The 72,089-nt window shown below is 47.4% G+C and overlaps 1 protein-coding gene, 1 long non-coding RNA gene and 1 pseudogene across 2 annotated transcripts; 2 read left to right on the top strand and 1 right to left on the bottom strand.

Annotated features, from left to right (window-relative positions):
* Window positions 1–37,058: 37,058 nt before the first annotated feature.
* LOC109740199 (uncharacterized) lies at window positions 37,059–43,105 on the top strand. Its single transcript, XM_020299237.4, has 6 exons — window positions 37,059–37,644; window positions 40,179–40,835; window positions 41,207–41,689; window positions 42,001–42,173; window positions 42,553–42,733; window positions 42,818–43,105. The coding sequence occupies exons 1-6, from the start codon at window positions 37,186–37,188 to the stop codon at window positions 42,905–42,907; spliced, it is 2,043 nt and encodes a 680-aa protein (XP_020154826.1). The 5' UTR covers window positions 37,059–37,185; the 3' UTR covers window positions 42,908–43,105.
* A 312-nt stretch (window positions 43,106–43,417) lies between these two features.
* LOC109740206 (uncharacterized) lies at window positions 43,418–45,048 on the top strand (annotated as a pseudogene).
* Window positions 45,049–64,684: 19,636 nt separating this feature from the next.
* On the bottom strand, window positions 64,685–67,531 carry LOC109740223 (uncharacterized). Its single transcript, XR_002227260.4, has 3 exons — window positions 66,715–67,531; window positions 65,236–66,534; window positions 64,685–64,911 (listed from the first exon to the last, which is right to left on the bottom strand). It is a non-coding gene; the product is annotated as an uncharacterized lncRNA (long non-coding RNA).
* Between the last annotated feature and the right edge of the window lie 4,558 nt (window positions 67,532–72,089).

The raw sequence follows: 72,089 nt of genomic DNA, 5'->3' as shown, positions 1-72,089 counted from the left end.
TAACACTACTATCAGCGTCTGTCTTCCTCTTGAAGATCCATTTATTTTCTATGGCTTGCCGATAATCGGGCAAGTCAACCAAAGTCCACACTTTGTTCTCATACATGGATCCCATCTCAGATTTCATGGCCTCAAGCCATTTCGCGGAATCTGGGCTCATCATCGCTTCCTCATATTTCGTAGGTTCGTCATGGTCAAATAACATGACCTACAGAACAGGATTACCGTACCACTCTGGTGCGGATCTGACTCTGGTTGACCTACGAGGTTTGGTAGTAACTTGATCTGAAGTTACATGATCATCACCATTAGCTTCCTCACTAATTGGTGTAGGAGTCATAGGAACAGATTTCTGTGATGAACTACTTTCCAATAAGGAAGCAGATACAGTTACCTCATCAAGTTCTACTTTCCTCCCACTCACTTCTTTCGAGAGAAACTCCTTCTCTAGAAAGGATCCATTCTTAGCAATGAATGTCTTGCCTTCGTATCTGTGATAGAAGGTGTAACCAACTGTCTCCTTTGGGTATCCTATGAAGACACATTTCTCCTATTTGGGTTTGAGCTTATCATGATGAAACTTTTTCACATAAGCATCGCAACCCCTAACTTTAAGAAAAGACAACTTTGATTTCTTGCCAAACCACAGTTCATATGGTGTCGTCTCAACGGATTTAGATGGTGCCCTATTTAATGTGAATGCAACTGTCTCTAATGCATAACCCCAAAACGATAGTGGTAAATCGGTAAGAGACATCATAGATTGCACCATATCTAATAAAGTACGGTTACGATGTTCGGACACACCATTACGCTGTGGTGTTCCAGGTGGCGTGAGTTGCGAAACTATTCCGCATTGTTTCAAATGAAGACCAAACTCGTAACTCAAATATTCTCCTCCACGATCAGATCGTAGAAACTTTATTTCTTGCTACGATGATTTTCCACTTCACTCTGAAATTATATGAACTTTTCAAATGTTTTAGACTTATGTTTCATCAAGTAGATATACCCATATCTGCTCAAATCATCTATGAAGGTTAGAAAATAACGATACCTGCCGCGAGCCTCAACACTCATCGGATCGCATACATCAGTATGTATTATTTCCAATAAGTCAGTTGCTCGCTCCATTGTTCCGGAGAACGGAGTCTTAGTCATCTTGCCCATAAGGCATGGTTCGTAAGCATCAAGTGATTCATAATCAAGTGATTCCAAAATCCCATCAGCATGGAGTTTCTTCATGCGCTTTACACCAACATGACCTAAACGGCAGTGCCACAAATAAGTTGCACTATCATTATTAACTTTGCATCTTTTGGCTTCAATATTATGAATATGTGTATCACTACGATCGAGATCCAACAAACCATTTTATTGGGTGTATGACCATGGAAGGTTTTATTCATGTAAACAGAACAACAATTATTCTCTAACTTAAATGAATAACCGTATTGCAACAAACATGATCAAATCATATTCATGCTCAACGCAAACACCAAATAACACTTATTTAGGTTCAACACTAATCCCGAAAGTATAGGGAGTGTGCGATGATGATCATATCAATCTTGAAACTACTTCCAACACACATCGTCACCTCGCCCTTAACTAGTTTCTGTTCATTCTGCAACTCCCGTTTCGAGTTACTACTCTTAGCAACTGAACCAGTATCAAATGCCGAGGGGTTGCTATAAACACTAGTAAAGTACACATCAATAACATGTATATCCAATATACCTTTGTTCACTTTGCCATCCTTCTTATCCGCCAAGTATCTAGGGAAAATCCACTTCCAGTGACCATTTCCTTTGCAGTAGAAGCACCCAGTTTTAGGCTTGGGTCTAGCTTTGGGCTTCTTCACGGAAGCAGCAACTTGCTTGCTGTTCTTTTTGAAGTTCCCCTTCTTCCCTTTGCCCTTTTTCTTGAAACTAGTGGTCTTGTCAACCATCAACACTTGATGCTTTTATTTATTTCTACCTTCGTCGATTTCAGCATCACGAAGAGCTTGGGAATCGTTTTCGTTATCCCTTGCATATTATAGTTCATCACGAAGTTCTAGTAACTTGGTGATAGTGACTAGAGAACTCTGTCAATCACTATCTTATCTAGAAGATTAACTCCCACTTGGTTCAAGTGATTGTAGTACTCAGACATTCTGAGCACATGCTCACTAGCTGAGCTATTCTCCTCCATCTTGTAGTCAAAGTACTTGTCAAAGGTCTCATACCTTTCGACATGGGCATGTGTCTGAAATACAAATTTCAACTCTTGGAACATCTCATATGCTCCGTGGCGTTCAAAACGTCTTTGAAGCCCCGATTCTAAGCCGTAAAGAATGGTGCATTAAACTATCAAGTAGTCATCATATCGAGCTTGCCAAACGTTCATAACGTCTGCATCTGCTCCTGCAACCGGTCTGTCACCTAGCGGTGCATCAACGACATAATTCTTCTGTGCAGCAATGAGGATAATCCTCAGATCATGGATCCAATCCGCATCATTGCCACTAACATCTTTCAACTTAGTTTTCTCTAGGAACATATCAAAAATAAAACAGGGGAGCTAAACGCGAGCTATTGATCTACAACATAGATATGTTAATACTACCAGGACTAAGTTCATGATAAATTAAAGTTCAATTAATCATATTACTTAAGAACTCCCACTTAGATAGGCATCTCTCTAATCATCTAAGTGATCACGTGATCCATATCAACTAAACCATGTCCGATCATCACGTGAGATGGAGTAGTTTTCAATGGTGAACATCACTATGTTGATCATATCTACTATATGATTCACGCTCGACCTTTCGGTCTCCAGTGTTCCGAGGCCATATCTGCATATGCTAGGCTCGTCAAGTTTAACCCGAGTATTCTGGATGTGCAAAACTGGCTTGTACCCGTTGTATGTGAACATAGAGCTTATCACACCCGATCATCACGTGGTGTCTCAGTACGAAGAACTGTCGCAACGGTGCATACTCACGGAGAACACTTGTACCTTGAAATTTAGTGAGATATCATCTTGTAATGCTAGCGTCGAACTAAACAAAATAAGATGCATAAAGGATAAACATCACATGCAATCAATATAAGTGATATGATATGGCCATCATCATCTTGTGCCTTCGATCTCCATCTCCAAAGCACCGTCATGATCACCATCGTCACCGGCTTGACACCTTGATCTCCATTGAAGCATCGTTGTCGTCTCGCCAACTATTGCTTGTACGACTATCGCTACCGCTTAGTGATAAAGTAAAGCAATTACATGGCGATTGCATTTCATACAATAAAGCGCCAACCATATGGCACCTGCCAGTTGCCGATAGCTCTGTTACAAAACATGATCATCTCATACAATAAAATTTAGCATCATGTATTGACCATATCACATCACAACATGCCCTGCAAAAACAAGTTAGACGTTCTCTACTTTGTTGTTGCAAGTTTTACGTGGCTGCTACGGGCTGAGCAAGAACCGTTCTTACCTACGCATCAAAACCACAACGATATTTCGTCAAGTATGTGCTGTTTTAACCTTCAACAAGGACCGGGCGTAGCCACACTCGATTCAACTAAAGTTGGAGAAACTGACACCCGCCAGCCACCTGTGTGCGAAGCACGTCGGTAGAACCAGTCTCGCGTAAGCGTACACGTAATGTCGGTCTGGACCACTTCATCCAACAATACCGTCGAATCAAAGTATGACATGGTGGTAAGTAGTATGACTAGTATCGCCCACAACTCACTTGTGTTCCACTCGTGCATATAACATCTACGCATAAACCTGGCTCGGATGCCACTGTTGGGGAACATAGTAATTTCAAAAAAAATCCTACGCACACGCAAGATCATGGTGATGCATAACAACGAGAGGGGAGAGTGTTGTCCATGTACCCTCGTAGACCGAAAGCGGAAGCGTTATGACAACGCGGTTGATGTAGTCGTACGTCTTCACGATCGACCGATCCTAGTACCGAACGTACGACACCTCCGCGATCTGCACACGTTCAGATCGGTGATGTCCCACAAACACACGATCCAGTAGAGCTTCGAGGGAGAGCTTCATCAGCACGACGGCATGATGAGGGTGATGATGAAGCTACCGGCGCAGGGCTTCGCCTAAGCACTACGGCGATATGACCGAGGTGGATTATGGTGGAGGGGGGCACCGACACGGCTAAGAGATCAATGATCCACTTGTGTGTCTATGGGGTGCCCCCTCCCCGTATATAAAGGAGTGGAGGAGGGGGAGGGCCGGCCCTCTACTATGGCGCGCCCTGCGGAGTCCTACTCTCACCGGGAGTAGGATTCCCCCCTTTCCAAGTAGTAGGAGTAGGAGAGAAGGAAGGGGAAGAGAGAAGAGAAGGAAGGAGGGGGCGCCGCCCCTCACCCTAGTCCAATTCGGACTAGGCCTTGGGGGGGCGCGCGGCCTGCCCTAGGCAGCCCCTCTCTCTCCCCTAAAGCCCAATAAGGCCCGTATACTCCCCGGCGAATTCCCGTAACTCTCCGGTACTCCGAAAAATACCCGAACCACTCAGAACCTTTCTGATGTCCGAATATAGCCTTCCAATATATCGATCTTTACGTCTCAAACATTTCGAGACTCCTCGTCATGTCCCTGATCTCATCCGGGACTTCGAACAACCTTTGGTACATCAAAACACACAAACTCATAATACTGATCGTCACCGAACGTTAAGCGTGCGGACCCTACGGGTTCGAGAACTACGTGCATTACCGAGAGGGCCCAGAGATACCTCTCCGACAGTCGAAGTGACAAATCCTAATCTTGATCTATGCCAACTCAACAAGTACCATCGGAGACACCTGTAGAGCACATTTATAATCACCCAGTTACATTGTGACGTTTGGTAGCACACAAAGTGTTCCTTCCGTATTCGGCATTTGCATAATCTCATAGTCATAGGAACATGTATAAGTCATGAAGAAAGCAATAGCAATATACTAAACGATCAAATGCTAAGCTAACGGAATGGGTCAAGTCAATCACATCATTCTCTAATGATGTGATCCCGTTAATCAAATGACAACTCATGTCTATGGCTAGGAAACTTAACCATCTTTGATTCAATGAGCTAGTCAAGTAGAGGCATACTAGTGACACTCTGTTTGTCATGTATCTACACATGTACTAAGTTTTCGGTTAATACAATTCTAGCATGAATAATAAACATTTATCATGATATAAGGAAATATAAATAACAACTTTATTATTGCCTCTAGGGCATATTTCCTTCATTTTCTTGAAACTAGTGGTCTTGTTAATCATCAACACTTGATGATTTTCTTGATTTCTACCTTCACCGATTTTAGCATCGCGAAGAGCTTGGGAATTGTTTTCGTTATCCCTTGCATATTATAGTTCATCACGAAGTTCTAGTAACTTGGTGATAGTGACTAGAGAACTTTGTCAATTACTATCTTATCTGGAAGATTAAATCCCACTTGATTCAAGCAATTGTAGTACCCAGACGATCTGAGCACATGCTCACTGGTTGAGCTATTCTTCTCCATCTTGTAGGCAAAGTACTGTCAGAGGTCTCATACCTCTTGACACGGGCATGAGTCTGAAATACCAATTTCAACTCTTGGAACATCTTATATGCTCCGTGGCGTTCAAAACATTTTTGAAGTCCCGGTTCTAAGCCGTAAAGCATGGTGCACTTAACTATCAAGTAGTCATCATACCAAGCTTGTCAAAACGTTCATAACATCTGCATCTGCTACTGCAATAGTTCTGTCACCTAGTGGTGCATCAAGGACATAATTTTTCTGTGCAGCAATGAGGATAATCCTCAGATCATGGACCTAGTCCGCATCATTGCTACTATCATCTTTCAACATAGTTTTAGGAACATATAAAAAATATACGGGGAGCTACATTGCGAGCTATTGATCTATAACATAGTTATGCAAATACTACCAGGACTAAGTTCATGATAAATTAAAGTTCAATTAATCATATTACTTAAGAACTCCCACTTAGATAGACATCTCTCTAATCATCTAAGTGATCATGTGATCCATATCAACTAAACCATGTCCGATCATCACGTGAGATGGAGTAGTTTTCAATGGTGAACATCACTATGTTGATCATATCTACTATATGATTCACGCTCGACCTTTTGGTCTCCAGTGTTCCGAGGCCATATCTGCATATGCTAGTCTCGTCAAGTTTAACCTGAGTATTCTGCATGTGCAAAACTGGCTTGCACCCGTTGTATGTGAACGTAGAGCTTATCACACCCGATCATCACGTGGTGTCTCGGCACAACGAACTGTCACAACGGTGCATACTGAGGGAGAACACTTGTACCTTAAAATTTAGTGAGAGATCATCTTATAAATGCTACCGCCATACTAAGCAAAATAAGATGCATAAAGGATAAACATCACATGCAATCAATATAAGTGATATGATATGGCCATCATCATCTTGTGCATTTTATCTCCATCTCCAAAGCACCGTCATGATCACCATCGTCACTGGCTTGACACCTTGATCTCCATCGACGCATCGTTGTCGTCTCGCCAACTATTGCTTCTACGACTATCGCTACCGCTTAGTGATAAAGTAAAGCAATTACATGGCGATTGCATTTCATACAATAAAGCGACAACCATATGGCTCCTGCCAGTTGCCGATAACTCTGTTACAAAACATGATCATCTCATACAACAATTTATATAATCACGTCTTGACCATATCACATCACAAAATGCCCTGCAAAAACAAGTTAGACGTCCTCTACTTTGTTGTTGCAAGTTTTATGTGGCTGCTACGGGCTTAGCAAGAACCGTTCTTACCTACGCATCAAAACCACAACGATTTTTCGTCAAGTTTGCTGTTTTAACCTTCAACAAGGACCAGGCGTAGTCACACTTGATTCAACTAAAGTTGGAGAAATAGACACCCACTAGCCACCTGTGTGCGAAGCACGGCGGTAGAACTAGTCTCATGAACGCGGTCATGTAATGTCGGCCGGGGCCGCTTCATCCAACAATACCGCCGAATCAAAGTATGACATGCTGGTAAGCAGTATGACTATTATCGCCCACAACTCTTTGTGTTCTACTCGTGCATATAACATCTACGCATAGACCTGGCTTGGATGCCACAGTTGTGGAACGTAGTATTTCAAAAAATTTGCCTACGATCACGCAAGATCTATCTAGGAAAAGCATAGCAACGAGCGGGGAGAGTGTGTCCACGTACCCTTGTAGACCGAAAGCGGAAGCGTTTAGTAACACGGTTGATGTAGTCGAACGTCTTTGTGATCCAACCGATCCAAGTACCGAACGCACGGTACCTCTGCGATCTGCACACGTTCAGCTTGGTGACGTCCCTCGAACTCTTGATCCAGTTGAGGCCAAGGGAGAGTTTATTCAGCAGGACGGCGTGGTGACGGTGATGATGAAGTTACCGGCGCAGGGCTTCGCCTAAGCACTACGACGATATGACCGAGGTGGAAATCTGTGGGGGGGGCACCGCACACGGCTAAGATCAACTCGTGTGTCTATGGGGTGCCCCCTGGCCACGTATATAAAGGAGGGGAGGGAAGAGGTGGCCGGCCGTAGGGGCCGCGCCAGGTGTAGGAAATCCTACTAGGCCTACCCAGTCCAAGTAGGATTCCCCTCCTCTTTCCTATTCCTAGTAGGAGAAGGACGGAAGGAGGAGGAGGGGAGAAGGAAGGAGGGGGGCGCCGCCCCCTCCTAGTCCAATTCGGACCAGCCCATGGGGGGCGCGCGGCCACCCCTTGAGGCCCTTCTCTCCTTTCCCGTATGGCCCATTAAGGCCCACTACTTCCCCTGGCGAATCCCGTAACTCACTGCTACTCCGAAAAATAACCGAATCACTCGGAACCTTTTCAATGTCCGAAAATAGCCTTCCAATATATCGATCTTTACATCTCGACCATTTCGAGACTCCTCGTCATGTCCGTGATCTCATCCGGGACTCCGAACAACCTTCGGTACATCAAATCACATAACTCATAATATAAATCGTCATCGAACATTAAGCGTGCGGACCCCACGGGTTCGAGAACTATGTAGACATGACCGAGACACATCTCCGGTCAATAACCAATAGCAGAACCTGGATGCTCATATTGGCTCCTACATATTCTACGAAGATCTTTATCGGTCAAACCGCATAACAACATAAGTTGTTCCCTTTGTCATCAGTATGTTACTTGCCCGAGATTCGATCGTCTATATCATCATGCCTAGTTCAGTCTCGTTACCGACAAGTCTCTTTACTCGTTCCGTAATGCATCATCCCGCAACTAACTCATTAGTCACATTGTTTGCAAGGCTTATAGTGATGTGCATTACCGAGAGGGCCCAGAGATACCTCTCCGATAATCGGAGTGACAAATCCTAATCTCGATCTATGCCAACTCAACAAATACCATCAGAGACACCTGTAGAGCATCTTTATAATCATCCAGTTACATTGTGATGTTTGATAGCACACTAAGTGTTCATCCGGTATTTGGGAGTTGCATAATCTCATAGTCATAGGAACATGTATAAGTTATGAAGAAGGTAATAGCAATAAACTAAACGATCATAGTGCTAAGCTAACAGATGGGTCAAGTCAGTCACATTATTCTCTAATGATGTGATCCCGTTCATCAAATAACAACTCATGTCTATGGTTAGGAAACTTAACCATCTTTGATTAACGAGCTAGTCAAGTAGAGGCATACTAGTGACACTCTGTTTGTCTATGTATTCACACATGTACTAAGTTTTCGGTTAATACAATTCTAGCATGAATAATAAACATTTACCATGATATAAGGAAATATAAATAACAACTTTTTTATTGCCTCTAGGGCATATTTCCTTCACGCACATGACTAAGAGATCAACTTGTGTGTCTATGGGGTGCCCCCTCCCCCATATATAAAGGAGTGGAGGAGGGGGGAGGGCCGGCCCTCTATGGCGCGCCCTGGAGGAGTCCTACTCCCACCGGGAGTAGGATTCCCCCCTTCCCTAGTTGGAGTAGGAGAGGAAGGAAGGAGGAGAGAGGGAGGAAGGAAAGGGGGGCCGGCCCCCTTCCCAATTTGGATTGGGCTTGGGGCCGTGGGCGCCCCCTCCTCCTCTCTCCCACTAAGGCCCAATAAGGCCCATATACTCCCCGGGGGGTTCCGGTAACCCCCCGGTACTCCGGTAAATGCCTGAACTCACTCGGAACCATTCCGATGTCCAAACATAGTCATCCAATATATCGATCTTTATGTCTCGACCATTTTGAGACTCCTCGTTATGTCCGTGATCATATCCAGGACTCCGAACAACCTTCAGTACATCAAAACACATAAACTCATAATACCGATCGCCACCGAACGGTAAGCGTGCGGACCTTACGGGTTTGAGAACTATGTAGACATGACCGAGACTCGTCTCCGGTCAATAACCAATAGTGGAACCTGGATGCTCGTATTGGTTCCTACATATTGTACGAAGATCTTTATCGGTCAAACCGCATAACAACATACATTGTTCCCTTTGTCATCGGTATGTTACTTGCCCGAGAGTCAATCGTCGGTATCATCATACCTAGTTCAATCTCGTTACCGGCAAGTCACTTTACTCGTTCCGTAATGCATCATCCCGCAACTAACTCATTAGTCACAATGCTTGCAAGGCTTATAGTGATGTGCATTACTGAGAGGGCCCAGAGATACCTCTCCGATACTCGGAGTGACAAATCCTAGTCTTGATCTATGCCAACTCAACAAACACCATCGGAGACACCTGTAGAGTATCTTTATAGTCACCCATTTACGTTGTGACGTTTGATAGCACACTAAGTCTTCCTCCGGTATTCGGGAGTTGCATAATCTCATAGTCATAGGAACATGTATAAGTTATGAAGAAAGCAATAGCAACAAACTAAACGATCATAGTGCTAAGCTAACGGATGGGTCAAGTCAATCACATCATTCTCTAATGATGTGATCCCGTTCATCAAATGACAACTCTTTGTCCATGGCTAGGAAACTTAACCATCTTTGATTAACGGCTAGTCAAGTAGAGGCATACTAGTGACACTCTGTTTGTCTATGTATTCACACATGTACTAAGTTTCCGGTTGATACAATTCTAGCATGAATAATAAACATTTATCATGATATAAGGGAATATAAATAACAACTTTATTATTGCCTCTAGGGCATATTTCCTTCACGGCCGGCCTCCATGACCATCGCCGGGGGCCGCGCCGCCCGTACCTAGGGTTCGTCCGCCGGTCGTGTTGACCGGCTGCCCTAGAGAGTCTTTTTTTTGATCCTTTGATCCGGATTTTTCTCTCTCTCGCCGGTTGCTTTGATTTGTGTTTACTTTTTGGTTTTCCGATCTATGATCGGTTTGCGTCGCCCACCATCGTTCGTCATCTTCAACACACGTCTACTTCATTGTCTCCGGCTGGATCCATCGTCGCACGGACTCGCGCTGTCCTGCGTTCCAAGTTGCGTGTCCTCTGGCTACCTACGCGAGCGTTGGGCGCTGGCCGATTTTCCACGTGGCCCTGCGTCCGTGCTGTCGGTTACTGCGCTCCAGCCTTGCGAAGCTAGCGAAAGTGCTGCATCGGCTTGAGCCTTGGCCGCCCGTGCATCCCGCATGGCAACGTGTTCCTAGCCTGGCCGGTTGCCCGTATGTGCTTGTGTTGGCACTCGAGATTGCACCTAAGGGCTGCGCATGTGCACCCGCTCCTGCCAAGTCCGGCCCCTAGCGGACAATTCACCTTCACGGCAATCAGATTGATCATCTGAGTGCACGTGATTTATTTTCGTGGACATCGTAAGTACAACGCGTCTCTTCGCCGATCGAGCAACGGGCTGCCGCTGTGTCGCCCCATCGAGTCGCAGCGCCGCCGCCCTGTGGTTCTCCCTTGTGACGCCCGGATAATTAGGCTACAGTAATCCCACGTTAACGATGCCACATCACCTCGGTTATTGTTGCTAATCTCGCGTTAGTTCGAAACAGATTCAGATTCAAATTCAAAATCAAGCAAACAATAAAAGTTTTCAAATATTAAAACTAAATTGTTCAATAAATAGTAGATAAGTCAGAGGCTATGATAAAATTGTAAGCAACATTATTGAAATTTGATAAGTGACTTAAACAACCTCAAACAGTGGCTGAAAACATTATTTAATAACCTTTTTATTAATACAAAATAAATATGAAATGATATTTACCCCAAACTAGTTTTTGGTGGTAGGATATATTGTGTTGTGATTTGTGGGCCAGCTCTCATATTTTACAAAACTCATTTGGTGCCCAAACAATTAACCAAAATATAAAAGAAAAATAAATCAAAGAAAAGGAAAATACAAAATAGAAAAAAATAGAAAGCCCCCCCAGCTAGGCCAAGTGGCCCAACTGGCCTCAGCCGCCCGAATGGACCGGCGCACCCCCTGCCTACTAACACACTCCCCCTCCCACCGTAACCCTAACCTACCCCCACTCGCCCCCACTCCTCTCTTTCCTCCCCCGTTTGGATCGGGATCGGGGCAACCGTGCCCCGACCTCGCTAACACCGATGCGACGCGCCACCCCGCCGCACCTCGCCGTCGCCCGGATGCCCGTTGCCGTCGCCAGACCTCCCGCACCTCTCCCTCGCGGGATCGACCCGCCGCCGCCGGAACTACGTCGACCCCATCAAGCCGAGGCCGTGCCCCGTCGCCCTACGTCGTCGCCTCGCCTCCTCATCTCCTCCTCGTCGGCCGACCCCGAGCCACAACGACCCCCTCCCCTCCAACGCTGGTGAGGCCATCGGCCTCCATCTTAACCTCCCCCCTTCTGTTGTCAGCGACTCGGCATCCGCGCCCCCCTGCGTGCCCGACGCGCCCGCGGTGTGTTCCCCCTCGCCGTGCCCCGTGAAGGCCACGTCACTCTCCCGCGCACACCTACGCGCCATGTCATCCTAGTGCGCCGTGGCCCCTGTTTGGCTCCGTCGCGCGACCCCGCGTCGCCCCGCCGCTCAGCTAGCCGCGTTGCAGCTCCGACGCGTCGTCCTCGCCCCTCGCTTCTGCCCTCGCCACAGCCGCAGCCTGTGCGTGCTGCCCGCCGGTGCCACGACAGGTGCCCCGCGCCCCGTCATTCCCGCACGCGGCCGCAGCCCCTCGCGCGCGCCCCCGCGCCACCACCTCCAGCCTGGCTGCGCCGCCCTGCTCCGGCCCGCCTCCCCTGCTCGCAGGGCCGACGGCTCATGCCGGCCGCGCCCCCCTCACCGCGCCGCTCCGGTGCCCTGTTGTTGGCCTGGGCGGGCGCCCGCACGCCCCACGCCCGCTATGGCCCCTGTGCCTATGACATGGGGGCCCACACTCCAGAATGTTTAATAACAAAAAAAGAATTTAAATAATAATAATAAGTAAAAATATTAAATAATTACTTAATTAATTAAATTAATTAACTTAATTAATTATGTCTAATTAATCAAATAACTAAACTAATTAAACTGTTAGTTAATTAATTAATCAATCAATGACAATGGGGCCCACCCCTAATTAATCCTGATTAGGTTAATTAATATGTTTAATTAATATGTGTCACTAACCAGTGGGACCCCCTAGTCAGGTTGACCAGTCAACCCCTGTTGACTGTTGACGTCAGCATGACATCATGCTGATGTCATAAATCCAATTTCGAATTAAATTAAATAATTAATTAAATTCCAGAAATTAATAAATTCTTTTGAAAATCACATCTTTTAATCCGTAACTCGGATGGAAAAACTTTGTACACGAAAGTTGCTCAGAACGACGAGACAAATCCGAATACGTAGCCCGTTCATCCGCCACACATCCCTAGCATAGCAAACACGCAACTTTTCCCCTCCGGTTCATCTGTTCGAAAACGTCAAACACCGGGAATACTTTCCCGGATGTTTCCCCCCTTCGCCAGTAGCACCTACTACTACATTAGGTCACCTCTAGCACCTCGTAATGCCATGTTACACTTTATGATGCTTGATTGCTCTGTTATTTATTGTGTTCCCCCTCCGTTACTTCTTTCTAGTAGACCCCGAGACTGCCGGCGACCCCCAGTTCGACTACGATGTTGACGACCCTTCCTTCTTGCCAGAGCAATCAGGCAAGCCCCCCCCTTGATCACCAGATGTCGCCTATTCTTCTCTATACAGCTTGCATTAGAGTAGTGTGGCATGTTACTGCTTTCGGTTAATCCTATTCTGCTGCATAGCATGTCATTGTTGCTACAGTTGTTACCCTTACCTGCTATCCTACTGCTTAGTATAGGATGCTAGTGTTCCATCAGTGGCCCTACACTCTTGTCCGTCTGCCATGCTATACTACTGGGCCATGATCACTTCGGGAGGTGATCACGGGTATATATTGTATACTTTATATACATGACACATGTGGTGACTAAAGTCGGGTCGGCTCGTTGAGTACCCGCAAGTGATTCTGATGAGGGGGCTGAAAGGACAGGTGGCTCCATCCCGGTGGAGGTGGGCCTGGGTTCCTGACGGCCCCCGACTGTTACTTTGTGGTGGAGCGACAGGGCAGGTTGAGACCACCTAGGAGAGAGGTGGGCCTGGCCCTGGTCGGCGTTCGCGGATACTTAACACGCTTCTGAGTCTGGCCATTTGGTCTATACGCACTAACCAACTACGCGGGAACAGTTATGGGCACTCGGCGTCGTGGTATCAGCCGAAGCTCTTTTTGACGTCAGCAACTGAGTGGCGCACGCCGCATTGGACCGTAAGCTCGCGCTTGTATTAAGGGGGCTAGGTCTGCTTCCGGCCGCGTACGCAACGCACAGGTGTGCAATGGGCGATGGGCCCAGACCCCTGCGCGCATAGGATTTAGACCGGCGTGCTGACCTCTCTGTTGAGCCTAGGTGGGGCTGCGACGTTTTGATCTTCCGAGGCCGGGCATGACCCAGGAAAGTGTGTCCGGCCAAATGGGATCGAGCGTGTTGGGTTATGTGGTGCACCCCTGTAGGGAAGTTTATCTATTCGAATAGACGTGTCCCACGGTAAAAGGACGACCCGGAGTTGTACCTTGACCTTATGACAACTAGAACCGGATACTTAATAAAACACACCCTTCCAAGTGCCAGATATAACCCGGTGATCGCTCTCTAACAGGGCGACGAGGAGGGGATTGCCGGGTAGGATTATGCTATGCGATGCTACTTGGAGGACTTCAATCTACTCTCTTCTACATGCTGCAAGATGGAGGCTGCCAGAAGCGTAGTCTTCGACAGGATTAGCTATCCCCCTCTTATTCTGGCATTCTGCAGTTCAGTCCACCGATATGGCCCTTTACACATATACCCATGCATATGTAGTGTAGCTCCTTGCTTGCGAGTACTTTGGATGAGTACTCACGGTTGCTTTTCTCCCTCTTTTCCCCCTTCCTTTCTACCTGGTTGTCGCAACCAGATGCTGGACCCCAGGAGCCAGACGCCACCATCGACGACGACTCCTAAAACACTGGAGGTGCCTACTACTACGTGCAGCCCGCTGACGATGACCAGGAGTAGTTAGGAGGATCCCTGGCAGGAGGCCTGCGCCTCTTTCGATCTGTATCCCAGTTTGTGCTAGCCTTCTTAAGGCAAACTTGTTTAACTTATGTATGTACTCAGATATTGTTGCTTCCGCTGACTCGTCTATGATCGAGCACTTGTATTCGAGCCCTCGAGGCCCCTGGCTTGTATTATGATGCTTGTATGACTTATTTATGTTTTAGAGTTGTGTTGTGATATCTTCCCGTGAGTCCCTGATCTTGATCGTACACGTTTGCGTGCATGATTAGTGTACGATTGAATCGGGGGCGTCACAAGTTGGTATCAGAGCCAACTGCCTGTAGGAATCCCCCTTTCCAACTCCTTGGCCGAAGTCGAGTCTAGTCATTGAAAAACTTTTACTAACATGGCTGTGTGGCTTACGGGCCCACGTCGCCATTGTGTGGTATTAGGATCTTTTACTCCTTGTCTATACTCTGGGACTCTGATCTCCCTTCTATTCGGGTTAAATGAATTTTGCTAATTCTAACATTAGGATCTCGTTACCACTTTCACCCGGAGAGCCCCTTATTACTGATGATCGTCTACTGCACGTGGGGACCCTGAAGACACTCTCCGCTGTTAACCCGAGAACTTGTGTTCATCGCTTTTGCAATTCCCTTCCATCGATAAACTCCTATGGATAACCACATATACTCGCCATTCATACAATGTTTCCCAGTTGATCTTGTTATTACAAGATACCCCGAAATTCTCTCTGTTGTTCCGAGAATCCTTTGAGCTTACTACCTTGCTGTTCTTTGTCACCTGAATAACCCTACGGATAATTCTCGCACTTACCGAGTATCTGCTCACCCCCAGTTGATTCTAGTATTTCACAAAAGTGTTCAAAATACCATTCGATCTTCCGAAAATCCTCAGGAGCCTTTTTGCTCTTGAAATTCTTGCTTACTTGCATTATGATTAATCTTAAGTCTCGTAATCTTATTGGCATCTCTTGTCATTATCATTTTGAGTCCGTTGATTCAATTTGTTGCGAAGACTCGCAATCCTCAATCAGAGCCTAGTATTCATCCTTCCGGCTCAGACGTCATTTGAAACGTGAACTGGTTATCGACCAATCAAATTGTCGTCGATTGTACCCCTAAGTCTATTCCACTTATCCATTCTTAATCAGGCCATTGGCTTCTGATCCCTTGATTTGGAAATGATAATTCCTTTGCATTTGGGCTTTGAATTACTCAGTTGTTTTTATAGTCCGATGCCCTTTCGTTCCTTCTTCCTCTGATAGAGTACCGATACCCGCATCAGCTCCGTTATAAACCACAAGACCCCTTGTTGGGTTATTATCCGACAGTGTCTTTCTTATACAAAAACCTCGAGAAGTTCTTTCCTTGATACATAATGCCTTTGATAAATTGTATCCTCTACTTTGTCAACAATGCTCTGCTTTCGAGCTTGTGTTATTTACTCCTGAAGTTTGCAGTATATGTTCCCAAGATGCCCCTATGGGTTGAAGCCTTCTCTAATCCGTGTGAACCCGGAAGTTTTCATGAGTCATACTCTTCTGGTGCTTCGCCAGATAAAATTTCAGCACTACAACTTCTTCGTAGACGAGAAGTGAATGAAAGGTTATGCATTGCAGAAGTGGGAGTCGACCTTGAACCTTTGTGTTCATGCCCATGAACACGATGTAGATCTTATCATGGAAGCTTCTCTTAAATAATTATTAATTATTCCCTTGGTATAAGTTCATATTATATCTGGGATTTGGTCTTTGCAATCGTGGCTTCGACCATATTGTCTTTCCTTGATCCCATTTCTCGGACGAGTAAAATACTTGTCTCCTGCAAATTATTACACCTGTCCAACCTTTAGTTTGATCTACCATCGAGAATTACACTCTAGTATCTCGAGAATATCATGGAACTGCATAACTTCTTATGGGTTCTTCATGAAATGTTATTTCTCACCAATTCCAATTTTCCTGGGTTCTGGGTTGTCGTCAACGGAGAACACCGATAAGTGAACCGATTTCGCATCCCGGTTCGATAACCCTAAGTAATTTTCGTTGCTTATGAGTTTAATAATCCTTCAAGTCATTCCTAGCCTGATCGGTTATATCATTATTGTGCTAATTTTTAACTGTGCTACCCGGTCCTTCGCGGAGCACAATTTCTGATGATGAGCTAACCCTACGTCGCTCTTCCTCGTCATATCATTTCGCCTTGAACAGCAAACTTGAGTTCGAGTAAGTGTCCTATCCTTAGTTCCAATAACCTTTCGCTTCACCATTCCTTTGACTTGATGTCATTGCCGATCGATTACATCTTGAAATCTCTCGACAAATGTGTCGTGATCATCATCAACATTCTGAGCTCTTCCAAGGTATCTATTGAATTCTTCATGGGAAATACCATCCTTGACCCTTGGTAAATTGTGTTGTCATCGACTACTTCCTTGCCTTCTTTCCAGCACAAACTTGCTTGTGTTGTGGTTGTACCTTGAGTTCCTGGCTATCCAGCTTATCTTATGTCCTACCTTGAAGTAATACCATCTTTTATATCAATAATGTCGTGAAAATTTCACCACTTCTTATGCATTCTTGGTACAAGTGATACTTCCTGCCATCTCCGATCATTCCTTGGTCCCCGTGTTGTTTCTAACCGGAAAACCGACAATTGAACTATGCTGTGCGACTTCAAAATTCTAGCAACCCTATTGCTTTGAAGTTAATGGTCGATATTTCATTCTTATACCATTGGTTATCGAATCACCATTCTAACATTGATCGTGCTACCTAATCCCATATTTCGGGTGCACCTTTCAACCAATGTTTAACTGTGTATGTTTTCCTCGAGCATACCTTATTATATCATTTGATCTGACAAATGTTATCTCCTTGTTCACATAAGTGTGGAAATCCATCTTTTGAAAATCTCAATGAATTGTCACTGAGTCAATCAGCCACCTCCTCACCTCTTCTTGATTTAATGATGAACTCTTGTTTCGGAACTCACTTCCATAGTTCAATTCCCGAGAATCTTACAATGTAATTTTGACAATTTGTGTTGCACCTTTCTTCTCAGGCATCCTGAGTCTGAGCTATCCTGACACCAATCAGATCTGAATCTCGGTCAGATATGATGGTTGGAACATATTTTCAATAGTTATAACATTGGTCGTTATATGACCCGGTAAGGTGGTGTCATGCCTAGTACACCTGGCCGGAGGACCCTATTGTTATAGTTCCCCTCTTAACAAGGTTATCCATTCTTCCATGAGGAAATTGTAAGACTTATTTTATAAGTTATTTCTGATGGATCCTTTGTGTTTCCAAAGTCTGATCTTCACCTGATGACCATGTCAATGCTATCTCGAAGCATGTCTATGGTACTCTGATCATCGATAAGAACATTTTGAAGCACCATGCTAAATTTCCTTTATCAATTATTCAAACACCGTTGTTTGGGTAATGTCATGAACTTCCTCTCCCCTTACCTAAAGAGTTTTCTACATTATATCCTGTTATGGATATCATGCTCTGCTTGTCCTTGGGAAGGATATACCCTTGAAATATGTGTTTAAACACATTTTCCTTTCCATTGTTCTGTTTAATCTGATAATCATATTTTCCTTTCCATTGGTTGGTTTAACGTTGCTTGTGATCTATATGATCTAAGCAGTAATATTCTCCTGCTTATGTAAACACCCCGGTGTACAATTCTGTCAGCAAGACCCTGTTACTATTGTTGATGACTTTCTGGTAGCCACCGATGGACGAGAACTTTGCCTATTGGTCCGCCTCGTCCAACGAGCAGGAAATGGTTCTCTTCGTCCCTCGCCCTTGGTACCGACATTGTTGCCGACATAATCGACAGGCTACCCTCTGACATGCCTTGCTTGCAAGATCACGCCAGATGTCATCGCTCTTTCTACTTTTAACACATGGTGGGCCCATAACCCACAGTTCCACAGGATCGAGACCTGACTCTCCTGTACACCCTGTTGCCAAAGTTATTCCTAGAGCTTGACTTCGTATGTAGTTCACGGGCCACCTGCCTAGTGATCTATTCTGGTATCAGACGCAATACATATTCCCATTGCTCTGAACCCCTTTCACATTTCGTATCAGGCAACGAACGATTGCCTATGCGCTTGAAACTTCTACTTTGCACATTCTTACTTTGCTCTCGATAATTTCTTAAGTTTCAATTCAAGAGTTATTTTTCGCCACCTTCCCTAATGTTATCTACCGGATAAGCAACCATGCAGAGTTTCGTTCTTTCGAGTTACCCCTTATCATTTTACATAAGTATGATGGAGTTCTCAAAGAAAGGATGGCAACTTCGTCCCGACGCACAGAAGTAGAGGAATAGATGGATAAACATCATGGAGCAAACTCTTTGAGAAGAGCAACCAAGACCGAGAAGGTCCGTTAGAATTTCGTAACTAGACCTTCCCCCCCTTCTTTACCTCTTAAATCTCGGGACGAGATTTCTTGTAGTGGGGGAGAATTGTGACGCCCGGATAATTAGGCGACAGTAATCCCACGTTAACGATGCCACGTCACCTCGGTTATTGTTGCTAATCTCGCGTTAGTTCGAAACCGATTCAAATTCAAATTCAAAATCAAGCAAACAATAAAAGTTTTCAAATATTAAAACTAAAATGTTCAATAAATAGTAGATAAGTCAGAGGCTATGATAAAATTGTAAGCAACATTATTGAAATTTGATAAGTGACTTAAACAACCTCAAACAGTGGCTGAAAACATTATTTAATAACCTTTTTATTAATACAAAATAAATATGAAATAATATTTACCCCAAACTAGTTTTTGGTGGTAGGATATATTGTGCTGTGATTTGTGGGCCAGCTCTCATATTTTACAAAACTCATTTGGTGCCCAAACAATTAACCAAAATAGAAAAGAAAAATAAATCAAAGAAAAGGAAAATAGAAAATAGAAAAGAAAAAAAATAGAAAGCCCCCCAGCAAGGCCAAGTGGCCCAGCTGGCCTCAGCCGCCCGAATGGGCCGGCTGTGACGCCCCCGATTTGACCGTACACTAATCATGCACGCAAATGTGTACGACCAAGATCAGGGACTCACGGGAAGATATCACAACACAACTCTAAAACATAAATAAGTCATACAAGCATCATAATACAAGCCAGGGGCCTCGAGGGCTCGAATACAAGTGCTCGATCACAGACGAGTCAGCGGAAGCAACAATATCTGAGTACAGACATAAGTTAAACAAGTTTTGCCTTAAGAAGGCTAGCACAAAAGTAGCAACGATCGAAGAGGCAAGGCCTCCTGCCTGGGACCTCCTAACTACTCCTGGTCGTCGTCAGCGGCCTGCACGTAGTAGTAGGCACCTCCAGTGCCGTGGGAGTCGTCGTCGACGGTGGCGTCTGGCTCCTGGACTCCAACATCTGGTTGCGACAACCAGATAGAAAGGAAAGGGGGAAAAAGAGGAAGAGAAGCAACCGTGAGTACTCATCCAAAGTACTCGCAAGCAAGGAGCTACACTACATATGCATGGGTATATGTGTAAAGGGGCATATCAGTGGACTGAACTGCAGAATGCCAGAATTAAAAGGGGGATAGCTAGTCCTGTCGAAGACTACGCTTCTGGTCATCTCCATCTTGCAGCATGTAGAAGAGAGTAGATTGAAGTCCTCCAAGTAGCATCGCATAGCATAATCCTACCCGGCAATCCCCTCCTCGTCGCCCTGTTAGAGAGCGATCACCGGGTTGTATCTGGCACTTGGAAGGGTGTATTTTATTCAGTATCCAGTTCTAGTTGTCATAAGCTCAAGGTACAACTCCGGGTCGTCCTTTTACCGAGGGACACGGCTATTCGAATAGATAAACTTCCCTGCAGGGGTGCACCACATAACCCAACACGCTCGATCCCATTTGGCCGGACACACTTTCCTGGGTCATGCCCGGCCTCGTAAGATCAACACGTCGCAGCCCCACCTAGGCTCAACAGAGAGGTCAGCACGCCGGTCTAAACCTATGCGCGCAGGGGTCTGGGCCCATCGCCCTAAGCACACCTGCACGTTGCGAACGCGGCCGCGAGCAGACCTAGCAACCCACACGATCACGGCGGTTACGTCAAAGCGGTCCAACACGGCGCGCGCCACTCAGTCGCTGACGTCAAAAGAGCTTCGGCTGATACCACGACGTCGGGATACCCATAACTACTCCCACGTAGATGGTTAGTGCGTATAGACCAAATGGCCAGACTCAGATCAAATACCAAGATCTCGTTAAGCGTGTTAAGTATTCGCGAACGCCGACCAGGGCCAGGCCCACCTCTTACCTAGGCGGTCTCAACCCGCCCTGTCGCTCCGCCACAAAGATCCACTTGCGGGTACTCCTACGAGCCGACCCGACTTTAGTCATCACATGTGTCATGTATATAGTATATAAGTATATACCCGCGATCACCGCCCAGGTGATCACGGCCCGATAGTGTAGCACAGCAGACGGACAAGAATGTAGGGCCACTGATGGAAATCTAGCATCCTATACTAAGCATGTAGGATTGCAGGTAAAGGTATCAACAGTAGTAGCAAGGATAGGCTATGCATCAGAATAGGATATCGAAAAGCAGTAACATGCTACACTACTCTAATGCAAGCAGTATAGAGGAGAGTAGGCGATATCTGGTGATCAAGGGGGGGGCTTGCCTGGTTGCTCTGGCAAGTAGGAGGGGTCGTCGACTCCGTAGTCGAACTGGGCAGCAGCAGTGTCGGTCTCGTAGTCTACCGGAGAGAAGAGGGGGAAGAAACAGTAAATACAATGCAAACATAAGCATGACGATGCGTGACATGACAGTGAGCGGTGCTAGGGGTGTCCTAACGCGACAGTAGGTGGTACCGGTGAAGGGGGGGGAACATCCGGGAGGTATTCCCGATGTTTCACGTTTTCGGACAGACGGACCGGAGGGGGAAAGTTGCTAGTTCGATAGGTTAGGGAGGTGTGGTGGACGAACGGACTGCGTATTCGGATTCGTCTCGTCGTGCTGAGCAACTTTCATATAGAAAACATTTTCATCCGAGTTACGGTTTAAAAGATATGAATTTTCAAAGTTTATTTGAATTTCTGGAATTATTTAATTAACAGAAAAAGGGATATGACGTCAGCATGACGTATGAGTGACGTCAGCGGTCAACAGTCCGGGTTGACTGGTCAAACTGACAAGGGGGACCCACCTGTCATAGACAGTGGGTTAACAGAGGATTAAACTAATTAACTTTTAGTTAATTAACTAATGGGCCCACCTGTCAGTGAGAGATTATTTAAACTAATTATTTTTATTTATAAAACATTTTCTTTTTCTTTTCTTTTTTTTTTAAATTTTGCGGCGGGGCCCGCATGTCAGTGACTGGGCCTGCCCAGTCAGCAGTTGACTGGGTCAACCCAGTCAACTGGGGCCCGTGGGGGCCACTGGCGGTGAGCCAGGGGGGGCCCGGCCGGCCACGTCGGCAGGGCACCGGAGAGGGGCTCCGGCGAGCTCCAACGCGGCGGCGATGCGCGGGTGTGCTTCGGGTTTCGCCCACAGTGGGTTTGCGGGGGCGGGGCTTGGCGCGTTCGACGCGGCTCGACGTCGCGCGTCCAACGGCGGTGGTCGGAGGGGCTGGAACGGCCGGAGACGAGCGCTATGAACTCGCCGGCGGCGAGGTGCTACGGGTGCCCGACGGAAGCTACGCTAGAGCGCGCGAACGGCCGAACTAACTACCTAGGCGGGTGCGGCTCGGTGCGGTCGGGCTAGCGGGCCAACGCCCGTGACCATTTGGTCACCGGAGACACGCCGGCGGCGAGCTCCGCGGCGTGGCGTTCGGGCGCGCGCGGGGAAGCAGCTACGGAGCGCGAGCGAGCTAACGGAGAGGGGGAGGAGGTAGAGGAGCTCACCGCGCGGCCCAAGAAAGGCCCGTGGGTGGCTTAGTAGCAGCAGGTCGTCGCCGGGGAAGAAGGGGGTCGCCGGCGTCCGAAGATGAAGGCGAGCTCGGAGAGGTCGTTGTAGTGGCTCCGAGCTTCGACGGAGAGGCGGAGGGGGTGTAGTCGAGGGCGGCGACGTCGTACGACACGGCGAGGTGGCGAGTGGGGCACGGTGGCCGCGTGAACGACGGGAACGGCGGCGAGCGCGTCGGGCGTGGGGCAGAGGAGAGCGGCGCGGATCCGGGGGAGGGAAGAGGGAGGCGCGGGGGCCGAGAGGGAGAGCGGGGTGAGTGGGAGGGAGGCCCGAGGAGGCGGGGGAGCTGGCGACCTTATCCCCTCCGGCGTCGGTGCCGGCGAGGGGGTCGGGCGGCAGCGCGCCCCTGTTCCGACCCGGTCGGGGGAACAGGGAAGGGGCGAGGGAGGAGGTGGGCTGGGCCGGGGGCGCGGCTGCGGCCCAGTTTGGGCCGGGGGGCAGTGGGGGGGAAGCGGGCCTTTTTCCCCTTTTTTTTCTTTTTCTCTGCCTGGGTTCTGTTTTCTGTTTTCTCTTTATTTGCTTATTCCCTTTTTTGTTTTATTTCATTTAAAAGTATTTAGACATTTTATAAAAATGTGTTTTCTCCACCATAATTACCAGTGTATTATTTAGCACCCACTGAACATTTTTGTTTGAATTTTTGAAAACTTTTATTTTTCACTTTAATTATATTTGAAGTTTGAGCTAGGAGTTTGAAAGGAAGGTGATTCAAATGTGATCAAGCCCTGTTTAGCAACCTGATTAGCTTAATCACAGGGGGTTACTGTAGCATGATTCTCAGGGTGTTACAAATCTCCTCCACTACAAGAAATCTCGTCCCGAGATTTAGGAGGTAGAAGGAAACAGTGCGGGGTATTCTTCGCGCAGACGATCCTCTCGTTCCCAAGTGGCCTCATCTTCAGAATGGTGCGACCACTGGACTTTGAGAAACTTGATCGCCTTCTGACGTGTGCGGCGTTCAGCTTGGTCGAGAATGCGGACCGGATGCTCCTTATAGGAGAGGTCTTGCTGTAATTCGAGCACTTCATGATCCACAGCTCGGATTGGATCCTTGAAGCAACGGCGGAGCTGTGACACATGGAACACATCGTGAACCTGAGAAAGGTTCGGCGGTAGCTCCAGTTGGTATGCCACTTTTCCACGCCTTTCGAGAATAGTGAATGGGCCAATATAGCGAGGAGCTAGTTTGCCCTTGATCCCGAAGCGGTGAGCACCCTTCATAGGTGTGACTCGAAGATAAGCCTTTTCGCCAGGTTGATAGACCATGTCTTTATGATGACGGTCATACTGACTCTTCTGACGTGACTGAGCAGTCTTGAGATTCTCGCGAATAATGCGGACTTGTTCTTCGGCATCTTGGATAATATCCGGTCCGATGAGTGGACGTTCCCCAGTTTCTGACCAGTTCAGGGGGGTTCGGCACTTTCGTCCATATAACACTTCGAAGGGGGCCATCTTCAGACTAGCTTGATAGCTATTATTATAAGAGAACTCAGCATACGGGAGAGATTCCTCCCATTTCTTGCCGAAGGAAATAACGCAAGCTCGAAGCATGTCTTCGAGAACTTGATTGACGCGTTCAACTTGTCCTTGCGATTGAGGATGAAACGCAGTACTGAATGACAGATGAGTTCCCATTGCTTCTTGGAAACTTGCCCAGAATCTTGAAGTGAATAAGCTACCACGGTCTGAACTGATAACCAATGGAATACCGTGGAGTGAAACAATCCTGGACATATAGAGCGTTGCCAACTGGCTAGCAGTGATCGTTTCTTTGACTGCCAGAAAATGTGCAACTTTGGAAAGTCGGTCAATGACGACAAGAATAGCATCATTACCTTTCTGTGATTTGGGAAATCCAGTGACGAAGTCCATTTCAACATGGTCCCATTTCCATTCAGGAATAGAGATAGGTTGCAGAGTTCCAGCAGGCCTTTGATGTTCTGCTTTGATTCGACGGCAAATGTCACACTCAGCAACATAACGAGCAATGTCTTGCTTCATATTAGTCCACCAGAATCTCTGACGGATGTCTTGGTACATCTTTGTACTACCAGGATGGATACATAGAGGCGTATCATGAGCTTCTTTCATAACTTCCTGTGTCATATCCAGGTTTTTCTCTGCACATGGCACCACTAGGCGGCCCTTGAAGTATAGGGTGCCATCTTCAGAAATGGTGAAGAATGAGGGCTTTCCTTCTGCGAGGTAGCGCTTAATCTTGTAGGCTTCAGAGTCATACTTCTTTAGCCTTTTGATGCTGTCCTCGAGATCTGGTTTAGCAACTAGGGTATTGAGGGAACCCTGGGCAACAACGTGGAGGTTCATCTTGCGAAACTCCTTAGGAGGGGGAGCGAGTGCACCCGGAGGAACAATATGGAGGTTCAGCTTCCTGAATTCTTCAACAAGCGAGGGCTGAACTTTATGAACCTGGAGGTGGTTGCAGTAAGACTTGCGGCTCAAGGCATCAGCCATTACATTAGCCTTGCCTGGCGTATAGGAGATACCCAAGTCAAAGTCTGCAACAAGCTCCATCCATCTCTGCTGACGGAGGTTCAGATCTGGCTGAGTAAACAGATACTTCAGACTTTGGTGGTCAGTGAAGATCTCGCAACGATTACCGAGAAGGTAATGGCGCCACTGCTTCAGCGCATGAATGACAGCAGCAAGTTCGAGGTCGTGAACTGGGTAGTTCTCTTCGTGAGGGCGCAATTGTCGAGAGGCATAAGCAATCACTCTGCGGTCTTGCATTAGGACACAGCCTAATCCTTGACGGGAAGCGTCGCAGTAAATGACAAAGTCCTTCTTAGTATCAGGTGGAGCTAGAACTGGAGCAGAAGTCAACTTGTCTTTGAGTGCTTGGAAACTTTCCTGACAGTTGTCTGTCCATTGGAACTTGACGCCCTTATGTAACAGGTTAGTCAGAGGCCTGGCGATCTTGGAGAAGTTCTCGACAAATCGACGGCAATAGCTGGCGAGACCGAGAAAACTTCTGACTTGCTTAACGTTCTTGGGAGGAGTCCAATCAAGAATAGCCTGAACTCGCTCGGGGTTGACGGCAATACCATCCTTAGAGATGACATGCCCCAGATAGGTTACTTCCGGTAGCCAGAATTCACATTTAGAGAACTTGGCATATAGTTGATGTTCTCGTAGTTTTTCCAGCACAAGACGAAGATGTTCAGCATGTTCTTCTTCGTTCTTGGAGAATACCAGGATATCATCCAGATAAACCACGACGAACTTGTCGAGGTAATCCATGAATATATAGTTCATCAGACGAGAGAAGGTGGCTGGAGCATTGGTTAAACCGAAAGACATGACGGTGTACTCGTATGAACCATAGCGAGTCACGAAGGCGGTTTTTGGGATATCCTCTTCGCGAACACGGATCTGGTGGTAGCCCAACCTCAAGTCGAGCTTAGAGAACACTGACGAACCCGCCAGTTGATCATACAGATCATTGATCCGAGGAAGAGGGTATTTATTCTGAATGGTAGCTTGGTTTATAGGACGGTAGTCTTGAACTAACCGGTTTGTCCCATCCTTCTTCTTGACAAAGAGAGAAGGTGCTCCCCAAGGAGAGCAACTTGGGCGAATGAATCCTTTGCGAAGAGACTTGTCGATTTCCTCCTTAAGCTCAAGGAGTTCATGCGGCGGCATTTTGTAGGGTCGCTTTGCTATAGGAGTGGTGCCTGGTTTCAAGTCGATGATGAATTCGACAGCTCTAGCAGGGGGAATCCCTGGAAGTTCTTCAGGGAAGACGTCGAGGAATTCACGCACGACGGGAATGTTTTCAATGCCCTCGAGTGGTGCAGCGTTCAATGCATTCAATGCATAGAGCCTTGCCTCGGCATTTTGCACCAGATGGGCTTGGTAAGTAACTATCTCATCTGAAGGGTGTAGCAGATGGACGGTCTTAGTGGTGCAAACGATTGAAGCAGTATGCGCTTTTAACCAATTCATTCCCAGAATGAGATCAATGCTACAGGACTTCAGTACGATGGGAGAGACAAGAAATTCCAGTCCTTCAATTTCAACAGTAACATCGTGACTAACCATAGTGGTTTGACATTGGCCCGCAGGGGTGTGTACCACTAGCGGAGTGTTTATCTCTTCGTGATTAATGCCATGCAGGAATGCAAATTCTGCTGAAATGAAGGAGTGGGATGCTCCTGTATCAAATAAAACTGATGCTGGTACTGAATTTACGAGGAGTGTACCCATCACAGTAGCAGGCTGGTCTTGAGCTTCGCTGAGATCAACGTGGTTGGCATGAGCACGACCATAAGACTTAGCATTGTTGTTGCGGGGCTGGTTGTTACCACGGCCAGCTGCTGGAAGGGCCAGTTGATTCTGGTTCTGATAGCAGTTCCTGGCAAAGTGACCCGGTTGACCACACTTGAAGCACAGACCATTATCGGGAGTGGGAACAGGAGCCCCAGGTGGGGGAGCTGGTAGCTTTGACTGCCTAGATGGTGGAGGAGGCAGACGCAGTGCAGCATAAGATTTCCTGGGAGCAGGTGCATTTGGACGATACATGCTGTTCGGGATCCATATCTTACGCTTCTGTGAGGGTGAGCCCGAAGATGAGCCCGTGTCGCGGTTGCGCCTCTAAGAGCTCTGGTATTCCTGCAGACCAGTCTCGACATTGATGGCCTTATTCACCAAGGTGGCGAAATCGGCGAAGTCATGCACTAGAAGTGCGAGCTTGATGTCAGCTTGTAGTCCATCTCGGAACTTCTCCTGTCTGCGTGCATCAGTTGCAATGTCTTCTTCAGCATAGCGGGACAAGTCCAGAAACTCCCGCTGATAAGCTTCGACAGTTTTGTTGCCTTGGGTGAGGTTGCGGAACTCACGCTTCTTCCGGTCCATGACTCCCTGAGGAATGAAGCGGGCACGGAAAGCAGCTTGGAAGTCTGGCCAGGTGATGATTGTTCCAGCTGGCAGAGTACGCCTGTGGCTGTCCCACCATTGAGCTGCGGGTCCCTTCAGAAAGAAGGAAGCAAAGTTGACATAGCTGGCAGGGGCTACATCAGCAGACTCCATCTCATAGGTGATGTCACGGAGCCAGTCATCAGCATCCAGAGGCTGAGTTGAGCTGCGGTAGATGGTTGGGTTGAGGCGTATGAAATCTTGAAGAGTCACTTGAGCTGGCTGTTGGTTCAAATTGGGGCGAGGAAACTGAGCCATCATATTTTCCATGAATTGGCGGTTCAGTTCAAACTGTTGGATCATACCAGCCATGTACTCAGGTGGTGGTGGGGCATCGCCACCACGACCACGACCACCTGGTCTAACCATCCTGCTAATATATAACAGGGGTAGTTCAGCATTGAGAAAATTTGCAATGACAAGAATCATTCATGATGAAACATGCATAATTGAAAGGAGCACGATAGCTACTACATAGTAGTCGGCATAGTTTACAAAAGGGGTCATGCATAGAGTTCAGTACACAGAGTTCAGTACATAGACTAAAACATCATAGGCGGCACACAGGCTCGCGGCGACTGCAACTAATACTACAATCAAGCCTACATCAGTCCCAAGAGGTACTGTGGAGGTAATCGTAGCCCGACAGCTGGTAGTGAGGCAACGGATAGCCCTCGACGTCAGCAGACTGGGGGCCGCGGATACTCAGGTGTAGAGCCCGACGCTCAGGTGGCAGAAGAGGACCAAGTGCGGGAGAGTAGCCTCCCACCTCTGGCCAACCAACACCGTGGGGCATCACGGTCCTGGCTGGGTAGATCGCAGTACGCGGTACCTGTCCAGACCGGACAAAGGGGTGCAGTAGCGTCAGAGCACGGTAAAGGTGCTGACGGGTGGTGTACATCTCGTGGCGAAGAGCTCGGTTAGCTCGATCCAGCCCATCAGCATGCAGAACCAGGTGCTGATGGTAGAAGGGCTCTCGGGTGACAGTGGAGTAGGCAGCAGTATAGTATCCCTCTGCACCAACATCAGAGGCGATAGCAATGTGCCTGAAAGGGGAGGTGTCCAACTCCCGATACTCTCCACGAAGACGTGTCAGAGCAGCATAGGCTGCATCGTGGACAGCCATATCGATGGTCACACCAACACCATGTGCGGTGTGCAGCACAGTAGTGGAGTCGTACTCCCGAGAGTAGAGGTGGACGATGGCACGGTACTGCTCCTGGTTAAAGTCCTGGTACTCCTCGTAGACGGTGTACTCCGGGTGCCAGCGATAACCCAGATAGGTCATCATCTCAGCTAGCACCGCAGGTGATCCCGAGGCACCAATGGCCGTCGTGTGGCGCACGACCTGCCTCGTGGGTTCCATCTGAAAGCCAAGACGTTTCAAAGGAGTCAAATGACAGTGTGTGAGTTGTTCAAAATACTATTCTGAGAAACAACTATGGCTTATCCATCTTTGGGGTGAACGCGGTCACGGGATCCTAGTGTTAGAGTTAGTAAATTCGTTTAACCCGAGTAGAAGAGAGTTCAGAGTCCCAGAGTAAAGGTCGAGGAGTAAAAGATCCTAGTACCACCCAATGGCGACGTGGGCCCGTAAGACACACAGCCATGTTAGTAAAAGTTTTTATAATGTCTAGACTCGACTTCGGCCAAGGAGTGTGGAAAGGGGTTTCCTACAGGCAGTCGGCTCTGATACCAACTTGTGACGCCCCCGATTTGACCGTACACTAATCATGCACGCAAATGTGTACGACCAAGATCAGGGACTCACGGGAAGATATCACAACACAACTCTAAAACATAAATAAGTCATACAAGCATCATAATACAAGCCAGGGGCCTCGAGGGCTCGAATACAAGTGCTCGATCACAGACGAGTCAGCGGAAGCAACAATATCTGAGTACAGACATAAGTTAAACAAGTTTTGCCTTAAGAAGGCTAGCACAAAAGTAGCAACGATCGAAGAGGCAAGGCCTCCTGCCTGGGACCTCCTAACTACTCCTGGTCGTCGTCAGCGGCCTGCACGTAGTAGTAGGCACCTCCAGTGCCGTGGGAGTCGTCGTCGACGGTGGCGTCTGGCTCCTGGACTCCAACATCTGGTTGCGACAACCAGATAGAAAGGAAAGGGGGAAAAAGAGGGAGAGAAGCAACCGTGAGTACTCATCCAAAGTACTCGCAAGCAAGGAGCTACACTACATATGCACGGGTATATGTGTAAAGGGGCATATCAGTGGACTGAACTGCAGAATGCCAGAATTAAAAGGGGGATAGCTAGTCCTGTCGAAGACTATGCTTCTGGTCATCTCCATCTTGCAGCATGTAGAAGAGAGTAGATTGAAGTCCTCCAAGTAGCATCGCATAGCATAATCCTACCCGGCAATCCCCTCCTCGTCGCCCTATTAGAGAGCGATCACCGGGTTGTATCTGGCACTTGGAAGGGTGTATTTTATTCAGTATCCAGTTCTAGTTGTCATAAGCTCAAGGTACAACTCCGGGTCGTCCTTTTTCCGAGGGACACGGCTATTCGAATAGATAAACTTCCCTGCAGGGGTGCACCACATAACCCAACACGCTCGATCCCATTTGGCCGGACACACTTTCCTGGGTCATGCCCGGCCTCGTAAGATCAACACGTCGCAGCCCCACCTAGGCTCAACAGAGAGGTCAGCACGCCGGTCTAAACCTATGCGCGCAGGGGTCTGGGCCCATCGCCCTAAGCACACCTGCACGTTGCGAACGCGGCCGCGAGCAGACCTAGCAACCCACACGATCACGGTGGTTACGTCAAAGCGGTCCAACACGGCGCGCGCCACTCAGTCGCTGACGTCAAAAGAGCTTCGGCTGATACCACGACGTCGGGATACCCATAACTACTCCCACGTAGATGGTTAGTGCGTATAGACCAAATGGCCAGACTCAGATCAAATACCAAGATCTCGTTAAGCGTGTTAAGTATTCGCGAACGCCGACCAGGGCCAGGCCCACCTCTTACCTAGGCGGTCTCAACCTGCCCTGTCGCTCCGCCACAAAGATCCACTTGCGGGTACTCCTACGAGCCGACCCGACTTTAGTCATCACATGTGTCATGTATATAGTATATAAGTATATACCCGCGATCACCGCCCAGGTGATCACGGCCCGATAGTGTAGCACAGCAGACGGACAAGAATGTAGGGCCACTGATGGAAATCTAGCATCCTATACTAAGCATGTAGGATTGCAGGTAAAGGTATCAACAGTAGTAGCAAGGATAGGCTATGCATCAGAATAGGATATCGAAAAGCAGTAACATGCTACACTACTCTAATGCAAGCAGTATAGAGGAGAGTAGGCGATATCTGGTGATCAAGGGGGGGGCTTGCCTGGTTGCTCTGGCAAGTAGGAGGGGTCGTCGACTCCGTAGTCGAACTGGGCAGCAGCAGTGTCGGTCTCGTAGTCTACCGGAGAGAAGAGGGGGAAGAAACAGTAAATACAATGCAAACATAAGCATGACGATGCGTGACATGACAGTGAGCGGTGCTAGGGGTGTCCTAACGCGACAGTAGGTGGTACCGGTGAAGGGGGGGGAACATCCGGGAGGTATTCCCGATGTTTCACGTTTTCGGACAGACGGACCGGAGGGGGAAAGTTGCTAGTTCGATAGGTTAGGGAGGTGTGGTGGACGAACGGACTGCGTATTCGGATTCGTCTCGTCGTGCTGAGCAACTTTCATATAGAAAACATTTTCATCCGAGTTACGGTTTAAAAGATATGAATTTTCAAAGTTTATTTGAATTTCTGGAATTATTTAATTAACAGAAAAAGGGATATGACGTCAGCATGACGTATGAGTGACGTCAGCGGTCAACAGTCCGGGTTGACTGGTCAAACTGACAAGGGGGACCCACCTGTCATAGACAGTGGGTTAACAGAGGATTAAACTAATTAACTTTTAGTTAATTAACTAATGGGCCCACCTGTCAGTGAGAGATTATTTAAACTAATTATTTTTATTTATAAAACATTTTCTTTTTCTTTTCTTTTTTTTAAATTTTGCGGCGGGGCCCGCATGTCAGTGACTGGGCCTGCCCAGTCAGCAGTTGACTGGGTCAACCCAGTCAACTGGGGCCCGTGGGGGCCACTGGCGGTGAGCCAGGGGGGGCCCGGCCGGCCACGTCGGCAGGGCACCGGAGAGGGGCTCCGGCGAGCTCCAACGCGGCGGCGATGCGCGGGTGTGCTTCGGGTTTCGCCCACAGTGGGTTTGCGGGGGCGGGGCTTGGCTCGTTCGACGCGGCTCGACGTCACGCGTCCAACGGCGGTGGTCGGAGGGGCTGGAACGGCCGGAGACGAGCGCTATGAACTCGCCGGCGGCGAGGTGCTACGGGTGCCCGACGGAAGCTACGCTAGAGCGCGCGAACGGCCGAACTAACTACCTAGGCGGGTGCGGCTCGGTGCGGTCGGGCTAGCGGGCCAACGCCCGTGACCATTTGGTCACCGGAGACACGCCGGCGGCGAGCTCCGCGGCGTGGCGTTCGGGCGCGCGCGGGGAAGCAGCTACGGAGCGCGAGCGAGCTAACGGAGAGGGGGAGGAGGTAGAGGAGCTCACCGCGCGGCGCAAGAAAGGCCCGTGGGTGGCTTAGTAGCAGCAGGTCGTCGCCGGGGAAGAAGGGGGTCGCCGGCGTCCGAAGATGAAGGCGAGCTCGGAGAGGTCGTTGTAGTGGCTCCGAGCTTCGACGGAGAGGCGGAGGGGGTGTAGTCGAGGGCGGCGACGTCGTACGACACGGCGAGGTGGCGAGTGGGGCACGGTGGCCGCGTGAACGACGGGAACGGCGGCGAGCGCGTCGGGCGTGGGGCAGAGGAGAGCGGCGCGGATCCGGGGAGGGAAGAGGGAGGCGCGGGGGCCGAGAGGGAGAGCAGGGTGAGTGGGAGGGAGGCCCGAGGAGGCGGGGGAGCTGGCGACCTTATCCCCTCCGGCGTCGGTGCCGGCGAGGGGGTCGGGCGGCAGCGCGCCCCTGTTCCGACCCGGTCGGGGGAACAGGGAAGGGCGAGGGAGGAGGTGGGCTGGGCCGGGGGCGCGGCGGCGGCCCAGTTTGGGCCGGGGGGCAGTGGGGGGGAAGCGGGCCTTTTTCCCCTTTTTTTTCTTTTTCTCTGCCTGGGTTCTGTTTTCTGTTTTCTCTTTATTTGCTTATTCCCTTTTCTGTTTTATTTCATTTAAAAGTATTTAGACATTTTATAAAAATGTGTTTTCTCCACCATAATTACCAGTGTATTATTTAGCACCCACTGAACATTTTTGTTTGAATTTTTGAAAACTTTTATTTTTCACTTTAATTATATTTGAAGTTTGAGCTAGGAGTTTGAAAGGAAGGTGATTCAAATGTGATCAAGCCCTGTTTAGCAACATGATTAGCTTAATCACAGGGGGTTACTGTAGCATGATTCTCAGGGTGTTACACCGGCCCACCCCCTGCCTACTAACCCACTCCCCTCCCACCGTAACCCTAACCTACCCCCACTCGCCCCCACTCCTCTCCTTCCTCCCCCGTATGGATCGGGATCGGGGCAACCGTGCCCCGACCTCGCTGACGCCAATGCGACGCGCCACCCCGCCGCACCTCGGCGTCGCCGGGATGCCCGCTGCCGTCGCCAGACCTCCCGCACCTCTCCCTCGCGGGATCGACCCGCCGCCGCCGGAACTACGTCGACCCCATCAAGCCGAGGCCGTGCCCCGTCGCCCTACATCGTCGCCTCGCCTCCTCATCTCCTCCTCGTCGGCCGACCCCGAGCCATAACGACCCCCTCCCCTCCAACGCTGGTGAGGCCGTCGGCCTCCATCTTCCCCTTCCCCCTTCTGTTGCCAGCGACCCGGCATCCGCCCCCCTGCATGCTCGACGCGCCCGCGGTGTGTTCCCCCTCGCCGTGCCCCGTGAAGGCCACGCCACTCTCCCGCGCACACCTACGCGCCATGTCGTCCTCGCGCGCCGTGGCCCTTGTTTGGCTCCGTCGCGCGACCCCGCGTCGCCCCGCCGCTCAGCTAGCCGCGTTGCAGCTCCGACGCGTCGTCCTCGCCCCTCGCTTCTGCCCTCGCCACAGCCGCAGCCTGTGCGTGCTGCCCGCCGGTGCCGCGACAGGTGCCCCGCGCCCCGCCATTCCCGCACACGGTCGCAACCCCTCGTGCGCGCCCCCGCGCCACCACCTCCAGCCTGGCTGCGCCGCCCTGCTCCGGCCCGCCTCCCCTGCTCGCCGGGCCGATGGCTCATGCCGGTCGCGCCCCCCTCACCGCGTCGCTCCGGCGCCCTGTTGTTGGCCTGGGCGGGCGCCCGTTCGGGCTGGCGCCCACACGCCCCACGCCCGCTATGGCCCCTGTGCCTATGACATGGGGGCCCACACTCCAGAACGTTTAATAACAAAAAAAAGAATTTAAATAATAATAATAAGTAAAAATATTAAATAATTACTTAATTAATTAAGTAAAATAATTATGTCTAATTAATCAGATAACTAAACTAATTAAACTGTTAGTTAATTAATTAATCAGTCAATGACAATGGGGCCCACCCCTAATTAATCCTGATTAGGTTAATTAATATGTTTAATTAATATGTGTCACTGACCAGTGGGACCCCCTGGTCAGGTTAACCAGTCAACCCCTGTTGACGTCAGCATGACATCATGCTGATGTCATAAATCCAATTTCGAATTAAATTAAATAATTAATTAAATTCCAGAAATTAATAAATTCTTTTGAAAATCATATCTTTTAATCCGTAACTCGGATGAAAAAACTTTGTACATGAAAGTTGCTCAGAACGACGAGACGAATCCGAATACGTAGCCCGTTCATCCGCCACACATCCCTAGCATAGCAAACACGCAACTTTTCCCCTCCGGTTCATCTGTTCGAAAATGTCAAACACCGGGAATACTTTCCCGGATGTTTCCCCCCTTCGCCAGTAGCACCTACTACTACGTTAGGTCACCTCTAGCACCTCGTAATGCCACTTTACACTTTATGATGCTTGATTGCTCTGTTATTTATTGTGTTCCCCCTCCGTTACTTCTTTCTAGTAGACCCCGAGACTGCCGGCGACCCCCAGTTCGACTACGATGTTGACGACCCTTCCTTCTTGCCAGAGCAACCAGGCAAGCCCCCCCCTTGATCACTAGATGTCGCCTATTCTTCTCTATACAGCTTGCATTAGAGTAGTGTAGCATGTTACTGCTTTCGGTTAATCCTATTCTGCTGCATAGCATGTCATTGTTGCTACAGTTGTTACCCTTACCTGCTATCCTACTGCTTAGTATAGGATGCTAGTGTTCCATCAGTGGCCCTACACTCTTGTCCGTCTGCCATGCTATACTACTGGGCCGTGATCACTTCGGGAGGTGATCACGGGTATATATTGTATACTTTATATACATGACACATGTGGTGACTAAAGTCGGGTCGGCTCGTTGAGTACCCGCAAGTGATTCTGATGAGGGGGCTGAAAGGACAGGTGGCTCCATCCCGGTGGAGGTGGGCCTGGGTTCCTGACGGCCCCCGACTGTTACTTTGTGGTGGAGCGACAGGGCAGGTTGAGACCACCTAGGAGAGAGGTGGGCCTGGCCCTGGTCGGCGTTCGCGGATACTTAACACGCTTAACGAGATCTTGGTATTTGATCTGAGTCTCGCCATTTGGTCTATACGCACTAACCAACTACGCGGGAACAATTATGGGCACTCGGCGTCGTGGTATCAGCCGAAGCTCTTTTTGACGTCAGCAACTGAGTGGCGCACGCCGCATTGGACCGTAAGCTCGCGCTTGTATTAAGGGGGCTAGGTCTGCTTCCGGCCGCGTACGCAACATGCAGGTGTGCAATGGGCGATGGGCCCAGACCGGCGTGCTGACCTCTCTGTTGAGCCTAGGTGGGGTTGCGACGTGTTGATCTTCCGAGGCCGGGCATGACCAAGAAAGTGTGTCCGGCCAAATGGGATCGAGCGTGTTGGGTTATGTGGTGCACCCCTGCAGGGAAGTTTATCTACTCGAATAGCCGTGTCCCTCGGTAAAAGGACGACCCGGAGTTGTACCTTGACCTTATGATAACTAGAACCAGATACTTAATAAAACACACCCTTCAAGTGCTAGATATAACCCGGTGACCGCTCTCTAACAGGGCGACGAGGAGGGGATCGCCGGGTAGGATTATGCTATGCGATGCTACTTGGAGGACTTCAATCTACTCTCTTCTACATGCTGCAAGATGGAGGTTGCCAGTAGCGTAGTCTTCGACAGGATTAGCTATCCCCCTCTTATTCTGGCATTCTGCAGTTCAGTCCACCGATATGGCCCTTTACACATATACCCATGCATATGTAGTGTAGCTCCTTGCTTGCGAGTACTTTGGATGAGTACTCACGGTTGCTTTTCTCCCTCTTTTCCTCCTTCCTTTCTACCTGGTTGTCGCAACCAGATGCTGGAGCCCAGGAGCCAGATGCCACCGTCGACGACGACTCCTACAACACCGGATGTGCCTACTACTACGTGCAGCCCGCTGACGACGACCAGGAGTAGTTAGGAGGATCCCAGGCAGGAGGCCTGCGCCTCTTTCGATCTGTATCCCAGTTTGTGCTAGCCTTCTTAAGGCAAACTTGTTTAACTTATGTCTGTACTCAGATATTGTTGCTTACGCTGACTCGTCTATGATCGAGCACTTGTATTCGAGCCCTCGAGGCCCCTGGCTTGTATTATGATGCTTGTATGACTTATTTATGTTTTAGAGTTGTGTTGTGATATCTTCCCGTGAGTCCCTGATCTTGATCGTACACGTTTGCGTGCATGATTAGTGTATGATTGAATCGGGGGCGTCACATCCCTGTGGCTGCACCGATCCGCGCCATCGCTGTGTCGCCCCCTCGGGCAGTAGTGCCACGGCGGGAGAGAGTATATTTATATAGGAAAATTTCTGCATCGATGGCTGCATGTTCTATATTGATATTACAATATCACATGATTGCTTTATTTTGTCTATGTGGTGGGAAGGTGCACCGGATTAATATTATAGGGATTGTTGCTGACTGATTTGAAAAATTATTGGTTCTGTCAAAATCGTAAACCAAATCCAAAATTGATTACGTCAACTGAATGAAAGTGCTTCAAAATTAGAGAACATATAGAACTAAAAGAATTGCATGGGAGAGCTTCTTGGGAAATTATTGACCCGATCAAAATCGGCTGAACCAATCCTAAATTGAAGACCCAATTAATTGTGAGGGCTTAAAAATTAGAAAGCATGGTGTATAGTATAAAGAATTGAATGAGAGAGCTTTGAGAAATTGTTGACCCGGTTAAAATCGGGTGACCAAATTCTAATTGAAGACCTCAATTGAATGTGTGCTTTTTAAAACTAGGGAGCTTAGTTTTTTTTAAGGTGAACTAGGGAGCTTAATGTTATAGAGGATTTGCGAACAAGATTTTTTTTTGAGACAAATTTTAGAACAAGAATGACCTCAAGTGACCAGCCCGATAGCATAACCCACAAAGGGCCCGAAGTTTGACCCAACTTGCGTTGTGTCGGCCCAGCAGCCCGCTCAACGCACACCATCCCCTCTCCCACAGCGACGGCGCGACCACCCCCTCTCTCTTTTCTCTACCCTCTCCTCGTTGCCGTGGCAGCTCTTCCCTCTCCTCCCCTCCTCCACGCCGCAACCAAAACCCTAAACCCTAGCATCAGCTCCACCCCGCCGGCGCCGAGATGGCGGACACGGTGCAGTACCGCCTCGAGCGGATGTCCGATGAGCTCGACGACCTCGAGCGCCGGGGCCTCTTCACCCGCGCCGAGCTCGCCGAGGTCGTGCGCCGCCGCCGCGACTTCGAGTTCCGCCTCCGCCGTCACTCCCCGCGCAAGGCCGACTTCCTCGACTACATCGCCTACCTGCTCCGCGTCGACGCGCTCCGGGACCTGCGCAAGCGCGCCATCATACGCGCCACGCCTAACCCTACCCACTCCGACGAGGACAACGACACGAACGAGGATGGCAAAAAGAGGAAGAAGAGGAAGAAGAAGTGGGCCAAGTCCATCTCCGACTTCGCGGGAGTCCTCCGCGTCCTCGACGTCTACAGGATGGCCACCGTCAGGTTCAAGGGCGACCTCGACCTCTGGTTCCGCTACCTCGAGTTCTGCCGCCAGAAGGGCCACGGCCGGATGAAGCAGGTAGGCATCAAATACTTACCTGTCCACAATACGGCATCAAATAGTGCTTAGTTGTGTCGAAGAGGATCAAAGTTGTCAGCTTTTCTATGTAGCGCTCTTCGTGCAGCAACTAATTTGTGGGAAATTGTAATATTTAGGGCTGCAGCGTGGGCACATACAGTGAGGGGTTATGATTGGGGTTCGTAATGCTTGATTTTCATCGCCGCTGAGTTGCTCTTGTTCTTGACTTGAAAAGTTCAAGGTATCAAGTAGCGGGCTAAATAGTTTAGCGGTGGCCTTCCCCAGAAGCTATAATAGCTATAGCAGGCTAGGGGAATCTAAACTATCTAGTGGATTGTAGAAAAAACATGTCATATATGGTCTGGAAATGGGGAATTTCAGCACATTTAGATGACACGAGGAGGACAAGACGGAGTAGAAGATGACGGGGAGAAGCAGGTCCTGCTGCCGAAGATTGAAATCACCGCCTTCGCCGTCACTTCCGCTGATCTGATTCGCTGCCGCTGGTGCCAAGAACTGAGGTTGGGTTTGTCCTAGCGCTAGAGGTGAGCGAGTAAATGTGTGTGTGTGTGTGTGTGTGTGTGGGAGGGGGGTGATGCTAGATTTCGCGCCATCTCCGCGCCTATTCCTCCCCGCAACGCAACGTATGCCGTGTCCCCTTTTGTGCTCGACTCAGCCTAGCTCGCTGGAAACGGTCGATTCGAGCGTTCCTAGCGAGCCAGGTTCTGGGCTGCTTTCAGGTTTGTGAGCGTGTGAGCCAGGCCCCATGTATGGTATCAAACACGTTTTTTTTTGCACCACGCGGGCCTGTTTGAGGGATGCAGCCTACCAAAAGCCTTCCCAATATCTGGATCTAAGCTGCTAAAAACAACAAACACACTCTTACTGGGACCCACTCGTCTAATCCATCCACGATGCACCAGACTACCAGAGAGCTACATTTGTAGGGAGCTTAGTATATTTATAGAGATGTAAATTCGTAAACCGATAAATATGGTGTTCACTAAAGCAGCTGCAGTATGCAGCCGCCTCAGACTCCGCAGTCTTTTGGGTGGAGAAGAGAGGAGAATGGCTAGTCTAGGCTTTCTAATCATTGATACTGGTTTATGGATTGGGTTTTGGGCTGCTGCATGATGGAAACTGGCGTGGGCTTCTTTTCTAGCACCCTGACTGGCAAATTTGGAATAGCGGCGCTAAGCTCCTCCAACTGCTATGGTATTTAGCAGAGGTTAGAGGTGCTTCAGTGGGCGTAGCTGCAGTAGCAGTAGAAACCGCATCGCCGTAGCGGGAGCTCGTCCAAAGTGCTATATAGGTGCTACAGCCTGTTTTTTTTTGTCCATGCTTGAAACTATGTGATTTTGGGATGGGCACAAACATTTGTTTATGCTTGGAAACTTCGGAAAGTTGAGATGGCCTTCTGAGCACTCTGGATTGGTGAGCTTAGAAATTTAGTGTCAAGTAGGGTGCGCGTTGTAATTTTGGGTGAATATTTATGCCAGGTAAATTGCCTTATGCGTCCAATTGCTATACATTAGACTGGGAAATTCAACTGCTAGTTCCAGGCGTGCATGAAATTGATTAAGGTGCCGGTTGAGTTCTGAAAGTGGTCATCACCTTACTGATTTAGAATGGCATATACTGAAAGTTTGCCCTCTACAAGCTGGTAAACAGTTGTTGCTGCCCAATAATGTTTCCTGGTTAATGACGAGTACCCTGATTTGCCTCCCAAACAAGGTGGGGTTACAAGGGTGCCATCTGGGGTTCCGAATCTCAGCAGTAATGTGCATATTACCAAGAAGTTTTTGAGAAAGTTGAATTTGGGTGAAGGTTTTCCTAGAATAGGCGTAGGGACATCTTGAGCCAAAAGTTAAACCCCTGTACCACTAGCTATGGATTATGGAGGTGGACCATGGGGCAGTGGTAGTGCTGGCAGCTATCTTGGCGGTGGTTGCTGGGGCGGATACAGGGATAGATGTGGTAATAATGGGATGAATACTTCACATGATAGGTGCAGCAATTGTTCATGGATCCAGATTTGGTGAATAATCACCTATTAGGTGTTGCCGCATCAGTTTGAGGATTTCTGTATGCATTCCCCGGGAGGGATAAGACAAGAAAGCTGTAGTGGAAATGATTGTGGCGTGTTTCATTTCGGATTATCATGTAAGCTTATAAGAAGTTTTGTGGCGCTATGAGGTCACCATGTAGGGGTATGTATTTGATTAAGAAATGTGATGTGTATTTTGCGCCATTAATTGACAAAAGGCTGGGGTTTTCATGTTCTTTATATGCCAGTCGTTTGTTGAGTGTCTGCAATAAGATTTAGGTTAGAGTCTATCAAAACCATAAAGGTTAGGAGATTTTCTTGTTCTTTTGTGCCTGCTTATAGTTGCATTTTGCGTTGGTGACTGTTGATAAGATAAATGGATTTGTAAAGATTCATTTTGTGGTCCAGCGCAAGATATAAAACTGTTAAATGCGGGACTAACTTAGTATTAATGTTAGTATTCTCATGTTTGTTGTTTTATTTGCAGGTTATGGCGCAAGCCATTCGTTACCATCCCAAGGTTCCTGGGCTTTGGATGTATGCAGCAGCGTGGGAATTTGATCAGAACTTGAATGTTGCTGCAGCACGTGCACTTATGCAGAGTGGTCTCAGATCTTGTCCAGAATCTGAAGATATGTGGATTGAATATCTTCGTATGGAGCTTACCTACCTTAACAAGCTTAAGGCTCGAAAGGTAGCTCTTGGGGAGGATGTGAAGACACTGCAAAAAAGTAGTGATGATTCGGGTCAGTGGAAAGAGGAGAACAAAGGATTGTTCATGTCACTTGATGAACAAGGTGACAGTCCCAAGGAGTCTGGCTTGGAGGATGTTGCTTTGGAGGACAAGGAAGATCTATTTTGGCAGCAAGGAGTGTTAATCATTCGAACAATTTATCATGGTGCTATGGAAGCTCTTCCGTCAAGCTTAACCTTGAGGAAGAAAATTTTGGAGATATTAAATAGTGTTGAGCTGGCACATTCTGAAGAGCTGAGGTTGGAGGTCATGGATGACCTGAAGAAAGATTTCTCTCATAATGAGGACTACTGGGATTGGCTCGCTAGGCTTCAGCTTAGTGACTCCATTAATTCCAGTACTTTGAATAAAAAGGAAGCTGTATTGAATAAGCTTAACAAATCAATTCAGGTGAAAAATTATGCCATCACTTTATTACTTATTCTCCATCACAAATTATTAGAAAGTAAATCTTTTGGAATTCCTTTGGATGAAAAAGGCACATACTTGTTGATTATTGTGCCTTGGCCATCTGTTCCTGTAATGAAATGCTTGCTGGATGGTAGTTTTGCCCATGACTTGATTAGTGCTAAGTTGATGTTCATGGTAAGTGTTGGTCAAAAGATTGCTTACCCTATAGCTAGTAGCCCCTTAAACTCAGCACAAACAGCGCCGATTTTGATACACCGTCTCACAGTATTTTTTTCCCAAGATATCAGTGTCACCGATTGCTCATTGAACACAATATTTTGAACGTGCTTAATACGTGTCTTTGATTCTAGGTGTATGATGAAGCTGTCAGAAAGTTGCCTACTTCCAAAATGTACTCCCTGTATGCAAACTTCTGGTTGGGTGTTGTATTCTCAGACAGAGAGGACTCCATCTCATTATTCCATGATGCTGATTTTGATGCTTCAGAATTTACTTCAGCTATACTGAAAGTTTTTGAAAATGCTGAATCGTGTGGATGTCTCTCCGAGGATCTTGCCTGCCAATATGTCTCACTTTGTTTGAAACTAGGAAGGTCGGAGGAAGCACCTGAAAGATTGGAGGAAGCTAAGAATCTCGCAGAAAAGCTCTGCAGTGGTCCTCTTTCACAGGCTGCAAATCTGTGGAACTTGAGAGCTTCTATAGAGATAAAGTCACTTGCTACTGCTACCGGCAGTGCTTCCTTTAGTGAGGAGAATCTAAGTTCTCTGTTTGATTTATTTAATATTGTACTTCCGAAGTTATCCATAACCAAGGCCGAGGGACTCTGGCATACGGTATGTCTAGCCTTATCTCGTGCTTTCCTAATGATCATGGCTCTCTAGTTTCCAGAAATTTATTCCGTTGTCTCTGGACCTATCCTACCAAAAAATTAATTTTTGCTCCTCTGTTCTAGTGTGGATGTGTGATTATGGTTATGGGTTGAATACTTTTATATCAACTTTAGTATGGCATATGCTCTTTGTCTTCTCTTTCATTTGTCTCATTGATATGCGTTTTACTTTCTATGTCAACATCTTACATATTGTTAAACTGATTGGACTACTTGTCTGTAAATGTGATGAAATTGCTTGTAATTGCATTGCAGGCGATGAAATTGTTTTCTCATGAAAAGATATATTTCGAAAAGCTGGTGAAATGTGCAATGCTATCATTAAGTTCAGCTGGTGGGAGTGATTGTGGAGCTTCAGTCTCTTCAGCTTTTGTCGGATGGGTTTTGCAGAAAGATGGTATTAAGCAAGCTAGGAAAATGTATAAGAGGTATGAAATTAATGGTCCTTCAGTGATACCATTTGCAATGCTAATGTTGAGTTGCCATGCTCATTACATGAGTGAAGTGAGCAGAGCATTTCTAGCAATTTCTCAGTGTTTTGACATTGAGCCTAACATGCTATGAATTAACGGTTTTAGATATTGTCACAAGTGCAGAGAGGTTCCTTCAGAAATATTTCTTGTACTTAGTTCAGATGTATTATCAGTCTTCATTGTCCCCTTTCATTACAATTAACTCATGCATTGAAGGTCTAACAGAGATGAGTTTAGTCGATATTTCGTTGTTGGGAGACCCAAGATCGGTTCATGCAGTGGGTTGTATGTGACATTGAGGGGGCATGTTTCTGACACTCACGTGTCCATGCAGATTTTTGGCTTTACCGCGCCCCAGTCTTAAGTTCTTCCAGTTCTGCATAGAGCTGGAAGCTAACCTTGCAGTCGGAAACAATGATGGCCTCGTAAACGCACGCAAGCTCTATGATTCAGCAATCAGCATCTATCCACAAGAAAGGGAACTATGGAGGAAGTACTACAATATGGAGTTGACGGTATGGTTACATATTGGCAGTGACTCTCGTTTCCTCGTTTACCTGCAGGTGGGAACATTTGAGACATTTGTATTATGTAAACAGGTGGGAACATCAGAAACATCAAATGCTATCTACTGGCGTGCCCGCAAGGTGCTCAATGACTCCACCGCGCTCGACGTTCCCCGTAGTTAGCAACCTGTCCCCATGTGTACCATGTAATACCATTTTTGATTGTATTGATTTGTCTGTTGCTATAGGCATATGTAAGTCAGATTTGACATAAGTTTTGGCTCTTCTTTTTTTGTCGGTCCGAAGAATTTTATGTGCTCGTGGGATGATCTGAGTAAACTGGAATAGCTTGTGTTGTGAAGGCTTTCATTTGCGCGATAAGGGCAGTTTCTGTTAATAGCGCTAGGAATCTGTGCTGTTAGTCTCAGCTAGAACAGAGGATTAGCATCGGCTAAATTGCAGTGCTCCAAGCTGCTGGTATTAGAGAGTAGTTTTCAGCTGACGGCCAGGCTCAATGGGTAGCTCTCGATCTCGGTGAGGAAGCATATATCGAACAAACAAATTGCTTTTTCTTGTGTGCATTTTTCGTGCTCATATTTTACTCTGAAAGAGTCTGGACGCTGAAGCAGCTAGTACTGTTAGTATTCATTTTTTTCGTCAGACAGGGATGGTTCATCTTCTGTTCTGTTCGTATTCAATTCTTCTGTTCCTACGAGCTAGTACGCCACAAATACTCCGCAATTAAGCCTGCAATCTCGGCTTTGTCCAACCCATCATAACAATGGCTACTTCCACTGCAAAGCCCCACCTGCTCCTACTCCTCTCGGTCGCCGTCGCTCAACTCCTGGCCGTGCCGTCCTCCGCCGCCCGTTGCCGCCTCGTGCACCTACACTTGTACATGCACGGCGGGCCGGGGCAGACAGCGGTGCGGGTCGTCAGGGGCCAGGGCCCGCCGCACCCGTCCATGCCGGGGAGCTACTTCGGTGACACCGCGGTGATCGACGACCTCCTGACGGAGGGCCCTAGCCTGACGTCGAAGGCCGTCGGCCGGGCACAGGGCACGTACGTGCTGGCCGCCATGGACGTCCCCGTGCTGGCGGTGAGAGTGACGGTGGTATCACCGAGGGGCCGTACAACGGGAGCACCCTTGTCATCGCCGGCCGCGACGACATCTCCCAGGAGGTGAGGGAGCTCGCGGTGGTCGGCGGGACGGGGCAGCTCCGGCGGGCCACCGGGCACGTGGTGTGGAGGACGGCCGAGGACGTGTCAGCGGTGTACATGGTGCTGGAGCTGGACGTGCACGCGACGGTGCCGGACGGCGCTGCTCCTGGTCGTCGTCATGGATGGGGCTGGCCGGCCGCCGCCGAGGGCAGCAGGAACATGTCGGTCCGTTTGTCCGCTGATTCCTAGAACAAGTCTGCCATTGTCGCCACTTGTAAAACCGAACATCTCTCCCACAAAAATAAATACTGTACTGGTTTTGCTGGTTTTAGGATCAGTCGATTTGGAATTGGAAGAGAACACGATGCGGTGCGTAGCTTTCAGGCCTTGGCCGAGTTAAAAACTTGCGCACCTCGCGTAGTACGTGATTAACTCGCTACTAGTACTTTTTTGTTACGCGTCAAGAACCTGAACATACTACTCCCACCTGTGAGCAGCGAGCAGCCTAACCACAACTTGTCATTTCGGCTTCCTAGCCTAGCTGCTCTCAAATCACACGCTCAACGACACCGCCAATGGCCAGACACCGCCTGCTCCTTGCCGCCGCCGTCGTTCTAGCCCTCGCCGCCGCATCCATCGCCGACGACGCGCGCCAGATTCTCCTACGCATGTACATGCACAACGTCTTCGGCCCGCCGGGCCAGAGGGTGGTGCTCATCGTCAAGGGCGCCGGCCCCATGAACCCGTCCATGCCGCCGGAGCACTACTTCGGGGAGACGTACGCGTTCGACGACTCCCTCACCCAGAACCGGAGCTCGTCGTCCAAGCAGGCAGGCCGCGCGCAGGGCACCGCCATGCTGGCGTCCATGCGGCACCCGGTGTACCTGGTGAACATGGTGATGCTGCTCACTGGCGGGGAGTACGACGGGAGCACCATCGTCGTGGAGGGCCGGCACGACGCGTCCAAGAAGGAGAGGGAGCTGGCGGTGGTCGGCGGCACCGGGGAGTTCCGGCTGGCGTCCGGGTACGTCAACTGCACCACGGCAAGGGAGGAGAAGAAGTTCACCGTCTACGAGCTCAACGTCAACGCCACCATCCCCGGCGATGACAGCGAGCCAGAGCCTGATACGGGGAGGCGACGCCGACGAATCCCTCGTTTCTGAGCCACGCTAAAAATTCTAATGGATGCGTGTAATACTTGATGGAAATCGTTAGCTTGGATTAATTCCTCGAATTGTTTGAGAGAACCGGCGATATCATGCATGCATGTTCGGTTTATGATGAAAGGGGCAGGGCCATTTTATCGCTCAAGCCTCAAATTATAGTGAACGGAGAGGTCCTACTTTTGGGATTGGATTAAACAATTGTTGGATTTTTTTTTCTTTTGCTTTCTAGAGGGAAAGGAATCGGCCCAGCCCGAGAAAATTCTCAAACCTAACCCGACTTTGAATTAACAAAATCACTAATCGAAGAGTCGTGGTTGCAAAGATCACTATAATTCCCCTGGTTGTGAGCCACTTGTCGCAACCTGGTAGTTTTCCCTTTTTTCGTAGATCTGTTTATTCAAAACGTTTTATCTCTCAAACCGTGCGTCCAAATATGGAACCGCTTTCACTGTTGGATTCCTCGCGTCGAGATCTTCAAAACTAGATCCCATGTTGATAGGTTTTGATGAACTTTTTTCTTGACAAAAAAGCCGGACAAAAAGCCGAACCGGGAGCACGGCTTTTTTTTCCTTTTCGAAAGAGGCACGCCCGTGCCTCTCACGAAATCACAACCGTACCTCTCGCGGAAGCAAAATAGTGACTCTTGCGGAAGAAAAAAAAAGAGAAAACATGTTTTTTTTTTCGTTTCTGAGGAGGCACGGCCTTGACTCTCGTTAAAGCACAACCGTGTCTCTTGCAGAAACAAAACCGTGTCTCTTGCGGAAGCAAAATCGTGACTCTCGCGAAATAAAAAAAACAGGAAACGCGTTTTTTCCCTTTCCGAGAGGCATGACCGTGACTCTCGTGAAAGCACAACCGTGCCTCTTGCGAAAGCAAAACCGTGACTCTCGCGAAAGGAAAAAAAATAGAAAACGCGTTTTTTCCCTTTCCGGGAGGCACGGCTGTGACTCTCGCGAAAGCACAACCGTGCCTCTCGCGGAAGCAAAACCGTGACTCTCGCGAAAGAAAAAAGCGTGTTTTTTTTTCGTTTCCGAGAGGCACGACCGCGACTCTCGCGAAAGCACACCAGTGCTTCTCACGGAAGCAAAACCGTGACTCTCGCGAAAAAAAAACAGAAAATACTTTTTTTTCGTTTTCGAGAGGCACGGTCATGACTCTCGCGAAAGCAAAACCGTGCCTCTCACGGAAGCAAAACCGTGACTCTCGCGAAAGGAAAAAAAACGCAAAAAAAAATTTCAAAATTTTTTTGATTGAAAAGCCAAGGAAGACCGGTGGAAAACCAAAACATCGAAAAACCCGAAAAAAACCCGTTTAAAAAGCCGAAAACGCGTGTGAAAAAAATAAAAAAATAAAATCTGGAGGAAGCGCCCAGAGCGCGACACGTGACGAATGGCTGAGAGCGCGTCAAGTGGCGCTGATCGTTGCGAGGCTCCCGAAGGAGCGCTCGTTAACTAGTTGCTCTCTTGAACTAATATAGCCATCAACCAGTTAGGATTACAAACAACAATATCAAACAAACAACATAGAAAAAAGAGAGAGAAGAACGGGGATGCAACCCCAAACGCCTGATACAAGGAGCAGAAGGAGAGCAACCAACTACAAAACTAGCATGATGAGATGCATTCAGGGGGCGCATGCAGTACTAGACCGGACGGCGACAGATTGATTTGGAATTCGATTTGGAAATCTAATGTTCCACTCAAGATGCGTATTATGGCATGGAAGACGGCGACGGGTGCATTGGCAACTAATCTAGGCAAAGCGCATCGTCGTATTCATATACAGAGATCATGTCCTATTTGTGGAGCGGAGATTAAAAGCAGTTTTCATGCATGCACGCCCGACGTGTTTGGGAGGGCTTACGTGCAATTTGGCCCTTGCCTGATGACTCACTACTAGTGGACTTTGGTAAGGACTGGGTACTGCAGCTACTTTCAAAATGTTCGGACAAGACTAGGGACTTGGTAATTATGACGATCTGGCGTATTTGGCAACTCTGAAATGATATAACACACGGGAAGAATGAGACCCCAGTAGAGGTAACTGTGGATTATCTTGACAGTTATTATAAGTCAATGAATTTGGTAAGGAACTATAGCATGGAGGAAATCGTCAAAAGGAAGATTTGCCGTTGTATGAGGACAGTCGGCCAAAGTGTGTAAAAACTACAGAATCCCTCACGCCTTGGCCTCCTCCGCCTATGGGTTGGGTTGCGTTGTCGGTAGACGGTTCATTCTCATGCCAGGATGGTCGCGCTTCGATTGGCATGGTGCTTCGCAGGGAGAACGGGTCTACGATTTTTGCGCCATACAGGTACATTTTCCACTGTAATGATGCTCTGGAAGCGGAAATTCATGCTATTATGCAGGGTATGGCACTGGCCATTCAGTATTCGGACTGCCCAGTGATTGTTCAATCAGACTCTTCAAATGCTCTGGCCATTCTTGTTGGAAATATGCCCTAGAGGCAATAATAAATGGTTATTATTATATTTCTTTGTTCATGGTAATTGTCTATTGTTCATGCTATAATTGTATTGTCCGGAAATCGTAATACATGTGTGAATACATAGACCACAACGTGTCCCTAGTAAGCCTCTAATTGACTAGCTCGTTGATCAACAGATAGTCATGGTTTCCTGACTATGGACATTGGATGTCATTGCTAACGGGATCACATTATTAGGAGAATGATGTGATGGACAAGACCCAATCCTAAGCATAGCATAAAAGATCGTGTAGTTTCGTTTGCTAGAGCTTTTCCAATGTCAAGTATCTTTTCCTTAGACCATGAGATCGTGCAACTCCCGGATACCGTAGGAGTGCTTTGGGTGTGCCAAACGTCACAACGTAACTGGGTGACTATAAAGGTGCACTACGGGTATCTCCGAAAGTGTCTGTTGGGTTGGCACGGATCGAGACTGGGATTTGTCACTCCGTGTGACGGAGAGGTATCTCTGGGCCCACTCGGTAATGCATCATCATAATGAGCTCAATGTGACTAAGGCGTTAGTCACGATATCATGCATTGCGGAACGAGTAAAGAGACTTGCCGGTAACGAGATTGAACAAGGTATTGGGATACCGACGATCGAATCTCGGGCAAGTAACATACCGATGGACAAAGGGAATTGTATACGGAATTGATTGAATCCTCGACACCGTGGTTCATCCGATGAGATCATCGTGGAACATGTGGGAGCCAACATGGGTATCCAGATCCCGCTGTTGGTTATTGACCGGAGAGGCGTCTCGGTCATGTCTGCATGTCTCCCGAACCCGTAGGGTCTACACACTTAAGGTTCGGTGACGCTAGGGTTGTAGAGATATGTGTATGCGGAAACCCGAAAGTTGTTCGGAGTCCCGGATGAGATCCCGGACATCACGAGAGGTTCCGGAATGGTCCGGAGGTGAAGAATTATATATAGGAAGTCAAGTTTCGGCCACCGGGAAAGTTTCGGGGGTTACCAGTATTGTACCGGGACCACCGGAAGGGTCCCGGGGGTCCACCAGGTGGGGCCACCTATCCCGGAGGGCCCCGTGGGCTGAAGTGGGAAGGGAACCAGCCCCTAGTGGGCTGGGCGCCCCCCCATGGGCCTTCCCCTTGCGCCTAGGGTTGGAAACCCTAGGGCAAGGGGGCGCCCCACTTGCCTTGGGGGGTAAGTCATCCCCCCTGGCCGCCGCCCCCCATCCAGATGGGATCCCTGGCCGGCCCCCCCTTCCCAGGGGGCCTATATAAAGGGGGGGAGGGAGGGCAGCAGATACACAGCCTTGGGCGCCTCCCTCCTCCCTTGCTACACCTCTCCGTCTCGCAGAAGCTCGGCGAAGCCCCGCCGAGACCCGCTACATCCACCACCACGCCGTCGTGCTGCTGGATCTCCATCAACCTCTCCTTCCCCCTTGCTGGATCAAGAAGGAGGATATGTCGCTGCACCGTACGTGTGTTGAACGCGGAGGTGCCGTCCGTTCGGCACTCGGTCATCGGTGATTTGAATCACGGCGAGTACGACTCCGTCATCCACGTTCATTGGAACGCTTCCGCTCGCGATCTACAAGGGTATGTAGATGCACTCCTTTCCCCTCGTTGCTAGTATACTCCATAGATGCATCTTGGTGAGCGTAGGAAAATTTTAAAATTATGCTACGATTCCCAACAGTGGCATCATGAGCCAGGCCTATGCGTAGTTACTATGCACGAGTAGAACACAAAGCAGTTGTGGGCGTTGAGTTTGCCAATTCTTCTTGCCGCTACTAGTCGTTTCTTGTTTCGGCGGCATTGTAGGATGAAGCGGCCCGGACCGACCTTACACGTACGCTTACGTGAGACAGGTTCCACCGATTGACATGCACTAGTTGCATAAGGTGGCTAGCGGGTGTCTGTCTCTCCTACTTTAGTCGGAACGGATTCGATGAAAAGGGTCCTTATGAAGGGTAAATAGAAATTGGCAAATCACGTTGTGGTCATACGTAGGTAAGAAAACGTTCTTGCTAGAAACCTACAAACCACGTAAAAACTTGCAACAACAATTAGAGGACGTCTAACTTGTTTTTGCAGCAAGTGCTATGTGATGTGATATGGCCAGAAGATGTGATGAATGATATATGTGATGTATGAGATTTATCATATTCTTGTAATAGGAATCACGACTTGCATGTCGATGAGTATGACAACCGGCAGGAGCCATAGGAGTTGTCTTTATTATTTTGTATGACCTGCGTGTCATTGAATAACGCCATGTAATTTACTTTACTTTGTTGCTAAACGCGTTAGCCATAGAAGTAGAAGTAATCGTTGGCGTGACGACTTCATGAAGACACAATGATGGAGATCATGGTGTCATGCCGGTGACGAAGATGATCATGGTGCCCCGAAGATGGAGATCAAAGGAGCATAATGATATTGGCCATATCATGTCACTATTTGATTGCATGTGGTGTTTATCATGTTTTTGCGTCTTATTTGCTTAGAACGACGGTAGTAAGTAAGATGATCCCTTATGATAATTTTAAGAAAAGTGTTCCCCCTAACTGTGCACCGTTGCGAAGGTTCGTTGTTTCGAAGCACCACGTGATGATCGGGTGTGATAGATTCTAACGTTCGAATACAACGGGTGTTGACGAGCCTAGCATGTACAGACATGGCCTCGGAACACACACAATACACTTAGGTTGACTTGACGAGCCTAGCATGTACAGACATGGCCTCGGAACACGGAGGACCGAAAGGTCGAGCATGAGTCGTATAGAAGATACGATCAACATGGAGATGTTCACCGATCTTGACTAGTCCGTCTCACGTGATGATCGGACACGGCCTAGTTAAATTCGGATCATGTATCACTTAGATGACTAGAGGGATGTCTATCTGAGTGGGAGTTCATTAGAAAATTTGATTAGATGAACTTAATTATCATGAACTTAGTCTAAAATCTTTACACTATGTCTTGTAGATCAAATGGCCAACATTGTCCTCAATTTCAACGCGTTCCTAGAGAAAACCAAGCTGAAAGACGATGGTAGCAACTATACGGACTGGGTCCAGAACCTGAGGATCATCCTCATAGTAGCCAAGAAAGATTATGTCTTAGAAGCACCGCTAGGTGAAGCACCAATCCCTGAGAACCAAGACGTTATGAACGCTTGGCAGCAGCGTGCTGATGATTACTCCCTCGTTCAGTGCGGCATGCTTTACAGCTTAGAACCAGGTCTCCAAAAGCGTTTTGAGAAACATGGAGCATATGAGATGTTCGAGGAGCTGAAATTGGTTTTCCAAGCTCATGCCCGGGTCGAGAGATATGATGTCTCCGACAAGTTCTTCAGCTGTAAAATGGAGGAGAATAGTTCTGTTAGTGAGCACATACTCAGAATGTCTGGGTTGCACAACCGCTTGTCTCAGCTGGGAGTTAATCTCCCGGATGACGCGGTCATTGACAGAATCCTCCAGTCGCTTCCACCAAGCTACAAGAGCTTTGTGATGAACTTCAATATGCAGGGGATGGAAAAGACCATTCCTGAGGTATATTCAATGCTGAAATCAGCTGAGGTAGAGATCAGAAAAGAACATCAAGTGTTGATGGTGAATAAAACCACTAAGTTCAAGAAGGGCAAGTGCAAGAAGAACTTCAAGAAGGACGGCAAGGGAGTTGCCGCGCCCGGTAAACCAGTTACTGGGAAGAAGTCAAAGAATGGACCCAAGCCCGAGACTGAGTGCTTTTATTGCAAGGGAAGTGGTCACTGGAAGCGGAACTGCCCCAAATACTTAGCGGACAAGAAGAAGGCCGGCAACACCAAAGGTATATGTGATATACATGTAATTGATGTGTACCTTACCAGTACTCGTAGTAGCTCCTGGGTATTTGATACCGGTGCGGTTGCTCATATTTGTAACTCAAAACAGGAACTACGGAATAAACGGAGACTCGCGAAGGACGAGGTGACGATGCGCGTCGGGAATGGTTCCAAGGTCGATGTGATCGCCGTCGGCACGCTACCTCTGCATCTACCCACGGGATTAGTTTTAAACCTCAATAATTGTTATTTAGTGCCAGCTTTGAGCATGAACATTGTATCTGGATCTCGTTTAATTCGAGATGGCTACTCATTTAAATCCGAGAATAATGGTTGTTCTATTTATTTGAGAGATATGTTTTATGGTCATGCCCCGCTGGTCAATGGTTTGTTTTTGATGAATCTCGAACGTGATGTTACACATGTTCATAGTGTGAATACCAAAAGATGTAAAGTTGATAACGATAGTCCCACATACTTGTGGCACTGCCGCCTTGGTCACATTGGTGTCAAGCGCATGAAGAAGCTCCATGCAGATGGACTTTTGGAGTCTCTTGATTACAAATCATTTGACACATGCGAACCATGCCTCATGGGTAAGATGACCAAGACTCCGTTCTCCGGAACAATGGAGCGAGCAACCAACTTATTGGAAATCATACATACCGATGTGTGTGGTCCAATGAGTGTTGAGGCTCGCGGAGGATATCATTATGTTCTCACTCTCACTGATGATTTAAGTAGATATGGGTATGTCTACCTAATGAAACACAAGTCTGAAACCTTTGAAAAGTTCAAGGAATTTCAGAGTGAGGTTGAGAATCAACGTGACAGGAGAATAAAATTCTTACGATCAGATCGTGGTGGAGAATATTTAAGTCACGAGTTTGGTGCACACTTAAGGAAATGTGGAATAGTTTCACAACTCACGCCGCCTGGAACACCTCAGAGAAATGGTGTGTCCGAACGTCGTAATCGCACTCTATTGGATATGGTGCGATCTATGATGTCTCTTACCGATTTACCGCTCTCATTTTGGGGTTATGCTTTAGAGACTGCCGCATTCACTTTAAATAGGGCTCCGTCGAAATCCGTTGAGACGACACCGTATGAATTATGGTTTGGGAAAAAACCTAAGCTGTCGTTTCTAAAAGTTTGGGGATGCGATGCTTATGTCAAGAAACTTCAACCTGAAAAGCTCGAACCCAAGTCGGAAAAATGCGTCTTCATAGGATACCCTAAGAAAACCATTGGGTATACCTTCTACCTTCTACCTCGAGTGGGAGGAAAGTGGAACTTGATGAGGTGATAGTCACCCCTTCCGAACCGGAAAGTAGCGCAGCGCGGGAAAATGTTCCTGTGGTGCCTACACCGACTGGGGAGGAAGTTAATGATGATGATCATGAAGCTTCAGATCAAGTTACTGAACTTCGTAGGTCCACAAGGACACGTTCCGCACCAGAGTGGTACGGCAACCCTGTCCTGGAAATCATGTTGTTAGACAACGGTGAACCTTCGAACTATGAAGAAGCGATGGCGGGCCCGGATTCCGACAAATGGCTAGAAGCCATGAAATCCGAGATAGGATCCATGTATGAAAACGAAGTATGGACTTTGACTGACTTGCCCGATGATCGGCGAGCCATAGAAAACAAATGGATCTTTAAGAAGAAGACGGACGCGGATGGTAATGCGACCATCTATAAGGCTCGACTTGTCGCTAAGGGTTATCGACAAGTTCAAGGGGTTGACTACGATGAGACTTTCTCACCCGTAGCGAAGCTGAAGTCCGTCCGAATCATGTTAGCAATTGCCCCATACTATGATTATGAGATATGGCAGATGGACGTCAAAACGGCATTCCTTAACGGCTTCCTTAAGGAAGAGTTGTATATGATGCAGCCGGAAGGTTTTGTCGATCCTAAGAATGCTAACAAAGTATGCAAGCTCCAGCGCTCAATATATGGGCTGGTGCAAGCATCTCGGAGTTGGAACATTCGCTTTGATGAGATGATCAAAGCGTTTGGGTTTACACAGACTTATGGAGAAGCCTGTGTTTACAAGAAAGTGAGTGGGAGCTCTGTAGCATTTCTCATATTATATGTGGATGACATATTATTGATGGGAAATGATATAGAATTCTTGGAAAGTATAAATGCCTATTTGAATAAGTGTTTTTCAATGAAGGACCTTGGAGAAGCTGCTTATATATTAGGCATCAAGATCTATAGAGATAGATCGAGACGCCTCATTGGTCTTTCACAGAGTACATACCTTGACAAGATATTGAAGAAGTTCAATATGGATCAGTCCAAGAAGGGGTTCTTGCCTGTATTGCAAGGTGTGCAATTGAGCACGGCTCAATGCCCGACCACGGCAGAAGATAGAGAAAAGATGAGTGTCATCCCCTATGCCTCAGCCATAGGGTCTATTATGTATGCCATGCTGTGTACCAGACCTGATGTAAACCTTGCCGTAAGTTTGGTAGGAAGGTACCAAAGTAATCCCGGCATGGAACACTGGACAGCGGTCAAGAATATCCTGAAGTACCTGAAAAGGACTAAGGATATGTTTCTCGTTTATGGAGGTGACGAAGAGCTCGTCGTAAAGGGTTACGTCGACGCTAGCTTCGACACAGATCTGGATGACTCGAAGTCACAAACCGGATACGTGTATATTTTGAATGGAGGAGCAGTAAGCTGGTGCAGTTGCAAGCAAAGCGTCGTGGCGGGATCTACATGTGAAGCGGGGTACATGGCAGCCTCGGAGGCAGCACAGGAAGCAGTCTGGATGAAGGAGTTCATTACCGACCTAGGGGTGATTCCCAATGCGTCGGGCCCGATGACTCTCTTCTGTGACAACACTGGAGCCATTGCCCTTGCGAAGGAGCCCAGGTTTCACAGGAAGACTAGGCATATCAAGCGTCGCTTCAACTCCATTCGTGAAAGTGTTCAAAATGGAGACATAGATATTTGTAAAGTACATACGGACCTGAATGTAGCAGATCCATTGACTAAACCTCTCCCTAGAGCAAAACATGATCAACACCAGGACGCAATGGGTGTTCGATTCATCACAATGTAACTAGATTATTGACTCTAGTGCAAGTGGGAGACTGTTGGAAATATGCCCTAGAGGCAATAATAAATGGTTATTATTATATTTCTTTATTCATGGTAATTGTCTATTGTTCATGCTATAATTGTATTGTCCGGAAATCGTAATACATGTGTGAATACATAGACCACAACGTGTCCCTAGTAAGCCTCTAATTGACTAGCTCGTTGATCAACAGATAGTCATGGTTTCCTGACTATGGACATTGGATGTCATTGATAACGGGATCACATTATTAGGAGAATGATGTGATGGACAAGACCCAATCCTAAGCATAGCATACAAGATCGTGTAGTTTCGTTTGCTAGAGCTTTTCCAATGTCAAGTATCTTTTCCTTAGACCATGAGATCGTGCAACTCCCGGATACCGTAGGAGTGCTTTGGGTGTGCCAAATGTCACAACGTAACTGGGTGACTATAAAGGTGCACTACGGGTATCTCCGAAAGTGTCTGTTGGGTTGGCACGGATCGAGACTGGGATTTGTCACTCCGTGTGACGGAGAGGTATCTCTGGGCCCACTCGGTAATGCATCATCATAATGAGCTCAATGTGACTAAGGCGTTAGTCACGGTATCATGCATTGCGGAACGAGTAAAGAGACTTGCCGGTAACGAGATTGAACAAGGTATTGGGATACCGACGATCGAATCTCGGGCAAGTAACATACCGATTGACAAAGGGAATTGTATACGGGATTGATTGAATCCTCGACACCGTGGTTCATCCGATGAGATCATCGTGGAACATGTGGGAGCCAACATGGGTATCCAGATCCCGCTGTTGGTTATTGACCGGAGAGGCGTCTCGGTCATGTCTGCATGTCTCCCGAACCCGTAGGGTCTACACACTTAAGGTTCGGTGACGCTAGGGTTGTAGAGATATGTGTATGCGGAAACCCGAAAGTTGTTCGGAGTCCCGGATGAGATCCCGGACGTCACGAGAGGTTCCGGAATGGTCCGGAGGTGAAGAATTATATATAGGAAGTCAAGTTTCGGCCACCGGGAAAGTTTCGGGGGTTACCAGTATTGTACCGGGACCACCGGAAGGGTCCCGGGGGTCCACCAGGTGGGGCCACCTATCCCGGAGGGCCCCGTGGGCTGAAGTGGGAAGGGAACCAGCCCCTAGTGGGCTGGGCGCCCCCCATGGGCCTTCCCCCTGCGCCTAGGGTTGGAAACCCTAGGGCAAGGGGGCGCCCCACTTGCCTTGGGGGGTAAGTCATCCCCCCTGGCCGCCGCCCCCCATCCAGATGGGATCCCTGGCCGGCGCCCCCCCTTCCCAGGGGGCCTATATAAAGGGGGGGGGGGAGGGAGGGCAGCAGATACACAGCCTTGGGCGCCTCCCTCCTCCCTTGCTACACCTCTCCGTCTCGCAGAAGCTCGGCGAAGCCCTGCCGAGACCCGCTACATCCATCACCACGCCGTCGTGCTGCTGGATCTCCATCAACCTCTCCTTCCCCCTTGCTGGATCAAGAAGGAGGAGACGTCGCTGCACCGTACGTGTGTTGAACGCGGAGGTGCCGTTCGTTCGGCACTCGGTCATCGGTGATTTGAATCACGGCGAGTACGACTCCGTCATCCACGTTCATTGGAACGCTTCCGCTCGCGATCTACAAGGGTATGTAGATGCACTCCTTTCCCCTCGTTGCTAGTATACTCCATAGATGCATCTTGGTGCGCGTAGGAAAATTTTAAAATTATGCTACGATTCCCAACAATTCTCTCGAGCGACAATCTTTCCAGGTCGGCCTATGGTCATCTAGCTGCTGAGATTAAAGCTCATTTGGTAGTTAGGAAGTTTGTTCCTCTAAAAGTTAGCAGATATCAAAATAAGGTAGCACATCAATTGGCACACTATAGCCGCATTGAAGCTTGTACAGCGTTATGGTTGAACTCGATTCCTGCGTGGTGTGAGGAATTGGTGTCTCGTGATTGTAACCCTCGTTGTGGAATAAAACATCCTTTGTCTCCGAAAAAAACTACAAAACTAGCGTAAAGCTACATCTTTGAAGTCTTGACCATCAATGCTCCATACCAGAGAAAGGTGAAGGAGCCACTGGATTACGTACCAGCCATTGTTCGCATCCATTGACAGTGTCAAAATGCCATTCGCCTCCACCACCAAAGAAGACTACTATCTTCTCACCCTGGATCAGAGGGCACCGCACTGTCGGTTAGGTGGAGAAGCTCAGAGAAAGCACGAAAGGACACAAGAAGCCCAACCAATGGCGTGCAACACCAAGCATGGCCACCTCACCACAAAGAAAGCCCAAGAAGAATCGCCATGCCCACAACAAGAAGCATACAAATGGGCGCGTCAATAGGACGAAGTCGCAACCGAAGACACGACCTGGAATATGAGAAACAGAACCACAGGACCAAGCCGGATCTCGCTAGGACCGCCAACTCACATCACCACCATCACATCATAGCTGTCGGAGAGGGGACCCTGATCCCCTCTTACCCAGGCTTGAGAGTGCCGCACCGTCGGACAAACTGGATCACATGGCGGGAATGAGTAGAACCGCCTGAGGAAGATGCCAGACCTGCCCGGAGCTATGTCGCCACTGAAGAACAACAGACGGGCCACCACTAGGAACCATCCACACTCGCCCCACACACCCTCCGTCTAAACGCCCCAGATGGCGCCTCCAAGGAGGTGACTACACTGTGGCGCTGCCGCTTCCCATTCGCGGGGAACTAGGGTTTCACCCGGGCACAGAGGAAGGAGGGACTAGGGGGAGTTGTCCTTGCCGTCGCCACCAAGGAGGGGAAGCCCGTAGCGCCATCGACGTCGTGGCCGCTGTTATCAGCCAGAGGTTTCCCCCGAACAAGCTCCCACCCCGGAACCCACCAGGCCCGCCACCAACACCTCCGAGAGTGGACATCGGAGATCTGGACCAATCGACGGGGAGAACCGCGCGGTAGGATGGTGATAGAGCTAAATTCGGCAGATCTCGGGTAGGGGGTCCCAAGCTGGTGATCTTGGCACGATGGTAATAGGACGAAGTAGGAACACAATGTTTACCCATGTCCAGGCTCTCTCGAAGAGGTAAAACCCTACGTCCTACTTTGTTGTATTGATTATGGATAGGGTACAAAGTACAGGTTGATCTACCTTGAGATCGTATGTGTGAATGAATCTACCTGTATGATCTAAACCCCTCGACTTATATAGACACCTGAGGTACCTAGGGTTACACCTAGGTCGGTTACATCTGGAGATAAACATGCCGAGGATTACATGCTGCCTTGGAGTGTGCGCCAAGTCTTCAGAAGATTCCATCTTGAGTACATCATGGGGCCTGGCAACTGTGGCCCACTAGTTGGTTGTTAGGGGGTCCGGCCCAACCCATCCCGGGAAGCCGACGTGGTTAGCACCCCCTATGTATGACACCATCAGTGCCCCCTGAACTGGTCTTCAAGCGGAGGACATTGCTCGGCTCCTCTGAGTCATGGCTTCATCTTCTGTTTTCGACTTCACAGGCAAGTTTAACAAACCCGATATACTTGTCTTCAGAGTTAACTTCATGTCTGAGGATATTCTTAGACCCGAGGTCTTTGTGCCAAAGTGGATGCCTTAAGAGCTAAGCATGTTTCTTCCGAGGGCTGATTATGGGCCCCACCCCGATAGTTTTCTGAGTATGCCACCTAGCCCGGGGACCAATTTCGATGTGTCCAATCAGATGGGTTGTAACGGGCCTCGAGAGTTGCTTTAGCGGTGTCGTCAATCACTTTCCTTGTTTTGCATGCGCACGTAAGGCACGACGCCTAGGAAACATGCATATTTACTGCTGTAGGATTCAAGCGTCCCGTCGTCCCATGACCGAGGTTCTCCATATAAGTTTAAGGGAAAAGATAAAAGATTTTACACCTGCTCCATCTCTGTCTGCCTTGCGCGAATCTCATCTGCTTCGTCAGCCCATTGCTGTTTTGAGAGCTCGATACCATGAAGAACATTGAGGGATCCTCTACTAATCCCTCCGGTTGTCTCGAGGGAGATTGGAAGAGATGTACGGTGGCTCAAGGGCAGCTGAATCGGCTCGCCACCTCTGGATATCTTCCCGAGCCGGAGTTCACGCAAACTCGTCCGGGGTTGGTTTCCCTGGACGGAGACGTTCTTCGTGACAACTTCCCCACACCTCGGCCCAATGAACGGGTATGCTTTGTTCCCTTCCTTCTATGCGGCTTGGGTTTTCCCATTCACCCCTTCCTCCGGGGCCTTCTACACTTCTATGGGATCCAACTCCACCATCTTACACCCAACTCCATCCTACATATAGCTTGGTTTGTCACTTTATGTGAAGCCTTCCTCGGGTGTGAGGCACATTTTTATTTATGGTGCAAATATTTTTTCTTGGTCTCACATTCCCGAGATGGCAATATTTTTGAGTGTGGTAGAGCCAATGTATGTGGAATTGTAGGGTACACCTATCTTGTGGGCACCTGATAACCCAGAAGTGTAAGGGATCCATCATAGTCCTTTCGATAAGTAAGAGTGTCGAACCCAACGAGGAGCAGAAGGAAATGATAAGTGGTTTTCAACAAGGTATTCTCTGCAAGCACTGAAAGTAGTAGTAATGTGTAGTTTGATAGCAAGATAATTCATAACAAGCAATAGTAACAAGGTGCAACAAGATGGCCCAATCCTTTTTGTAGCAAAGGACAAGCCTAGAGTACTTCTTATAGTGAGCAAAGCGTTCTCGAGGACACATTGGAATTCTCGTCTAGTCACGTTCATTGTGTTTGGTTGATTCACGTTCACTACTTTGATAATTTGATATGTGGGTGGACCGCCGCTATGGTGCAGTTTCTTACTTGAACAAGTAACCCACTTATGATTACCCCCTCTCGCAAGCATCCGCAACTACAAAAGAAGAATTAATATAATCTAAGCATAGCATGAAACATATGGATCCAAATCAGCCCCTTACAAATAAATCATAAACTACAGTTTAAGCTTCTGTCACTCTCGCAACCCATCATCTACTTATTACTCCCCAATGCCTTCCTCTAGGACCAAACATGGTGAGGTGTCATGTAGTCGACGTTCACACGACACCACTAAAGGAAGAACAACATACATATCATCAAAATATTGAACGAATACCAACTTCACATAATTACTTATAACCAGACTTCTCCCATGTCCTCAAGAACAAATGGAACTACTCACAAATCATATTCATGTTCAAGATCATAGGAGTATTGTATATGATTGAGGATATGAGCATATAATCTTCCACCAAATAAACCAACTAGCATCAACTACAAGATGTAATCAACACTACCAGCAACCAACAGGTACCAATATGAGGTTTTGAGACAAAATTGAATACAAGAGATGAACTAGGGTTTGAGATGAGATGGTGCTGATGAAGATGTTGATGGAGATGAGCCCTGTCATGATGAAAGGACCGTTGGTGATGTCGATGGCTTCGATTTCCCCACCCGGAGGGAAGTATCCCCGATGGAATTGCTCTGCCAGAGAGGAAAAGTGCTCCTGCCCAGGTTCCACCTCGAGATGGCGGCGCTTCATCCCGAAGTATTCTCTTGATTTTTTCTAGGGCAAATAGCATCATATAGGAGAAGGACGAACATAGAGGCAACATGGTGCACCCAGGGGGTAGGGCGCGCCCTGATGCCTTGTGGGCCCCACGTGGCTCTGTCTGACCTAATTTCAGCGCTATAAATTCCCAAATATTCCAAAAAACCCAAAGAGCCATACGAAACAATTTTTCCGCTGCTGCAAACTTCTGTTCTTCCGCGATCCCATCTGGAGGCCTTTTCCGGTACTCAGCCGGAGGGGGAATCGATCACGGAGGGCTTCTACATCAACCTTGTTGCCCTTCCGATGATGTGTGAGTAGTTCACCATAAACCTACGGGTCCATAATGATTAGCTAGATGGCTTCTGCTCTCTCTTTGATCTTCAATACAATGTTCTCTTCGGAGATCAATTCAATGTAGTATTCTTTTGCGGTGTGTTTTTTGGGATCCGATGAATTGTGGGTTTATGATCAGATTATTCGTTGAAAGTAATTAAGTCTTTTCTAAACTTTAATATGCACTATTGTTATAGCTTTGTATTTCTCTCTGATCTATCCATTTGGTTTGGCCAACTAGATTGATTTATCTTCAGTGGGAGAGGTGCTTTGTAGTGGGTTCAATCTTGCGGTGTCCTCACCCAGAGATATCAGGGGTAGCGAGGCATGTATTCGTATTGTTGCCATTAAGGGTAAAACGATGGTGTTTAATCATATTTCTTGGCTTTATTCCGTCTCCAGCATGTCATCTTGCTTAAAGCATTACTATGTTTGTCATGTACTTAATACCATAGACGCAGACATGAGTTGGTCAATTGGTGGAGTAATAGGAGTAGATGCAGGCAGGAGTCGGTCTACTTGTCACAGACTTGATGCCTATATACATGATCATTGCCATGAATATCTTCTAACTATGCGCTTTTCTATCAGTTGCCCAACAATAATTTGTCTACCCACCGTATGCTATCTTTCGAGAGAGAAGCCTCTAGTGAAACTATGGCCCCCGGGTCTACTTTAATCATATTACTAAAACAAAAAATACCTTGCTGCAATTTTACTTTTTTATTTTACTTTTCAATTTATATCTATCACTACCAGATTTCGTCCTTGCAAGTAATGAGTTCAAGGGGATTGACAACCCTCTTGCCCATGTTGGGTGCAAGTATTTATTCTTGTGTCTGCAGGTATTTCTTATTAGAAATTTGCGTGGTTCTCCTATTGGTTCGATAACCTTGGTTCTCACTAAGAGAAATACTTATCCTCTACTATATTGCTTCACCCTTCCTCTTCGGGGAAAATCCCAACGCAACTCACAAGTAGCAGAAAAAAATTCTAGCGTCGTTGCTGGGGAGACATCATCAAATACCTACAGGTTCCTTCACACAAATTATCATTTACTTGCAATACTTTTATTTGCCTTCTCTTTTTCATCTCCCTCCACTTCTCTAAAAAATATATCAAAAACCACATAAATATTTTGCTTTGCTTGTTTGCTCTCTTGCTTGCTTTGTGACTATGTCTCAAGAAAACACTAAGTTGTGTGACTTCTCGAATACTAATAACAATGATTTTATTAGTACTCCAATTGCTCCTCCCGCCACTAAGGCGAAGTCTTATGATATTAATGCTGCATTGCTAAATCTTATTATGAAAGAACAATTTGCTGGAAATCCTAATGAAGATGCTGCATCACATCTTAATACCTTCGCTGATTTATGTGATATGCAAACGAAAGAAGGTGTGGATAATGATATTGTTAATTTGAAATTATTTCCTTTTTTGCTATGAGATCGTGCTAAAACTTGGTTTTGATCCTTGCCTCGCAATAGTATTGATTCTTGGTATAAATGTAAGGATGCTTTTATTGCTAAGTATTTTCCTCCCACTAAGATTATTTCTCTAAGATATAAAATCATGAACTTTAAGCAACTTGAGCAAGAACATGTTGCACAATCTTGGGATAGAATAAAATTAATGATTAAAAATTGTCCCACTAATGGATTAAGCTTATGGATGATAATACAAATATTTTTATGTGGGACTAAACTCTATGTCGAGAAATCTTTTTGACTCTGATGCAGGTCGTACCTTTATGGGAATTACTTTGGGAGAGGCCTTCTTGATAATATGATGACAAATTATTCCCAATGGCACACCAAACGAACTCCAACTGGTAAGAAGGTAAACTCTATCAAAAAAGTTGATACCTTGAGTGATAAAATGGATGCTCTTATGAATGTGCTTACTAGTAAAAATGCTCATGTTGATCCTAATGATGTGCCACTATCCACTTTGATTGAGCAAAATAATGATGCTATTGATGTGAATTCTGTCGCTAGAAATAATTTCAACAACAATGCTTATAGAGGGAATTTCAATCCTAGACCATATCCCGGTAAGCCCTGTAATAATTATGGTAATTCTTATGGTAATTCATATAATAATAGTATACCTACTGAATTTGAGAAAAACATTAAAGAATTTGTTAGTTCTCAAAATATTTTTAATGCCATGGTAGAAGAAAAACTACATAAAGTTGATGGTATGGCTAGAAACAAGGATATAATTGCTCATGATGTGGAAACTCTTCAAATTAGAATTATGCCATGATGACCCACAAGTATAGGGGATCAATCTAGTCCTTTCGATAAGTAATAGTGTCGAACCTAATGAGGAGCAGAAGGAAATGGCAAGCGGTTTTCAACAAAGTAATCTCTTCAAGCACTGGAATTATCGGTAGCAGATAGTTTGGTAGCAAGATAATTCATAACGGGTAACGAGTGTATCAAAAGTGCATCAAGGTGGCCCAATCCTTTTTATAGCAAAGGACAAGCCTGGACGAACTCTTATATAAAGCAAAGCGCTCCCGAGGACACATGGGAATTATCATCAAGTTAGTTTTCATCATGATCATATGATTCACGCTCGCTACTTTGATAATTTGATATGTGGGTGGACCAGTGCTTGGGTGATGTTCTTACTTGGACAAGCCTCCCACTTATGACTAACCCTCTCTCAAGCATCCGCAACTGCGAAAGAAGAATTAAGATAAATCTAACCATAGCATTAAACATGTGGATCCAAATCAGCCCTTACAAAGCAACACATAAACTAGGGTTTAAGTTTCTGTCACTCTAGTAACCCATCATCTACTTGCTACTTCCCAATGCCTTCTCCTAGGCCCAAATCATGGTGAAGTGCCATGTAGTCGTCGTTCACATAACACCACTAGAGGAAAGACAACATTGATACGTCTCCAACGTATCTATAATTTTTGATTGTTCCATGCTATTATATTATCAATCTTGGATTTTTTATATGCATTTATATTCTATATTATATGATTTTTGGGACTAACCTATTAACCTAGAGCCTAGTGCCAGTTCCTGTTTTTCCTTGTTTTTGAGCTTCGCAGGAAAGGAATATCAAACGGAGTCCAATTGACCTGAAACTTTACGACGATGATTTTTGGACTAAAAGAAGCCCCCGAAGCAAAAAAGTTGGGCCAGAAGAGCCACGAGGCCTCTACAAGGGTGGAGGGTGCGCCCTCCGACCTTGTGGGCCACTCGTGGACTCCCCTGACTTGTTCTCGATGCCAACACCTCTTATATATTAAACCTCCAGAATAGGACCTAGATCGGGAGTTCCGCCGCCGCAAGCCTCTGTAGCCACCAAAAACCAATCGGGACCCTGTTCCGGCACCCTGTCGGAGGGGGAAATCATCACCGGTGACCATCTTCATCATCCCGACGCTCTCCATGATGAGGAGGGAGTAGTTCACCCTCGGGGCTGAGGGTATGTACCAGTAGCTATGTGTTTGTTCTTTCTCTCTCTCTTGTGTTCTTGATATGGCACGATCTTGATGTACCGTGAGCTTTGCTATTATAGTTGGATCTTATGATGTCTCTCCCCCTCTACCTTCGTGTAATGGATTGAATTTTTCCTTTGAAGTTATCTTATCAGATTGAGTCTTTAAGGATTTGAGAACACTTGATGTATGTCTTGCATGTGCTTATCTGTGATGACAATGAGATATTCACGTGACCCACTTGATGTATATTTTGGTGATCAATTTGCGGGTTCAGTGACCTTGTGAACTTATGCATAGGGGTTGGCCCACGTTTTCGTCTTGACTCTTCGGTAGAAACTCGCGGGTTTTGGTTGATGTGTGTCTTAAGGTGTTATTTTTAGTACGAACTCTAGGGCTGTTTGTGACACTTATAGGAATAGCCCAATAGATCGATCAGAAAGAATAACTTTGAGGTGGTTTCGTACCCTACAATAATCTCTTCGTTTGTTCTCCACCATTAGTGACTTTGGAGTGACTCTTTGTCGCAGTTGAGGGATTGTTATATGATCTAACTAGATGATGCCCCGCGCGTTGCTGCGGGAAGTTTGAACAAATAATTTGTAAGGAATAAATGCCAACTACATGATATACACGTGAAAGAAAATAAGGTAATAAAGCAGAAGCACCATGTTGTATTATCAGTGCATCAAATGGTGTTTCGAACATTGAGAATAATTCAGTTCATCCAAAAAATGTGGCTCACCCGCAAAAAAGTGGCTAATAAAAATTGATCTTTTATGTCCATGCTTCAAGTTAGGCTAAAGGTTTCAGTTACATTACATCCTCTCAGCCATTTAGATGTTTGTAGATGTTGGTGTAAAATATATCACATTTAGATACAGCACATCACAAATGCTTGTATTACATGACAATAAAATGAGTATGTAACATTTGTTGATATTATGTACACGCATCAATAGATTTTGCCAGTCACTAAATGATACTCCCTCCGTCCAATAATACATATATAATTATGGAACTTAGGGAGTATTCCTGAAGCCTTCGGATGACCAACATTACCAAATGTATCAAGTTTGTTCTCTCTCTCCAATTTAGTCTCAATACTGCGATATGGAACAAAAAAAAGCAATATACTATCATTAAGTGTTGGGGAAAGGGGAATCGTCACATGAAATCAAACAACTTCTACTTATATCTGCTATAACATAACTGTACTACAATAGGTGCTATACTTGAGTTACTATCAGTATAAAAATAGCCATTTCATAAACCTGTTTGAATCCCTGTATGATCTAGTTGACGGAATAAGATAGAGGGAATTAACTTGGACAAATCATTGCAGACGTATAACTGGTTAGAGCAAGCAAAAGTAGCTACAGCTAGGTGACAAATATTATAAATGTTAAAAAGGAGAGAAACATATGTACCTTCTCAAGAATTCCAAATTTGGTTCATAGCGGACTTCTTACCACACATCATCAGGAAACCTATAAAGCTTGAATCAACATTTTTAAAAATAGAAATGTATAGAATAAGCATCAATTAGTAAATTCTTGAGAACCAAAATCGGAGTACATTCATGTCAGCGGATGCCATGGTCCAAGTTGTAGCATGAGCAGGGAACAAAAACTGATTTTCAGATTAATTAGAAAGTCATCGGAGAGCAAACAATGGTTGTGGGATCAGGCAGGCATGCCATTGATGCCATGCTTGGAGGAGACTGTAAGTGGTGTGTGGTGTCGGCGACAGATGCAGTGATGTTAGCTCTTACACAAAGACGTCACAAGAATTCAAATGAACTCTGAATTTGTAGTCAAGGAAACAAATAGTAGACACGAAATGGATCTGACATCACTGAGCAAAGCCTGCACCATTATGCTCTCATGGTTTATTTGATAGTTTTGAACTTCTTTTAAACAAAATTGAGATTATTGAAAGTGTACATACTACTGCTGAAAAGAAACTACACGATAATTCAAATGGTCACGCCCTCAAAGTATGCAAAGAGAGGGCATGTGAAACGGTTATAATCTTCTGCAGGTGACCTGATGAAAAAGAGACGTTTCATTATCAAATTTGCCATTCATGAAAAAACAAAATTCATATAAGTAAAGCTCACACTAAAGATATCACGTATTAAGCAGGCCAATGATGTTGAAAAGATATCCGTCAGCAACCAAATGTATTGTATTCTGGTGAAATCTCTAACAACAATGACGATCTCTAGAAAGGTAGCCCCAAACACACAGTACACAGGGTGCTTGTATATAATGCAAGTTTACATATCCAATAAAAGAAATATTAATTCAGATTTGAATGAAGCAAACAAAAATGCAGAATTAGGGGGTGTTTGGTTCAGAAGTCCTAGGACTTTTTCTAGTCCCAGGGACTAATAAAAAAAGACTCTCTAGTAGAGTCTTTTTCTAGTCCCTATAGAAAAAGTCCCTCCCGTTTGGTTCCTAGGGACTTTTTAGGGACTTTTTCTAGTCTCTGGGACTAAAAAGCCCCTGAACCAAACACCCCCTTAGCAATGGAGGGGAACTTGGGAAGAATATACCAGTAGGAGACAAAAATCTGCAGAGTATGCATATGCAGTGATCGGGCCGATCAAGATGACTACTTGGTTGTCGTCCAGCACGCACCACCTTAGATCATGGGAAGAGGAAGTGAAGCACCATCTCGGATATTATTAGGAGAGGGAGTGCCAAACATCAATTACTGAATACCTGCAACAAAAGCTATAGTTGAGAGAGGTTGTTGTTTCTTCAAAAGTAGGCTGTTAAATATAGAAGGCAGAAGGCGTAAAGCAGCGGGTGTGTACGCCTGTACGGTTCGTGTGATCTCTTTTGAATAAGATTTTTTTGAAGACAGAATACCAAATACGTACTGAAGAACAGGTACTAAACCTTGCAAATCCATCACTGATAGAAAGGAGCCAAACTTCCTGCGCAGATGCATGAGGTCAGCTTGCCCCAAAACAAAAAAGGCACCATTGCTGGTCACTTGCCAGGAAGGGCCAGCATTGCCGCAGTCAATGTCCTCTCTGAATCAGTCGAGGCGGCACCTGCGGGAAGACGTCGATCTAGCACTCCTGCAAGTCATGGCTATCAATGGAGGCCCTACCCGATGTCACCACCAGCCCAGCCCTTCGAGGCCGAAAAGAAAAACGTCCACCGGCTAGAGACCTCCCCGGCGCGACTTCCACTCCATGGTTGAGTTGCCGGGAAGAGCGTCCATCCAGGCAAGAGCCCAGCGGATGCGTGGTGGGGAAGTTGAGCGGCACCGAGAAGGGTTAGCCGCTCCAGGGGGAGCCTTCCCGGCCTTCTGTCGAGGCACTCGACACACGACGGCAAGGTAAACGCCGAGAGTGGTTGGGGTCGATGTCGGCGCAGCGGCATCTGCCGCGAGGCCCTCTTCTTCAAAGGCGGGGGCCCCTACGTCGGGGAAGCCGGAGCAGGGCTCGGACGACGGCGTGTGGATCTCGTTGCAAGGGGGCACGCCCTCGCCATCGCTTACCTTAACAAATTGCAAGCGCTCCGGAGAGTAATACTACCAGATTGTAAGAGCAACTGAATCGGCACAGTAATTGTGTAGTGGGATTTGATGGAGATTGGAGAAGACGAAGAGGAAGGGGATTCCGCTGCCGTGGGGAACTGGTGAGGCGCTCTGTTGGATGCGATGGGAATTGCCACATACGGAAATAGACGTGCGTGGGCAGCCTCTCGCGCCGGTCGCTCGCCGGTCCTACCCGCATTAACTGAAGCTAACATGGCTGTTTTCTAGTGTGGTTGGTCCCACATGTATTCCTCTAACTAAACACTGATATGGCACTGATGATGATGTGGATAACTTGCCTGTCAAGAAAAATAGAATAGTGGGGATGAACTATTTAGGTATTATAGATTATGTTATCATTGTTGAGAGAACTTGCATTAGTGAAAGTATGAACCTTAGGCCTTGTTTCGAAGCATTAGAATACTATTTTCGCTCACTTTTACCACTTGTTACCTTGCTGTTTTTATATTTTCAGATTACAAAAACCTATATCTACCATCCATATTACACTTGTATCACCATCTATTCGCCGAACTAGTGCACCTATACAATTTACCATTGTATTGGGTGTGTTGGGACACAAGAGACTCTTTGTTACTTGGTTGCAGGGTTGTTTGAGAGAGACCATCTTCATCCTACGCCTCCCACGGATTGATAAACCTTAGGTCATCCACTTGAGAAAAATTTGCTGCTGTCCTACAAACCTTTGCACCTAGAGGCCCAACAACGTCTACAAGAAGAAGGTTGCGTAGTAGACATCGGAAAGACAACGTTCATACATCTCATCAAAATATCGAACGAATACCAAATTCACATGATTACTTATAACAAGACTTCTCCCATGTCCTCGGGAACAAAGTAACTACTCACGAAGCATGTTCATGTTCAAGATCAGAGGGGTATTAAATATCATTAAGGATCTGAACATATGATCTTCCAGCAAATAAACCAACTAGCATCAACTACAAGGAGTAATCAACACTATGTAACACCCCGGATGTAACTTTCCATATTTGTAACTCCAACTCTTGCAATTTTCGTCTATGTGTTATGATATTCCCTCCGTGGTCGGGTTTTGTTTTCGTTTTGCATTTTGTTCATGTCATGCATCTCATATGATGTCATCTTGTGCATTGCATTTGCATACGTGTTCGTCTCATGCATCCGAGCTTTTTCCCCGTTGTCCGTTTTGCAATCCGGCACTCCCACCTCCTCCGGCACACCCTCTTGTTTTCTTTCGTGAGCGGGTGTTGAATGTTCTCGGAATGGACCGAGGCTTGTCAAGTGGCCTTGGTATACCACCGGGAGACCACCGGTCAAGTTTCGTTCCATTTGGAGGTCGTTTGGTACTCTAACGGTTAACCGGGTAACCGCAAAGTCCGTTTGTGTGTTGCAGAAAAACCCCCTCTCTAAACAGCCCAAAACCTCTCTAAGTCATCTCCATGCTCTAGGTCGTTCGATCACGATCGTGTGGGCGAAAACCGCACTCCGTTTGGACTCTCCTAGCTCCCTCTACCTATATATACACCTCCCCTCCCGAGATACATTCGCAGTCCAAAACCCTAAAAAATCTCCTCCCGTCGCCGCCGGACGTGTCCGCTCGGGCCGGACGAACCCGCGCCGCCGCCCTCGCCCACTCACGCCGCGCCACGTCAGCACCCGGTCGCCGCCGCCGCCGAAGCCCGCCCGGGCCCGGGGCAAGCCCTCCTGGCCCGTTCCTCCCGCGCCGCCGCCCGCTCGCGCCCGCCTCCTCGCGCGCCCGCCGCTCCTCCGCGCGCCGCCAGCCCCGCCGCTCCGCCGCGCCGGCGTCTGGCCGGACGAGCCCGCCACTTGCCGCCACCGCGCGTGCTTCCCCGCCACCCGTCGCCGCGAGCCCCGCCGTCCTCCTCGCAGGCGCCGCCGTCTCCTCTCCTTCCTCCCGCGTCGCCGGAGCCGCGCCGCGCCTCCCTCCTCTTCCCCAGCGCCGGCGACCTCGAGCGAACGCCGGCCAGATCTGGATCGAACCTAGGTTGACTTCTTCTCCCCCGAAATATTTCCAAGTCCTGTGATTTTACGATATATGCCCATGTTCATTGCATCGTAACTCTCTGCATATAGCTCCGTTTCACGCGTATAATATATCGAAATGTTCGCCTCAGATGCTCTTCATTTTGTTCCATTGCACCATGTTCATTTGAGTCCATCTTGATGCCCAAATCTCTGGTGCAAGAGTGCTAGTTGCTGTTATCTGCTGTTACTTATCAGAACTTGGAGAATTGTTATTTTTGTATCTTTTAATCTGTGCATCTTATGGGCATGAGCTCTACATGTGTTTTGTTGTATGCCATGCCATCTTTACAGAGGTGTATGCCATGTATTTTTGTGGTCTCTATGGTGACTAGCACAAGCATGCAAACTAGGCTCCGTAATGTTTCTGATTTCAGGGACAGTGAAAACGCCAAGTCTTTGTCTGCTGTTATTTTGTTGCCATGTAAACTTGATGCTACAGAGAGTTCCATGCTCCTTTTGGAGATGTTCAGTAAGGATGTTTTGTAGATATTGTTGTAATTGATCCATTCCTGTCCTTGTTTCCAATTATGGAGTGCCATAGCATGACCCAATCTTGCTCTACTTTTGCTATAAAATATTTCTGGCAGATTGTTTACGTGTTATTCAATTTTGCCAAGGTTGTTGTAGTTGTTCCATACATGCTATGTATTTGTTCTTGCCATGGATAGCTTCATAAACATGCCATCTCTCTGTAGGTATGCTTGTTTTGTCATGCATTGCTCTGTAGTGAGTGCATCAAGCTCACCAAGAGGCCTTTATATTGTTGTTTCTGCCATGTTCTGTTTTCTGCTAAGTCTGAAACCTGTTAACGAAACTTGATATGTTTAAATGGTTTCCATCATATCTTCTGGTCGTTTTTGGCTTATGGTCAGTAAGGGACTTTTGTCATATGCATTTAGTAGAATACTACCATGCCTTGTTTTGCCATGTTAAGTTCCTGTAGCATGTTCATTTCGTGCTCTGAACATTGCTACCTGATACTGTTTCTGCCATGTCCAGTAATTTCACTGTCTGTGAACCTGTTATCTTTTGCACTTTTGCCATGCTTGTTTGAACCTGTTATGTTGTGATCTAGCCGTAGTTTAGTGTTCATCTTTTGTCAAGAATCTCCTGTAGATTACTTCCATATGCTTTGTTGCTATGTTGGGGTGCTGTAGCATTGTTACTTGTTGCATTCTAAGTGCTATCATGCTGTTAATTGTAGATTCGTGTCATTCTTGTTTTGCTTGCCATTTAAAAACCGTGCATCCGTTTCCGGTGATCTTTATATCGATTTCGACCGAAATCATCTCATCTTTTCAGTGGCATGCTTGGTTTGCCAAGTTACTGCCTTGTTCATCATTTTCCCTTCCGGAGCACGCATATGCATCGCATATCATATCTTGCATATCATTCGTGTTTTGCATCATGTTGCTTGTGCATTTCCCGTGTTTGATTGTGGTTCCATTGCTTGTGTTCTTGTTTTGGGTAGAGCCGGGAGACGAGTTCGTGAACGAGGAACCTGTTGAGTACGCTTACGAGGATCAAGCTTTCGACAACTCTTAGAACCTTGCAGGCAAGATGACCATACCCTCGAAATCACTTCTATCTTTGCTTTGCTAGTTGTTCGCTCTATTGCCATGCTGCACTACCTACCTCTTGCTATATCATGCCTCCCATTTTGCCATGTCAGCCTCTAACCATCCTTTCCGAGCAAACCGTTGTTTGGCTAAGTTACCGCTTTTGCTCAGCCCTTCTTATAGCGTTGTTAGTTGCAGGTGAAGTTGAAGTTGGTTCCATGTTGGAACATGGATATGTTGGGATATCACAATATCTCTTATTATATTAATGCATCTATATATTTGGTAAAGGGTGGAAGGCTCGGCCTTATGCCTGGTGTTTTGTTCCACTCTTGCCGCCCTAGTTTCTGTCATACCGGTTTTATGTTCCTTGAGTTTGCGTTCCTTACGCGGTTGGGTGATTTATGGGACCCCCTTGAATAAAACTCCTCCAGCAAGGCCCAACTTTGGTTTTACCATTTGCCACCTAAGCCTTTTCCCCCGGGTTTTCGCGAGCCCGAGGGTCATCTTTATTTTAAACCCCCGGACCAGTGCTCCTTCGAGTGCTGGCCCAAACTGGGCGATGTCCAGCGCCCCCTGGGCAACCAGGGTCTATGCCAACCCGACATCTTGCCCATCCGGTGTGCCCTGAGAACGAGATATGTGCAGCTCCTATCGGGATTTGTCGGCACATTCGGGTGGCTTTGCTGGTCTTGTTTTACCATTGTCGAAATGTCTTGTAAACCGGGATTCTGAGACTGATCGGGTCTTTCCGGGAGAAGGTTTATCCTTCGTTGACCGTGAGAGCTTATGATGGGCTAAGTTGGGACACCCCTGCAGGGTATTATCTTTCGAAAGCCGTGCCCACGGTTATGAGGCAGATGGGAATTTGTTAATGTCCGGTTGTAGAGAACTTGTCACTTGACTTAATTAAAATACATCAACCGCGTGTGTAGCCGTGATGGTCTCTTCTTGGCGGAGTCCGGGAAGTGAACACGGTTTGAGTTATGTATGACGTAAGTAGGAGTTCAGGATCACTTCTTGGTCATTACTAGTTGACGACCGTTCCGTTGCTTCTCTTCTCGCTCTCTTTTGCGTATGTTAGCCACCATATATGCTTAGTGCCTGCTGCAGCTCCA

Source organism: Aegilops tauschii, chromosome 2, assembly GCF_002575655.3.
Source record: "Aegilops tauschii subsp. strangulata cultivar AL8/78 chromosome 2, Aet v6.0, whole genome shotgun sequence".
In the NCBI taxonomy this organism is placed as follows: Eukaryota; Viridiplantae; Streptophyta; class Magnoliopsida; order Poales; family Poaceae; genus Aegilops; species Aegilops tauschii.
This window is presented reverse-complemented; position numbering and strand designations above follow the sequence as displayed.

Excerpts from the sequence above, each read along its gene's own strand:
- LOC109740199 (XM_020299237.4), top strand. The coding sequence starts at position 37,186 with ATGGCGGACACGGTGCAGTACCGCCTCGAGCGGATGTCCGATGAGCTC. Across the intron at positions 40,836-41,206 it reads AGCTTAACAAATCAATTCAG|GTGTATGATGAAGCTGTCAG; the intron begins GTGAAAAATTAT and ends CTTTGATTCTAG. Across the intron at positions 41,690-42,000 it reads CCGAGGGACTCTGGCATACG|GCGATGAAATTGTTTTCTCA; the intron begins GTATGTCTAGCC and ends ATTGCATTGCAG.